Source organism: Nannospalax galili, unplaced genomic scaffold, assembly GCF_000622305.1.
Source record: "Nannospalax galili isolate Female #2095 unplaced genomic scaffold, S.galili_v1.0 scaffold335, whole genome shotgun sequence".
NCBI lineage: Eukaryota > Metazoa > Chordata > Mammalia > Rodentia > Spalacidae > Nannospalax > Nannospalax galili.
The window spans coordinates 5,212,050-5,282,049 of NW_008337842.1; the positions used below are offsets into that span (position 1 = coordinate 5,212,050).

At 39.7% G+C, this 70,000-nt stretch overlaps 1 protein-coding gene across 3 annotated transcripts; it reads right to left on the minus strand.

Annotated features, from left to right (window-relative positions):
* Positions 1-36,849: 36,849 nt before the first annotated feature.
* On the minus strand, positions 36,850-43,601 carry CUNH11orf87 (chromosome unknown C11orf87 homolog). 3 transcript variants are annotated; one of them, XR_607256.2, is made up of 3 exons: positions 43,423-43,601; positions 40,577-42,394; positions 36,850-40,297 (listed from the first exon to the last, which is right to left on the minus strand). XR_607256.2 is itself a non-coding variant. In XM_008832815.2 (2 exons), exon 2 carries the CDS (start codon positions 42,135-42,137, stop codon positions 41,541-41,543), a length of 597 nt encoding a protein of 198 aa, XP_008831037.1. In that variant the 5' UTR covers positions 42,138-42,394; positions 43,423-43,601; the 3' UTR covers positions 36,850-41,540. The 3 variants fall into 3 exon arrangements, 2 of the variants coding, with proteins under 2 accessions (XP_008831037.1, XP_008831038.1); XM_008832815.2 differs by having other exon boundaries at positions 36,850-42,394; XM_008832816.3 differs by lacking the exon at positions 43,423-43,601 and adding an exon at positions 43,128-43,202 and having other exon boundaries at positions 36,850-42,394.
* Positions 43,602-70,000: the final 26,399 nt, after the last annotated feature.

Here is a 70,000-nt window from a genome sequence, read left to right on the forward strand (position 1 = left end):
GGATTTTTATGTATTTTATACACAGAATCTTAATCATCTTTATACCCCCTTCTCCATTGGTGCCCTCCCATAAGCCCCTCTACTGGATTTCATGAATTCTGTCATTTATGTTAAGGCTAATCAAGTCAAGTTAGTGTTCCCTGATGTCCCTCAGTGCAAGTTCATCCACTGGGGTTTAGTCAGCCTATCTAGAGTCTCTCCCTTCACGAAGATCAGCTCTTTCTCACCCAGCTGTGATCAGCTGCCAATAATTCTTCAACTAAAATTGGGCCTTGCTGTTCATTTCCACAGTTCTGTGCTGGGTTTTTGTCTGCTTAAGTTTGCATAGGTCTTGTGCATGCTGACACCATAGCTGTAGGTTTGTATGAGAAAGATCCCAGGTGTGTGCAGGACTATTTCCATATGGTGAGGTACCTCTTCCCTAGGTCTTAGAATCTTTCTGTTCCCTGTTCCATAATGGTCCCTGAGCACTGGGTGGGTGGACCTCAATATCGGAGACCACTCCAAGGACCCACACTCTGCTGAGTCTTATTCTCTGAATTTTGGCCATTTGTGACCTTTTGTGTTCCTGGCTGGCTGTTGCATGAGGGAGCTTCATTTATGAGAACTGAAAGATGCATTAGTGTTCTCTTCATCCCTTGTTCTACGTTCCCCGAGTCTTAGGTGTAGAGGTTACATCCTAGATGAGACACTTAGCTTGGGCAATTCACAGAGAATCTCTGTGTGTGACCAGTAATGTAACTCTGTAATAATCTCTGTCTGTTGAGAAAGAAGCTACTTTGATGGGTGGTGACTGGGATACTTGTCTATAAATTTAAGGATCCATATTTTGTACATAGTAAGAAATTACATTTGTCTAGGGATGTGAGAGACTTGGGTTTTCTCTAAGATCTCTGACCTCTCCAGCTATGTGTATTTAGCTAGGTTTACAGTACTGTACATGAGTTTCCTTCCATTGAGAGGGCTTTAAGTCCAGTTAGGTAGATGTTGATTACCCCCAAGAAAAAAGTGTTACTGCTGCACCAATGCCATTTTCTGTACTGGTCACTGCTGTGGTTTTCAGGCCTTGAAGCTAGGGTCGGACCACTGATTGATGTTTTCTCTTACCAGATTGTGTAGCACTCTCCAAAGCTAGGAGAGCTAGCTTTCAGGGGAGGTGGCTTCCAGGTCAGTTCCAACTCCATTGCTCCAAATCCTGTGTTCAAAGTATGTCCTGTCTTCAGCAACAGGTTCTTACCATCAAATTCTGGGAGGCAATCAAGGACTGTGGCAATAGCTTGTGTAACTTTTGGAGTCCCTTGGACTACCCTGGCCAATAACTCAAAGGAAGGTTTCTCCTGAAAGCACTCTTTCTTGTTATGCAGCCTTTCAGCTATACTCAAGGACTCACATAGGGATATGTATGAGCAATTTTTCAGTAGTTCTTTGGACTAATAGGATTCCCTTTGGTTTTTATATACTAGCTAGGCACGATTTATGTCTCTTTCTCTCCCTGTCTTATTCTCCCTCCCCGCCCCACCCTTTTCCAGTGACCACATTTTCCCCATTTCTCCCTTGATAATTTTTGTATGTTATGATCCCACCTCTTTTAGCTCCTTCTTGCCCTTTATTCCCATAGTTCTTTGTACAGCTCGCCTTCTTCCCCTCTCCTTTAACTACTTTTTTACACATTTCTCCCCTAGTAATGCTGTCTCCTACTGTTCTCTCTCAGGTTCCTTCTTTCCCTTTACCTTCTTGTTTTCCTTCCATTTTCCTGGTTCCTGCAAGAAACTTGCAATTTACTTGCAAATTTCATTATTTCATTATTTCCTGCTGAATAGAACTCCCTTGTGTAAATGTACCACATTTTCATTAACCACTCATCAGTTGAGCTACACTTAGGTTGCTTCTATCTCTTAGCTATTGTGAAAAGAGCAGCAACAAACATGGATGTACAAGTATCTCTGCAATAGGATGAGTCCTTTGGGTATATGCCAAGGAGTGGTATAACCAGACCATATGATAGGTTCATTTTAGTTTTTAGAGTTCTCCACACTGCTTTCTATATGGGTTGCACGAGTTTGCCATCCCACCAGCAGTGAATGAGTGTTTCCCTTTCTCCACATCCTTGCCAGCAATTGGTATCATCTGTTCTCTTGATTTTAGCCTGTCTGATAGGGGCAAGGTGAAATCCTAAGGTGGTTTTAATTTGCATTCCCTAAATACTGAAAATGTTGAGCACTTTTTAAGGCATTTCTTAGCCATCTTTATTTCTTCCTTTGAAAACTCTCTGTTTAGATCTTTAGCCCACCTTTTAATTGGGTCATTTGCTTTCTTGATTCTTTGTTTTTTGAGCTCTTTATATATTCTGGATGTTAAACCTCTATCAGACGTGTCATTGGTGGAGATATCTTCCCACACTGAGGGTTTTCTCTTCACTTTCTTGTTTTTCCACTGCTTTTTTCTCCTGGCCATGTAATGTCTGCCCAAGCTGGACTGCCACTGGTTTTGCACTGTCTAGTAAAGGTTTAGACACTGACAGTGCAAGTACCTGTAGAAATCAATTCCCTAATCCTGAGGCAGAAATAAAATTTTACCAATGTCTCTGTTGACTTGTAGAGTTTTGTTTCTAAAGAAGCTAGATTCATTCATAGCTGGGGGTGATGATCTTGGACTTGCTTCATTATCCACCAAATGAGCAGAATCACAGAATACACCCCTAACCCCTAAACTATATACCATAGAGGCTATATCTAGCATGGATTTTTTTTTAAAAAAAACAAGTGAATATTTTATTCATCTTTTTCATTGTCATAAAATTGACTTAAAATAATCTAAAACAAAAATCAATATTTTAAAGCAATAATTAGGCACTCACTACACAGATATGAATAAGAATATTTTGAAAGAGGAAACTTTTCTGACAGCCTTTTGTATTTTTCCTAAAAATCAACACTGAATATAATCTGATGATAAAAATAAAATTTGTGGGGCTGGAGATATGGTTCAGAGGTTAAGAGCACTGACTGCTCTTGCAGAGGACCCTGGTTCGATTCCCAGCACCCACATGGTGGCTCCGAACCGTCCTTAACTCCAGTTCCAGGGGAATCTGAAGCCTCTTCTGCCCTCCGCAGCACTGCACAACACGGGTGCACTCACATACATTCAGGCAATACACTCATACACACAAAATAAAAATAATATAAAATAAAATTTACATATAGTTTACGTTAAGCCAGTAACAATCTGTGGTGCCAACTGTTCAAAGCAATTCTTGACTACTTTTTAAAAATGTTGCACAAAACATTATTAATGTGTATATACAAATTTGCAAAGCAATGCTTTATTTATTTATTATAGCTACAATTTAAATGCAATACATCAGTCTATTCTAGGTGTTTAGTTCAATGTTTTCAGTCATGCATACACATGGAACAAACAATCAACAAAGTGAACATTTTATCCCCAAAAAAGTCTTCTAACAATTCCAGAAAAATCCTTCCAAAGGGACTATTTTTGAATAACCACATTATATATCACCCTGCCTATCCTAAAAACCCATATGATTAGAGTCACAGGATGAACTGATGTCCAAGATTCAGTCACATTTGGTGTATGTCAGTAGAACTTTATTTGGCTCAGTTGAATTACATAGATCAATGTAACACTATTTGTTCATCCATCCCCTTCCAGTGTACACTGACTTTGTTTATTTGTTTTGGGCATTGAGGAAAATCTTCTATGAACACTCATTTGAAAAGCAGTACTATGGAGATACGCTTTCCTAACTCTGGTATATTTGTCACAGAGGAATCCTTCAGTTATGGGTTAAGTGTATGTTGTGTTGTATCTTGATGTCTAATGAATTGTGAGCAGGCACTGCAGCATTTTTAAACATTTCTTATATGTGTGCAACTTTTCTCTACTAAAGACTCTGATTCTGAACAAATTTGGAGGAATAGGCCAAAAATGTATTACATTCTTTGCATTTGGAAGGTTCTTTTCCAGTGCACATTCTGTCCATTTAGGCTTGATGGTTTGATTGCTGCATCCTGTATTTACCACATCTGTATGAGTTGGAGTTGTCTGTACTGTTGCTTCTTTTATACCAGGGATTCAGTAAACACTTTGCCACCTGCATAACATTTATCATACCTCGTTTAATATCAATATATTCATGGATAATAATATTTGCTTTGAGTATCAAGGTAAAGATGAGCATCAGAGTTAAACACATGAATAGTTTTGAAGATAATATCATTTTCCTTTAGAAAGATGAAACAAATCTGCATTTCCAATATAGGAATGCTTGTTCCAATATATGAACAAATGATATCATCTACAGCATTGCTAGCAGAATGTATCAGAATATATTATGTTTTATTTTTCCAGTCTGATAAGTGATTAGCAGTATCTAAGTATTTTAATTGCATTTTCTTATTGACAATGAGCCTGAGAGCCATTTTATATCTCTGTTTGTAAATTATCTTTTCATGTCATTTGTTTATTTTTCTGTTAGATTTTTAGATTCTTACCACTCCACCTCCCTGGCTTTTAAGAATTCTTTGCATATTAGGGATGTTGGTCCTTTGCTGCATGTATTATGAATAATTTATCCCAGTATTTTAACTGTCTTTGATATTTATGTTGTCTTTAAAAACGATATAATTTCTTGCATAGTCCAGTTGAATTTTTTCTTTTTAAAAAATGTGTGTGTGTATTTCATACATAAAATCATCTTTATACCCCCTTTCTCCTTCCCCTTTGCCCCCCTCCCATAGCCTCCCCACTGGAGTTCATACATTCTGTCATTTGTATTAAGGCCTATTATATAAAGTTAGTGTACCAAGATGTCCCTCAGTGCAAGTTCATCCACTGGGGTTAGTCAGCCTATCTAGGGTCTCTCCCTTCAAGAAGATCAGCTCTTCCTCACCCAGAAGTAACCAGCTGCCAACAGTTCTTCAACTAAATTGGGGCTTGCTGTTCATTTCTATGGCTCTGTGCTGGGTTTTTGTCTGCCTAAGTTTGCATGGGTCTTGTGAATCCTGACACCATTGCTATAGGTTTGAATGAGAAGAGTCCCAGGTGTAGGACTGAAGGACTATGAGAAGGGTCCCAGGTGTAGGACTGTAGACTGTAGGACTATTTCTGCATGGCCATGTACCTCCTCCCTGGCTCTTACAATCTTTCTGTTCCCTCTTCCACAATGGTCCCTGAGCCCTGGGTGGGTGAACCTCAATACAGGAGTCCTGTCCAAGGACCCACACTCTGCCAACTCTTACTCTCTGTGTTTTGACCACTTGTGGCCTTTTGTATTCCTGGCCATCTGTTGCATAAAGGAGCCTCATTGATAAGAATTGAAAGATGCATGAGCAGTCTCTTCATCCCCTGCTCTATGTTCCATGAGTCTTAGGTGTAGAGATTACTTCCTAGATGTGACACTTAGGCTTGGGCAATTCACAGAGAATCTCTGTGTGTGACCAGTGATATAACTGTAATAATCTCTGTCTGTTAAAAAAGAAGCTACTTTGATGGGTGGTGACTGAGATACTTCTCTGTAAATTTAAGTATCAATATTTTGCACATAGTAAGAAATTACATTTGTCTAGGGATATGAGAGCCTTGAGTTTTCTCTAAGATTTATGACCTCTCCAGCTATGTGTATTTGGCTAGGTTTATAGTACTGGACATGAGTTTCCTCCCACTGAATGGGCTTTAAGTCCAATTATGCAGCTGTTGATTACCCCCCAAGATAAAAGTGCCACTACTGGGCTGGAGTGATGGCTCAGCGGTTAAGAACACTGACTGTTTTTGCAGAAGACCTGGGTTCGAATCCCAGCACACACGGCAGCTAACAGCTGTCTGTAACTCCAGTTCCAGGGGACCCAATAGCCTCTCCTGTCCTCCGTGGGCATTGTACAACATAGGTGCACTCACCTACATGCAGGCAATACACGCATGCACATAAAATAGAAAATAATAAATAAAATTTTTTAAAAAGTGCCTCTACTGCACCAATGTTGCTTGCTGTACTCGTCACTGATGTGATTTTGAGGCCTTGAACTTGGTGTTGGATCACTGATTGATATTCTTCCTTGCCAGCTTGTGTAGTGCTCTCCAAAGCTATGAGAGCTAGCCTTCAGGGGAGGTGGCCTCCAGGTCTGTTCCAGCTCCATTGCTCCAAATCCTGTGTCCAAAGTACATCCTGTCTTCAGCAATAAGGTCTTACCGTCAAGTCTGGGAGGCAATCAAGGACTGTGGCAATAGCCTGTGTAATTTTAGCACTCTCTTGGACCACCCCAGCCAACAACTCAAAGGAAGGTCTTTCTTATTATGTAGTCTTCAGCTATATTCACGGACTCATGTAGTGATATTGTATGTGTAAATTTTCAGTAGGTTTTTGGACTGATATGATTCCCTCTGGGTTTTTATGCTAGCTAAGCATGATTTATGTCTCTTTCTCTCCCTGTCTTATCCTCCTTCCCACTTAAAGTGTCCCCATTTTCCCCATTTCTCCCTTGATAATTTCTGACTGCTATGGTCCCACCTCATTTGAGCTCCTTCCCCTTTATTCCCATAGTTCATTGTAGAGCCCTCCTTCTCCCCTCCTCTTCAACTGCACCCTTTTTACACATTTCTCCCTTAGCAATGCCTGTCTCCTGCTGTTCTTCTCTCTTGGTTTCCTTCTTTCCTTTTACCTCCTTGGTTTCCTTCCATTTTCCTGGTTCCTGCAGTTACATCTCTTTTTTCAATGCATATTTTTATTTAATTTTTGTACATTTTATAAAATTCATCTTGACCATATTTCGAACCCATCCCCATCTGCAACCCCCACAGCCTGCCCACAGGATTTCATGCATTCTGTCATATATTGTAAGGCCCACTGAGTCAAGTTTGTGGACTCAGCTGTCTCTCGGTGTAAATTCATCCACTGGAGCCTGTTCAGCCTATCTGTTGTCACTCCCTTAAAGATCAACTTTACTTCACCCAACACTGATCAGCTGATATTAGTTCCTCAGCTAAGATTGGAAACTGCTGCCCATTTCTGAAGTTCTGTGCTGAGATTTTGTCTGGTTTGAATTTGCATGGGTCTTGCATAGGACACTATGCAAGCTTGCTCTAAAACCAGTCTTTGGGGAAAAGGCTTCCAGGTCAGTTCCAGCTCCATTACTGCAAGTCCTATGTCTGAAGAATGTCCTGTCTTCAGCAATAAGGTCTTAACCTTCAAGTTTTGGGAGGTAATCAGGGCTGTGGAAATAGTTTGTGTTATTTTGAAAGTCTCTTGAACTACTCTGACCAACAACTCACAGGGAGCTTTCGAGTCAAATTTTGCCTTTCCCTACCCTGAAGTAAAGAAAGAATTGCTCTCTACCTTCTCATAGCACCTCTCGTGTGAGAGGGATATGTACCTAATTGCAACTTTGAAAATTTCCACCTAGTTTCCTCAGAACTACATATTTAAAAGTCTTTGTTTTCCACTAAATGACTTAAATAGTCTTCATAATACTTTCCTTCTAGAAACAGAATCTAGCTTTACAATAAACTTTATGCTCAGCACCTTAACTTTATCATCCTATTCCCTTCTTGCTGCTATTGTTCCTGATGAAAAGTCATTCATACACATATTGTCTTCGGATTCTCACGCCTACCCGTGTTTTATTTTCTCCTATTGGCTTCCCCGCCACCATATGTTTTTCTACTCCTGTGCCTGAGATATACCTCTGTGGCTTTTTTACAATCGTCCTTCCTGGGATCACTGTAATTGGATCTTTGGTTTGGTACTTGTAGTTGCAAGTTTGGGCCATGAGTTCTTCAAATACTTTACTGTGCTGTCTTTCAAGGACTTCAGTTACACGCTTATTCACATTTATGATATCACCCCACAACATTGGGCATCCCATTCTGTATCTTTCATACGCTTTTGTTTAAATTATTTTATTTCCAGTTATGTCTGTTTAAAATTCACGAATTCTTTTCATTTCTTGTAAAATGATCTTAGTCCCATTTCATTAGCTTTTCATTTGTTATTTATAGCTCATTTATGGCATCTTCATTTTTTTCAGTTTCCATAAATGCTGAAATTTACCTTTGGTTCATACCTTTTGTCTATATTTCCTGCATTTCTAGGATTTTAACAATGTAATAATATTGAGTCTTTTTCCAATGATACAAACTTCTGCTCCAGTTCTGGGTCTGCTTCTCTTGATGGTTTTTCTCTCTTGACCAAGAATACTTTTGTGTTTTCACATGTATTATGTGTTATGAGAATTTGTTTTATGCAATTCACTGTATATTTAACCTATTAATAGACACTAAATAAATAATAATTTCCCCTAGAAAAGAGGCATACTCTCTCTTGTGACAAGCTTCCAGTTTCCTTCCTTAGCTGAACTTAGCCCTTCACTGGCTCCAAATATCTTATGGTCAAATCAATGCTTTTGTTTCTATAAGACTGAAGATGTGAAAACTGGTAATTTTCTAGAGTTCTCATGATTTACAGTCAAGCCACCAGCTTTCTTAACTGTAGATCTTTCCCTCTCTTCATTATAGCTGAACTTGCCAACTTCTACATCTGAGAAGTTCTAATTGCTCTCTGTTACTGCCATCTATTTTCTGTATCTTGGAAGTCTTCTCATTCCTGTTACTGTACACTCTGTGTTCAGAGCACACCTTCCCTGCATGTGCTGAGGCTCTTTAATAATCAGAAATGTTTGCCTCACTCCCCTTGCCAGTCCTCAAGCCTTTGGTAGATAAATTCCTAAAAGTCACAGGCAGATTTCTCTCAGCTCTCATGCCTTTTCCTTCTCTTATGAAAAGTGAGTGACTTGCATTCGGAACATACCTGAGTGCCTCAAGAGATGTGTCCCTCAATCTTCCTGCTCTGTCTGTGAGCCTTGGGTGAATTCTCGAGACAAAGAGCAGGAGGATAAGTGTAAGTTCACTCTGTGGCTGGGGTACCTGGAATTATGATGCCATGCCTTACTGAAGGCTGTTAGGTTTCTAACACTTCCTCACTTTTTCTAACTGTGGCAGATTCTGCCTTCCATTGATTGTTCTGCCTGGCATGAGAAGGATCCATCAGTCTCCTGCCTTCATTAATAGGCCTGGTGTTTTCTGGAGGCCACTCAATTAGGTTTCTTCATATCATTTCATTGACTTGGGTTTATTATAAATAAAGCAATTATACTTTGTGTCTTGTCAAAACAGTTTGAACTGTTAGGACTGTGATAACAATGGTCTCAGGTTTTCTACCTATAAAATGAATCTTAGAACCCAAGATTCTCAGAGAACCCATAGATCTCAGAGAGATCTATGATTGTTTTGGTTACATTTCCTGATGCCATAACAAAATACCAAGATCAAAAGCAACTTAATGGACATAGGGTATATTTGGGCTCATAGCTTGAGGACACAGTCCATCATGGTAGGGAAGGCACAGGAGCAGGAGTTTCAGGAAGCTGGTCATATTGCATCCACAGTGAAGGAGGCAGCAATGAATGTATGCATGCAAGTGCTCAGCTTTTTCTCTCCTTTTTATATATCCAAGATTCCAGCCCAGGGAAAGCTGCCTCCCATAGTGGGCATGTCCTCCTACTTCACTTAACTTGGCCAAGATAATCCCTCACATGCATGCCTAGAAACTCCTTTTCCAGGTGACTCTAGATATCATCATGTCGACTATTGAGATTAACCATGACAGTGTTAATAACTAGCATCATGCTTCAGATGAAAATGCTAGACATTATATCATAGCATAGAAGAGAAAGAATGTTACCTTTAGCATTAGTCAAAACTAAATTCTTATTTCCTTTTAAGTGTTTGTTATAAAACATATTGATTGTTTTCTTAACATATTTATATCTATTAATATTGCTGCCTGTGGGAATTAAAATATATTGTGTTCGCTGTGAAATATATGAGGCATCACTTTTGTTCATGAAACAAATTTCAATTTTTTAAAAACTCATACATGTTTTTTTCTTTTTGAAACAGGGTTTCATGTAGCTCAGGGTGGCCTTGAACTTGCTATATATCTAAAGATGATATTGTACTGTTTCTCCTCCTAGCTTTACACCCTGAGCTGGAGGTACAGGTATGTATACCATGTCCAGTATAATTGTACTTTTATGATGCTCTGTTTATAACTCCAGCTGATGCTTAATAAGCATGTAATAAAGTCTTTGTATGTCATATACCTAGAAGGTGAAACTCACTAATTAAAATACTATCTGGATAGTTACATGAAATGGTTCTGTTCATCTTCTCACAGATGGTCCCTTCCATGGTCATATGTCTGTATTTGTTGCTGGCCATATCAACCCTGTGACAGTCTCCTTATAGTATCATGTTACCTTGGGGTTAGATATGTTTGCTTGATTTCTTATTGTTTTAGGGATCACTCTAGAACTGTGTGGGGATCTGATTTTGAGCTTAAATTATCAATGTGACACAACCTAGAATCAGCTGAAAGAGAGTCTAGAAGTATGTTCTACTTTGGGCTGGCCTGTGGGCATGTCTGAGGGATGGTCTTAATAAGTTAATTTATGAAGGAAGACCCACATCAATGCATTTGTGGTTGGCACCATCCCCTAGGTAGAGGGTCCTAAATTGTATGAGTAGAGAAATCAAGCTGAACACAAACAAGCAAGTGGGCATGTTGCATTAATAATTTTTCTCTGCTCTTGACTATGGATGTTATATGAGTAACTTTTTTGAATTTCTGGCCTTGACATCCCCCACAACAAAGGACTAAAACTGTAAGCTGAAATAACTCCTTTATCCTTTTGGTTGCTTCTTGTCAGGATATTTTATCACAGCAACACTTTCAGTTTTGTTTTCTGTATTCACCCAAAGAGCTCCTACATGAAGCTGTGAAGTTTTGCATGACTCAGGTATGTCTGGCCAAGATGGAGCATTGGGGCTAAAAATGATGGCTGTCATTACTATCCAAGTTTATGACGTAGATAAGGATTTGAAGAAAGTATAAATTTTTTGTGATTTCTTTTCTGCCAAAAAAAGTCTTATAGTCTGTCCCCTTGGATATGGTGCCTTTTTTATTAAATCATATGCAAGTAAAGTAGCATCGAGGGCAGTCCACTACAGTAGGCTCTATCTCCACTCCCTCCCCTATGCATGCATACACATATACCTTTTGAAAATTTGAATAGAATCCTATAAAAAGCTTTACATTTTAGCACTGCCTTTTTGCTAGTGGTTCTTGGAGATCAAAAGCATGCTGCCAGAAGTCCTTTAAATCTGATTTTCTAAAGAGTTCTTTCTAGGAACAAGAGTGCCTCAACTGAAATCTCCAGCACAGCAGAAGATCCTCTTTCCTCCAGATATGCTCCGACTTTATGAGAAACACAGTATGAGTATTCCCATAGAGAAAAACCTCATCATTCACCCTAGAGTCTCAATATCAACCACAAAACAAAACAGAAGACTTCTTCTTACTCCTCCTAGGTTCTATAAAGGAGTAAGCCTATGCAAGAAAGTATTTCCTCTCTTCTGGTACTTGCTTATTGCTGTACCTCCAGAAAAGGCACAACCATAGCTGATCTCAGTGGATACGGAAATTATTTTTAGAGTCCTAAATACACATTTACCCACATGCTGGATTCACATAAGATGCTTCACATGGAGTTGCAAGAAAGAAACCACAAGGGCTTAATGACTTGCTATGCACCATTTACTAAACCAGGTGTCAATACATAAAAAAGAATAAAATGTAGATGTTTCCTACAAGAATACTATCATTTGGTGAAAATCTCAAATTCAATTCCTTTGCATCAGGCACTGTCTGGAGTAAGACATGGTGGTGCATATCTGTAACCCCAGGATTTGGGAAGTCAAGGCAGTAGAATCATGAGTTTTAAACCAGCCTGGGCTACACAGTAAGTTCCAGGACAGACTAAGTGATATAGTGAGATCACAGCTCAAAGAAACAAAAGTAACTGTGTAGGGTTGGAGAGATAGCTCAGTGGTTAAGAACACTGACTGTTCTTGCAGAAGACCTGGGTTTGAATCCCAGCACCCACATGGCAGCTAACGGCTGTCCATAACTCCAGTTCCTGAGGATCCTACCGCCTCTTCTGTCCTTCATGGGCACTGCACAACATGGGTGCACTTACCTACATGCAGGCAATACACTCATACACATAAAATAAAAATAATAAATACAAAATTTTTTAATTAAAAAAATGTGTAGTAAGGAGAGTCATGCCTCATTATTTGCATTCATAGACAACTGACAGATTTGACTCAGAGCTCATGACCTTCCTTCTATAAAGGCCTAATTCTTCAGAAGTTCTCTTTCCTGTGAGTCTACTTCCTGCAGCCTAGCTTCTGTTCTCTTCTGACTCCTTGGAACCTCTGTCAGGCAGTTACCTCTTCTTCATCTTCTTCACAAGCCCTGCCATTCTGCTCAGCATGTATTTCACTTTACTCAGCTTATTCAATAATTTTTAGATTATTACATTACATACAGTGGGCTGCAGTGCCTCCTAAGTTACGTCCCCATGTCTTGGCATGATTTCCTGGGCTGTCAGTACTACACTATGGAAATCTAAACCTGGCCACATTACTCCTCTACTCAAAATTCTCAAATTTTTCCATAGACTAAAATCAAAATGTGTGTATAGTGTGCTGTTAGCTTTAACTGTCAACTTGACACAATCTAGAATTATCTGGAAAGAGAACATCAACTGAGGAACTTCCTAGATCAGATTGGCCTGTGGGTATGTATATCTATGAGTGTGGTGGTTTGAACTAGAATGACCCCTAGGCTCCAAGTATTTGGACATTTTGTCCCTAGCTAATGGCACTATTTTGGGAGTTTTAGAAGGTGTGGCCTTGCTGGAGGAAGTATGTCACTGGGGGGAAGGCTTTGAGAGTTCTTAAGCCTTGCTGGATTTCCTGTACCTGCTTCAAGATGTGAGTGCTTACCTTTCTGCTTCCACTCCAGCCACCTCACCATGCCACCCTGCCATGATGGACACTAATTCCTCTGGAAACTTAAGCTCAAATAAACTCTTCTTCCTATAAGTTCCCTTGGTCATAGTGTTTTATCACAGCATCAGAAAAGCAACTAATACAAAGGGGGACTGTCTTGATTGTTCATTGATTCAGGCTGACCCAACCAACTGTGGGTGGCACCATCCCTAGGCAGGTTGTTCTGAACTGTATAAGAAAGCTAACTAAGCATAAACTTGCCTTCCAGCCAGCAAGAAAAAAACTCTGTGGTTCCTGCTGTACTTCTTTGGTCATGAAGTGAGTTCCCTGGTCAGAGGTAATGCTATATAGAATAGCAAACCAATATGCCTTCAATGAAGTCCCTTCTTGAGTACCTGCCTAGACTTCCTTCAATGATGGACTGTGACCTGGAATTACAGGAAAAAAAAAAAAAAACACACCTTCTCCACTAAAGTTGTTTATGGTCAGGGTACTTTTGTCATAGCAACAGAAATGTAACAAGGATGCATGGCATACTGGGTTCTTTATGGTTTGACTCTATATCTCTAGTCACATTTCCCAACACCTTTTTTTTCTAACCCTTCTCATTGCCTGTGCCTTTAAGGCTACACATAGTTAACTTCTATTACCAATACATCATGATCTCTTGTCAACACATGTATGAAATATCCTTCTTCACTGCAAAATCTTTACTTCATAATATTCAGGCAAGGCATCACTTCTCGAATAATCAATTCTTCCATCCCATATACTTTAATAGTTTTCCTTCCTTTGTCCTCTCATAATACCGTACATCTTACTATTCAAATCTGCCACATGGCAATTGCCTGTTTAGCATCTGTCTCCTTCATGGACTATAAACTTATTACATGAATGAGACAGTATCTTTATATCTTTCTATATCAAGAATTTTCACAGAGCTTGGCACATAACAGGCTCTCAATATATATTTGATAAAAATATAATTACTGTTTCATTTTATCTGAATCTTATTGAATCTTTAAAAAGTTATTCTGTTATTTGGACAGTTCCTATATGGGGAACAAGAATGGAAGCCTTATTTAAATCCTCTGAAAAGTGAAAATGATTGCCTATTTTTGCAAGTCAATTGAATAGTGAGTGATCACTCTTAAATCCATTTCTCAGGCAAGCAACTGTGCATAAAGCTTCAGCCACTGCCATTAAGAAAACAGTTCTAAGGAAGCTCAAGGAGGCATAGATGTGTCTCTAGCTTCAGGTACATTACACTCGTATATACAAGAATTCATTTGACATTATATTAAAACTTACTTTATCCCCCATTCTTCATTACTTCAATAAAAAATTATTAGAATCTATGGTGTATGGGTGCTGTGATAAGTAATGGGGATGGCATGGTGAAGGAAGAATGCGCATTAGCTCTGCCCCGTGGAGCTTTGGTGCATTTTAAATGCCTTCCATCAACACACCATTCCCCTGTCTCTTTAGAAACTCAAAATTGCTTCTTCCTGGAATCTATGATTCCAAAGGAAAGAATGGGCACCTCTGGGACTCGGTGTCTCTACTGAACCACCAAGGAGGAGATAACAGCTGTGCATTATGGTGATCAACTCTAATCCACTGCACTTGACTATTTGATTCTTATTTACTAATGCTCAAATGGCTCCAGCAAAAGGTGTTACTAAATAAACAGTTTTTGAATAAATAAGAAAGTGGTCCACTAGCAGCGAGTAAAGTATTCACTGCACTAAAAAGTATATATTCCATCATCAATAGCCAAAGCCCATCTTGTAGTACCCTATTATTTTAAAGGAGCTATGTTTCATCATAGAGAGAAACAGTGATATTGAACTCTTTACAGATGCAGCTTTGACATGTTGCCTTTTATTTTTCCTGGGAATAAGAGCAGATATGAGATTTCATAATTAGGTGACCTTCTAGCTGCTAAGGCCTGACATCCTATTAATTATCCCATTAATAACTATACCATTTTTTATTTAGATACCGTTTTAATGTGCCCTCTTCATGTCCCTCAGGAGGGAGCTAAAAATAACAAATGTTTGCCAAACAGAGTTCATGTCTACAGGAGGTCTAGAGTGAGGAGGTAATGGGGCTAAACTCATCCCAGAAACTTAAATGCTAAATAATCGCGAAAACAATAGCCAAGCTCCACAACAGAATCGTGCATTCCTTGCATCTCCATCTTCCTGCACTGGCTAAGTAATAATCCAAGGAAGACAGAATGCCATGTTCCATACAGAATTATCTTCAAGATTAATAAAACATGAAAAACTCAATAGGATCCTCACAACCCTGGCTTTAAAACATTCAATGGGATGTATTTGAGGAAGGCCTGATGTGTTGTTAAAGTAGTATTTAGTAACAGAATTTGAGAGCTTGTGGCAAGAATCTCTAGGGAATAGAGAAAATTGACTATAGAACTTCATTTGAAGCAGAGTCCAGTTAGAGTTAACTAAAATTTTCATAAGCCTGTTTAGCTGAACAGATCTAAAGAAGAACAAGGGGACTGACAGTTGTCAAGTAGAGAATGTAGGTTAAAAAGTCAGCTAATCTTAATAAATTAGACATGTGTGTTCACTTTTGTCTCCTCCTAAAATATCACTAAAATGGTTACAGTGCTACAGTGTGGGTGTGTGTGTGTGTGTGTGTGTGTGTGTGTGTGTGTGTTGCACGCACATGACTGGAAGCACATAGAGGCCAAAGGAAGATGTCAGTTGCCTTTCTGTATGACTCTCTACCTTACTCCCTCAAGGTACAGTGTCTCACTGAAGCTCACCATTTTCACTAGACTGACTGGCCAGTGAACTCCTGAGATTCACTTGTTTCCACCTCCCAGTGCTGGTGTTAGAGGCACCCACAGCATGCCCAGCTTTTTTATGTAGGTGCCAGGGAGTCTAACCCAAGTCCTCATATTTACACAGGAAGCACTCTTACCCACGGAGCTATCTTCCCTACACCTACAAAGATCTTTTTAAGTTAAAAAAGAAATGCTAAAGCAAACAGAAAAGGATGGCAGATGAGAAAGGACACCTTATCAGAAGCCTTCTGCCCATCCTGCATAAGAGCAGTCCAAACCTTCATTCCCTAGATGTCTGGTTTTTCTCCACTACATTAATATACTACATATTTTATGGCTTTATTGTCATAATTTAAGCTTCAAATGGATGAGGGCTTTGTTCCTGCTGTTTATACAATTAGAAATAGTACCTGATGTATTAATAGAACATGCACGCAATAAAATAAATATTTGTTGAACAAAACATCAGTACCTGTTAATTTGAAAGCAAAGAGTAATGGAAGCAGAGTTAACAAAAAGAAGGAACTAAAGCTTAAGTGTGCAAAAAGAGATGCTGATAAAATTCAGCCAATTTCTATTGATGGATGCCAGAAAACTTTTAAGACACAAGTTTTTCAAAAGGCAGAGATGCAGGATTGAGTAAATTTTAAAAATGAAATATAAATAATGAGAAATTAGACACCAAGTTCCTCTCTTTAGTTCTAAATTATGCCAATAATTACATTAGATGTTAATGGACTACACACTGCAATTAAGGGGAGGAACCTGACAAAACAGATTAGAATAAACAACTTGCAATTATATGCTGCCAGCGAGATAGAATTTGAATATAAAGACAGAGGTTGAAAGCAAAGAGGTTAGAAAAATAGGCAAACCCTGAGCTTGTTGGCATAAGATTAGACAAAATAGATTTACAGATAAACACTTTACAATGAAAAGGAGAGATTAAAGGAAGCATTTTATGGTGGAAAAGGGTATCTAACAGAAATGAATATGCATGTGCTTAACAAAAAGCATTAATATAAAAGCAAAAATCAAGGTCATCAAAGACAAAAGTAAACAATTACCTTCAGTTTTTAAAATTTGACTTTGATATTTAGGGTTTCATCTTACTTTTGTTGCTTAGGATTAACTGAGCTTATGGAATATATAAATTTATGTTTGTCAGATAAGCTATTTTCATTTTCTATTACTTAAAATATTTTTGTGCCCTATCATTCCTTTCTTCTAGGACTCTACTAAATATATGTTTTTCTTTCCTATATTATTTAATGGTCCCTTACCTTGTCTTAGTTAATCTGGCTACTAAAGCCTGGCATCCTATTAATTATCCCATTAATAACTATACCATTTTATTTAGATAGTGTTTTAATATGCCCTTTTCATGGTAAGCTAATGTTCCTCAGGAAGGTGCTAAAAAGAACAAGTGTTTGCCAGAGTTCATTTCCACAAGAATTCTAGAGTGAGGAGGTAATAGGGCTAACCACTCATCCCAGAAATTTAAATACTAAATACTCAAGGGGAAGAAAAACTCTAAGCTCCACAACAGAATCCTGGCTTTCTTGCATCTCCATCTTTCTGAATAGGCTAGGAAACAATCCAATGTTATTGGGTTTTTTTTTCTGCTATTATTTCAATATATATATTTATTGAATTTTTGTGCATTTCATACATCTTAATCATATTTAAACCCTCTCCCCTATCTGTACCTCCCCATAGTCCCTTGCCAGATTTCATGCATTCTCTCATATATATTAAGGCCTATCAAGTCAAGTTTGTGTCCCTAGATGCACAGTTCATCCACTGGAACCTGGTCAGTTTATCTAGCGTCAGTCCCTTAAGGAAAACCAATTCTCCCTCACCTAGCAGTGATCAGCTGCCAAAAGCTCTTGGCTAAAGTTGGGACCTTGTCATCTTATCATTCAGATATTACCATTTTTTGCCAGTCTATTTTATAGCTGGCTAATTTTTCCATTGATCAGCTCTATTCATGAAGCTACACAGCAAATATTTTATTTTTAGGTATTTTCCTTCTGGTTCAAGATTTTCTAGTTAGCTCTCTTTTGTAGTTTTTACACACTATGAACGTTTCTGTCTTCACCTCACTGAGCACAGTGATAATAATAGTTGACACTGTAAAATACCTCTCTGCTAGTTCCAACATTAAAGCCACATTTGTGTCCTCTTGATTGTAATTTTGGTAGAGAATGAGTCAAATTTCTAAGTTCTTCAAATGTTCTTAGAGTTTGGGTATAAAATGTCCCCACAGGCTCATGTGTTGAAAGCTGGGTTCTCAACTGGTTACTTTGCTAGGAGATGGTTGGATCATGAGGATGTAACTCTTAGTTACTTTTCTGTTTCTGGGATAAAACACCATGACCAAGGCCACTTACAGAAGGAAGAATTCATTTGGCTTATGGTTCTAGAGGGATGATCCATCACAGCAGGAGAGGCATGGTGGCTCATATCTTCAAGTAGGCCCAGGAAGCAGAGAAGGACAGGAAGTGGGCATGGCAATAAACTGTCAAAGTCCTTCCACAGTGATGGGCTTCTTCCAGCATAGCTACACATCCTAAAGGTTCCTTGACCCTCCCCAAACAGGCATGGAACTGGGGACCAGGTGTCCAAATACTTGGACACTCATTCAAACCACCACAACAACCTAATGAAAGAGTCCATTCACCAATGAGTTCATAACTGAATGAGCTACTAAGAGGTGGAGCCTAGTTGGAGGAAGTGAGTCACAGAAGGTATGTCTTTGAAGGGTCTCTCTCTCTCTCTCTCTCTCTCTCTCTCTCTCTCTTTCTCTCTCTCCTCTCTCTCCCCCCCTGCCCCTATGGCCACCACAGGTGAGCAGCTCTCTACTGCCACACGCTTCCATCATTATGGTTCTACATCACTCCAGACCTAAAAGCAAAGGAACCAACTGGCCATGAATGAAACTATGAGTTCAGAACAAGTTTTCCTCCTTGAACTTCTTTCTCTCATGTATTTTGTCATAGTGATAGAAAGCTAGCACAAATGTCATGTTATTTTTTAACTGTATCCTGTTGATTATGAATGTTATGCTGTAAAGGCTTTGGATTCTATTGTATTCTCTCAAAAGTCTTCCTACTTTTGTTTTAGAAGATGATTAAACTGAAACTGAAAACTCCATCTCTTGCAGTTAGCATCTCAGCTAAGTTTGTTCATTCTTGACTGGACACTGAATTTGTTTTATGTATGAATCTTTCAGACATCAGTCTGAGATTTGGAAAAAGTTCACACAAATAATGTAGGACTTTGCCTCTCTCACATCTTTGTTTCAGCGCTCATGAGTATCCTGGACTCTATTACTAGGTCTCCATCCAGAGTAATTCTGGGTTTTCTATAACAGTTTTGTTACTCTCGCAGTGCTGGGAGTAGCCTGCCCTTGAGCTAAAAACTGTCAAAACAGAAAATTCATCTGTGATCCACAATCCAGAATTTACTTGCTTTGTTCATTCTCCCAAGTCATTGGGTAATTACTTTTTGGGGGTAGGTTTTTACTGAGTTTTTGTGAATTTCATATAATAAATCTAAATAATATTTAGAGCCATCACCCCCATTCACACCTTCCCTTAGTACCTCTGCCACCAGATTTCATGCATTCTGCCATATATGTTAAGTCCTATCCAGTAAGCTTTTATACTCAGATGTCCCTCAGTGCAAGTTCATCTACTAGAGTCACTCCCTTAAAGTAGATCAACTCTCCCTTACCCAGTAGTAATCAGCTGCCAATAGTTCCTTGGCTAATGTTGGAGCCTGCTGCTCAATTTCCCAGTTCAGTGCTGGGTTTTTGTCTGCTTGAATCAGCACAGCTCTTATGCATGCTGTCACCATTGCTGCCAGTTCATATGAGAAGTTTCCAGAGGCCTTATGTTCATATACCAACCCTGGCTCTTACAGTCTTTACACCCCCTCTTTTGAAGTGTCCCTGAGCCATGGGCAGGTGAGGTTTAATATAGGAGTCCTATCCAGAGACATGCACTCTGTGGTCTCTTGTTCTCTATACCTTGACCAGTTGTGGTTCTGGGTGCATTGCACTCTGTTGCATGAGGAAGTGTCACTGGTGAGAGTTAAGTGGTCTCTCTCTAGAGTTTATAGATGCAACATAAAAGCTCGTCTATTAAGAGACCACTAACCCATGCTGGAAACTGAACTCTTCTATCATTTTATTTACTTATTTTTATTTTATGTGTATGAGTGTTTGCATGTATGTATGTAAGGGCACCACATGCATACACTGCCTGCAGAGGCCAGAAGAGGGCATCAGGTCATCTGAACTGGAGTTACAGATGCTTGTTAGCCACAATGTGGGTGCTGGGAACCAAACCTGGGTCCTCTGCAAGAGCAGCTAGTGCTCTTAACCACAGAGCCATCTCTCCAGCTGCTCTCCTAATGTTTTTCAAAGTCAAATCATGTTAAAAACCGAGAGTATGGCACATCCTTAGTCCCCACTAGGCTCAGCACTCCTCCCTCAGCGCCATCCTTGGATTCCTCTCCCAACCTCATTTCCTAAATTGTACTTTTCTCCATAGGAGTCAAATCATCTTCACCTTGATCAAGATTCTTTCTACACAGAATACAGCCAATAAGTCTGAGTTATAAATAAATGCAAATCTATTTTATATCCAATATTAAAATAAGGATATGTGGAAGAGCTTTGTTTTCCAAATAGTCCCACACATCAGACCCTGGGGAAAATTTTTCTTACCGTCATGTCCTCCCCACATTTCACTGCTGTTATTAAGCCTGTGTTCACAGTCCCTACTTCTGAGTGTCAAGCCCTGTGTTTATTTCCCTAACCACACTGAAAGAGAAAGGAAATCTATGAAACGAGTTAATTTTTATATTTAAATCAATAAGCCAATAAGCCACTTATCGGCTCAGTGGGTAAAGGTACTTCCTGCCAAGCCTGAGGATCTGAGTTTGAACCCCAGAACCCACAGAGTGGAAGGAGAGAGTAGACTATCCTCAAATCTCCATGTGTGCACCATGGCATGTGTGTATATACACACATGCTAGATACACATAATTAATTTTTTTTAAATAAGCCAAATAAATATTTTTAAACTAGGTGATTAATTTTAATAGATTTTGATGTAATCTTCACTGATATAACAACATAACTCTTATTTGTCTGGAAAGCTAGTCTGGGATAAACTTGGGTAGCTTTTAACCATGAAAGGAAGACTTCAGATGCTGGATTCTAGAAAGTGAGCTCATCAGATCTTTCTGCTGTTCAGTCCTTAGTTGACATCTCATATAACCTGAGAAAATCTCTGTTCCTAGAACCTCAGAGGAATTATTTAGATGACAGAGACAGAGGAAAATGGGCCACTGAACAGCTCAGAGCTGATGTGCAAGGACAGATGGAACCAATGTCTAGCTTCCAGACGGATTCTTATAGATGACTATTTGGACTTAGACTCTTCTCAATTAAAATAATAAGGGTGAAGACAGTCAAAGGAAAATACACTAATGATTATAATAATAATAATAATATTACTAGCTTGCCAAGGGCCAGCTTCATAAAGCACTTTAATGAGTGTTTTCATTTTATTATGCCTTGTAAGGGACCCAAAGAGGGAATATTTGAACCAACTTTTTAAAAGGAACTTGCCCCATATTACTTACTAACTCTTTAGCCATAGAGAGAAATTATGAGGATAAAGGGGAAGATTACTAGAAAATAACTTCAGAAAGGATGTAACATGTCAAAAATGTTAGTTTCTATACCAAAAATATGTTGCTTTACAGTATAAACAGTCTGTCTGAAGATAGACTGGTGAGTTTTGTGCAAACTCGCAGGACAGTGGGGTTATCTAGCCTTTCCAAGACTTTTCACAACACCATAGCTGAACAAATGAGATCTGAGAGCAAACTCAGAATCTTTACATTAGTGGGAAGCTGCAGGGGGTAGAGGGGAGAGAGAGGGAGAGAGAGAGAGAGAGAGAGAGAGAGAGAGAGAGTCCCATAAGTCTTCCTAGATAATAGCCAGAGAGAGCTACTATGTCCATCAAGAAGTCATACCTTGGGGTGGGGGTAGTGAGGAAAAAACAGACCACTAGCACATTAACACTTTATGTTGTCAATTCATCCATCAGCACTGATGGATTTTCCCCCTAATTGCCACACCAGACATGACTGTAAAATCCCACTACTAATAATATGCTATCCATTTTATGCAAATGGAGAAGTGTAGCAGTAGCTAGTACAGCCCCATTTAGATCTTCATGCCAAGAAACATATATATCCCCCCAGCTGCTGGGAGTGCTGGGTGTGAACAGTCCCCAGCTGTGCCCTTCTGTTGAGAATTTTGCTCAGCAAATGAAAGATGCCTCACCTAGAAATCTAAAGGAGGTTGTACTTTGCCCCTGGAGGCGTACCACACAAGGACTGGCTAGTGGGGGTGCAAAAGGGCTGCCCTTTATCTCAAGGCAAAATAATTCGGCAGAGCTGTTCACATCACTGAGATCCCTGGGATGAGAGATTAGGCTGGGGTCTAGGTTCAGTTGAATCTACATCTTTGCATAACCACTTTCCCTGCTCTATCCCTCTTCCCTCACTCCCAGAAGGTTTCACCTGAGAGCTGTCCTATAATAAATCACTTGCATTACCCATGTCAGGCCCTGTTTGAAGAAAACTATGTAATACAAAGAACAATACATCCACCCAAAGGGATCAGTTTCTCACCCAAAGCTCCATTTATTCAGTCGCAGGAAATTTTCATTTTTATGTTTATTCTCATATTCTTTTTGTTCTTAAAATTTAAACATAATTCCCGATTCTATGCATGGAACAGATTATAGCATATTATTCACCCCAAAATGATAGTAATAGTTACTATATTTGATAAGAATGTTATTCTACTATCTTATTTAATTCTGTCATTTTCATGTGTGTATGTGTAGTATGTTTGTTTACATGTGCGTGGTGCACATGGGGCACATGCATGTGGGGGAGTACATGTGTGAGAGGTGTGCATGCATGCAGAAGCTTAAGGTGGTACCCAAAATCATCCAACATCACTCTTCCACCTTATTCATTGAGGCAGCCCAGAGCTCTCACCCATATGGCTAGCCAGCTTGCTCTGGCAATTCCCTGTCTCTGCCTTTTGATGCTTGAATTACAGTCAGGCCAGCATGCCCACCTAACATTTTACAAAGATTCTGGTCATCTGAACTCTGGTCCTCAAACTTTCTAAGCAAGTGTTTAACCACTGAGCAATCTCCCCAGCCTCTATGATAAGGATTTTAGTAGAACAGTACAAACATCACAATAGTGATCTGAAATAGGTCCTAGTATTTATTCCCATTCTAGAGACAAAGGAACTGTGACTTGGAGGACTATGTGCCAAAGACATAGATGGCAAGGGTCAGAACCCAAGTTTGAGTCTAGTTCTATATGGCCTCAGAACCCAAGCTCTTAACCACTATATTGTTCTGCCTCTCTATAGCAAGCCACATTCACACAACATGATGATGGAAACACTCATGTGATGTGGAAGTTCTCCACAAAAGTCTATGTAACATATTTACATGCATAAATCTTGAAGTAACATCAGTTTAGTTCATTGCAATATCTCCAGCTCCTTCCTAAAGGACTCTGGATTAAGATCAGACATGACAAGAGTAGCTGCCATAGAACTACTATAGGATTTAAGGACTGGGCATCTCTCACCAATGATGGGACGAAGAGAAGGCTCATATCTAAAACTGGGACAGCATTGCAAGCAAGTCCTCCAAGAAGGACCTGACTAGGAACTGACTAAGAATATTTTTGCTTGGGTTGGTTCTAGAAAGTACCAGTAGAGAAGTGGAAACTGAGTTAAGAAGAGTCCCAGGGAGACTCAGAGTCACTTACTTCTCGAGACAAGGAAGCTGGGGAACGTATCCGCCAACTCCCATCTGTCATTGGTGATGTTCTCACAGGATGTTAACTCTGGGACTTCTGCCTACCCTTTGAGGAGGCTCGGCATACTCCTGCAGCGTGAGGAAGCTCTTAAGCAGACAGTGGCGTTTTCAACGAGAAAGCACAGATGATGGAACAGCAAATGTCAAGGGGATATGGAGGGGCACCGGCAGCATCTGTCACAGATAATAGAACTGAAACTGGGTCACGGATCCAAAGGTTCAAAGAACAGCAGGAGCCATAAGTTTTTAGCCCACATGCAGCATGCTATAAACATAAGAAAGAGCAAAGCGAGAAAGAACAGGACAAGTGAGAGTTGCCCTGAAGCAATTTTAAGAAAGATTTCTGGTGGCTGCTGAGAAATAAACATTCAGCTTTCTTTGGTATATTGGATCCATTTAATTATGACAGAGGTGGTAGACTACTAGTATAACAAGTAGTGACTCATACGGAGCACTATATCTATCATTTCAAAGTCCATTTCCACAAAACAGCAAAATTGTCTATATATCTTCAGAGTGGAAAGATAAATATTCCCAGTCCCTTTAGAATAGTCTCACTTCTTCACAAAAGTATTCTTACCAGAAATGAAAACAAATCTCACAGAATCAGATATGTGCAGGTGTGTGTTCTGTGTATGACATTTTAAATGGTTTCAAGTTGAAGGAAAATGTCTTGGATTCCGAAAACCACCAAGAGACACTGCCTGTACCATGGGGTGGTTTGCTGCTGTGTTGTTTGCTTATCTCACTGCTAAGCTACAGCAGGTGAACCCGACACATAGCAGGATTCGCTACTTGAATGAGTCACTCTTGGAAAATTGTAAAGCCAGCCACTTCACTGAATGGTCAGGTGCTTTCATTTCCAAACACAGAAGCCCCACAAGCTTCCTTGCCATGTACTCATAGAAAAAGAAGCAGTTTGAAATCATGGAGGGGTTAACATGCCCAGTAAACTTCTGGAAGGACATTTGGGGATCTGTAGCAGGATTCGCTACTTGAATGAGTCACTCTTGGAAAATTGTAAAGCCAACCACTTCACTGAATGGTCAGGTGCTTTCATTTCCAAACACAGAAGCCCCACAAGCTTCCTTGCCATGTACTCATAGAAAAAGAAGCAGTTTGAAATCATGGAGGGGTTAACATGCCCAGTAAACTTCTGGAAGGACATTTGGGGATCACAATTCAAGGGGAAAAATGAATGAGAACATTATCGACCATCTCATGCTTGAGTTTTAATGAGAGATATCAGATTACGCCAACGTGATACCTCCAAACCAGTTCTGGGACAGAAGAATTCAGCCTGTTTTCTCTTCAGTAAGTTATTTCATAACCACAAGATAATAAGAGACAAAGGCCAGGCTGCTAAGCTCATCATTCTTCAGATCAGCGCCATCACAGCATCAATTGGGTTTGCTTCTTGGCTCTGATTGGTTTACCTCCAGCTGCCTTGACTTTTATGAAAGTCTTGACAATGAACACATAAACTAAGTTTCTGGATACCTAATATTGTGCCTTTAAGAATGTGTGGTCTTCAGTGGCATATGGTCACCTTTGAATGCCTAAAGGAATTAGATCAAAATAGAGAAGATGGTGAGAGAAAGATAGCATAAAAGCAGCAGAAAATGAGTGTTAGAGTTTAGGCTCAAAGTCAGGGTCAAATTGTGCCTCCATCAGGTCCTAGCCCAGTTGACTTTAGGCAAATTGATTTTATTAAGTTTACTTTTTTTTTTTTTTTTTTGGTCTGTAGAAAACCAGGTTAATATCACTCTGTCAATGACCTTAGAGGAATAAATTGTTTTTATTTCAAAGCACCTAAAGAATAAATAATAGCTATTGCTGTTGTACGGAAAAGTGAGATCCATGTTACGGTTGCTGTGTCAGACACATTTCATTTCTTATACTAAAATTCAGAGTGATTTTCTAAGCATTGTCCCCTGATTTTTTAAATCCTGATTCAATAAAGGCTCAGTGTGTCTGAAAAAAAAATTGTTTCAGGTCCTAGTCTAGTGACTAATGATGCAAGAATTTAATGCAGGCCCAAGTGACTCCAAAATCTAAGCCCTTTGCACCACAAATGATTTTCCCTATGTTGTTATGATTTGGGTGTAACACCTCCCCAACAGACTCATGTGTTTAAGGAGTTGGTCCCCAGCTGGTGGCACTGTTTTGCAGGTTGTAGAATCTTTGGGATTTGGTATCTGGCTGGAGGAAGTAGATCTCTAGGGGAGAGCCTTAAGGTTTATATCCTGGTCCTGCTTTCTGTCCTTTCTGCTTGGTCCACTGAGATGTGAGCAGGCAGCTGTCAAATGCCTCCTGCCTCCACTGAGCCCCCCCGCCCCATGAAGCAATGTACTCCCTCAAACAGTGAGCTGGAATAAACCTCTCCTCAATAAAGCTGCTTCTTGTCAGGTATTTGGACATAGTAATGAGAAAAATAACAAATGCACATGTCTTAGAGTGGTTTTCCCAAATGCTCAGGTGCACAGGGCACTTAACTTGCTTCAGGTATGGCCATAAGATGCTCTTTCCAGGGTGCTCTTAACCACTGACCCATCTCTCCAACAAGTTTTTTTTCTTTAAGTTCATGTGACAGCTAGCTCCCCACTTTTATATACAGTCTAGTATACACTGAGGCCTTTCACCTAAGAAGGGTTACTAAAATGTAGTATTTGTATCTGTTTTACAGAATAGAGGTTAAAGAGTAAAGTCGTTAATTAACATGCCCCAAAAACTTTTACACAGAAAACCATGGGGCACCATTCATCTGTCAAGTAGTCTAACTCTAGACATTTTGCTCCAAGCCAAACACTATCTCAACTTAAAAAATGGATCATCTATACTTGGTAAGTTCTTTCTCCAACAGAAATAAGGGCAGACAAGATAAATGAGATTTTGCTGTGGAACATTTTCAAAGCATTGGCAAGACAGTCAGTGTTCCTAGTGGCGATCAACCACAGAGAAACCATTTGAATTGGGGGCCAGGCCTATCCCTAATACTAGACAGGAAACTGAATGTGAGGATATGGTGAATGTATAAGAATAGAGGGACACAGTGTGGTAGCTGGCACAGGCTCTGGGGTCAGATGTACTCTGCTGTTCCACAAGTTGTCAGAGGTAACTAACTTACTTTCTCTAAACCTTGTCTCTTCAGCAGCAGAAATGATTAAAAACAACACCCAGGCCTTTGAGAAGATGGAAAGATAGAAGATGCTTCTAGCTCCATTTGAAAAGCTTATATTATTAAATGTTAGTGAAGAGCTTTCAGTCATTTGATTTACATCATTTTTTTAAAAAAAGCATGTAAAGGCTAGGTATAATGCACATTACATTGGTAGGTTGTCGAGTGCTGTTTTAAAATACTTTTTATGTGTATGAAAATGTGTTGCCCACATATATGTAAGTGCACCTGTGTCGTGCAATGCTCCCAGAGATCAGAAGAGGACATTTGATCCCCTGGAACTAGAGTTATGGACAGTTGTTAGCTGCCATGTGGGTGCTGGGAGTCAAATCTGGGTCTTCTGCAAGAACATCCAGTGTTCTTAACATCTGAGCCATCTCTCCAGCCCCTCAAGTGCTGTTTGAGCTCACTGAGAAGCTGGCCTTGGAAGCAGACTTATCTTTGCCCCCATTTTGGACCCAAGTATGTTTGTCTCAAAGTATTCTTCAAGGCCTGGGGATGGACTGGCCTTCCTAATTCTGTGACAGGAAAGGAAGAGAATAGCAAAACAGTCCAAGAGAAAAACCACTGTGCCCTTGAAAATAGCTAGAAGGTAAACCATTTTCAACAGATGTTACTACTGTTTAGCCCATGATATCAAAGTGCCTGATGGAATAAGAAGCTGGAAGTTTAGCCAAGGGAAGTCAGCCATAGGAAGACCAGGCATGGACATGAAGCTCAATTTGGAATGGCCACTAACTGCCTCAGCTTCCCCAGTCAGTTTCTGTTGGATGTCTTGAACACTCAGTTTGATGATGCTATCTCTATCTCTGTTGCTATTTGTTCTTTCACTTGGAAGCTTCACCTAATGGGATACTTTGCAATTTCTATCAGAGAACTTCAGCTGGGCTGCCTTAAAGGTGCTTCCCCAGTCCATTTCTATTGCATGTTTTGAGTACCCAATTTAATCTGATGATGGTTTGTGACCCCCCCCCATACTACTTAAACTCATTCATTCAAAACTCAAAATATGGCTATCATAGATTGCTCTCTGGATTGTACAAAACACTGTAGCTGGACCTTCCCAGGCCTCATCTGACTTAGTTCCCCTTTCCTTCGCATCTGGTTCTTTGAGAAATAGTAACTCAAATAGGACAGGACTTTCTTCAGCCCTGAAAGAGTAACAGATTTGTTTTTACCAACAATGCTGACATGCCAACAGCCATATTAGTGACATTTTATTTAACTGTTTTAGCCGCAGTATCTCTGGGACTCTTGTCTACTTTACACAAGGTGATGGGAGGCTGTGGACTTGGTACTTGTTTCAGGGGCTGTTGCTTTGCTGATCCCATCTGTATAAGTCTAATTACTTGCCTTCTGAAGAGAGAACATTACCAGATCTACTGTCTCATAAAGCAGAGTATAAGAACCATGAGGTTTTCTGTTTCTTTCAGGCCAAACAAAAAGACCAGGACTTGGGAAGCTTGGCTCCTCCATTCTATTCCACTGATGCACATTGTTGCACCAAGAAATGACTTCTCTGTTGCACAAGGACTATAAATACTCAATGAGCATATGTATGCCATAGACTATGGGGGGGGGGAATCTCATTTGAACTTTCAGGGATGCACAGAAATTAATTTTTCCAAAGATCTTTATTCTGCCTCATCAGACACCCGTTTGGAACTGTGGATTTGGTATGCATAAGTATTTGAAGATTCACTAAAGATACAAATACCTAAAAGCTTCCCAAGAGAGTCATATCTAGTAAGCCTTGGGCCAAACCCAGGCAACCTGTATGTTTAACAGACATCACGGTCCCCTCTTTTTCTCTGAATGCCACCTCAAATTCTGATATGAATAGGTCTCTATTCATTTTGAGAGGTTCTCAGAAAAACTAAATGCATTGTTGTTTTGTTTTGCCTCCTTGCTGCTAAGATAAATTTCAAAGGATGCCGAGACAGTCTGTAGAAATGATTAATGAGCAATTAATAAGAAAAAGTCACAGGAATGGTATTTTGATCTAGTGGTGTGGAAAACAAAGAAGGGGGCTTTGGAGTTTAACTCAAGTGCAGACTCAATCACTCAGTGATCTTGGAGGATTATTTATCTCAATGAACCTCAATTCTTTGTATATAAGATGCAAATAAACCCTAAAAATTTATTATGAATGTTAGATGAAATAACATAGTACATACAAATCAGGGGCAAAGATGGGCACCCCCTTATTAAAATGCACTGGAGTATGCTTATCTTTAAATAATGCAAATTCTTTTTTATAAAGATAAATGAAAGATGGAGTACTGTTGAGGAGGAACAGGACTTCCTTGAAGATATTTTCTGCTAATGTTTTTGTTGTGGTGGTGGTGGTGATAGTGGTGTAGGTGGCCTCCAGTAAAGGACACAGGGCTTGGAAAACTCCACTGCAGGTCCATTGTGGAGCAACCCAGAGGCAGCCTAATTTAATGATGACTGACAGCTCTGGACCAGGTCTAAAGAAGCTCTAGAATCCAAACACATATAAAGGCAGAGTTATCTGTTGCTCTAGGCCTGAGCTTAGCAGGAGTAGAAGGTTGGTTGATGAACTTTCAATAGCCAGCCCCAGTCCAAAGGCCAGTAGTCAGGTCTCACAGAAGTCATGCTTCACTGCCAAGTCACAGCCTTAGGTTTGTTTCATGCTAGCCAGACGTTCCACTGAGCAAACAGTACAAAAAAAAAACCTGTTATTTCAACAAGGATTAAATAGTTGCCATGTGAAAGATAAGAACTTTACCAGTAGACTTTATGTCACTTTATTTTTTGTTTAATTGTTTTATTTTTATCTGAATTACATGATGGGGATAGAGCTGTGAGTCACATGTTTTCTCCTTCTAGAACTAAGGTTACTATCTGTTGTGAATCCTGCCTGCCAGAAGTAAAGCTTCAGTTGGTTAATGATTGCTTCCTTGATAAGATCAGAACAGTATCAAGATCCACTCTTGATCACCCAATACCCTGTACTAAAATATCCCTTTCTATTTAAGGTATTATGGCCTTCTGGGAAAAGGAGAGTGTTGTCTTACAACTGAATTAATCATTATTGGTAATTAATACTGAGTATGCATGCTCAACATTGCAAAGAGTATAGTCTTGAGAGAATAAAGACTAGGACAGAGAGGCTCTTGTGACAGGGACATATTTTCATTTTTCATTTTCAGAGAATGCATGGCTTTGAGATAGATTTTCAGGTAGAAGACAGAAAGAGGATGTAGCATTGGGCAGTTAGCAGAACATGCAAGTATTTTGAGTGAATTGAAGGCTTAGAAAGAAAAATGATGGATTGTGCCAATTCTGCCAGGGGCAATTAGTTTTCATAATTGCTGGAGGGCAATGGCCTGCATTCTAGTCTAAGGTTTTCTTTCCCTAAACTCGAAATCTTACTGTCAGATCCACATTTCTGCGTCTTTAAGAAGGCCTGTAACTCTTTCTAGACATTAAAGTGAAACATGTCCATACTATTAATGATCAGTTTTTGTTCACTCCATTTGGTGTTCACCCCCTAATTGCCATTTCAATTGGATTTCTCCTTTATTATCTCACCCTGAAAGACATGTCTCTTTAACTGAGTAAGAAGCACCTTGAGAGGAAGGCTCTTCCTTCTTCATATGCTTTTGACCTGGTATACAGGGGTTGACTGACCATGAGTGAAAGTCGATCAGGCCTGATCCTTCAATTAAAGCTCATTTGGCTTCAGTTCCTATGGTTGACCCACTGCTTTGGAACAAGCCATAAGAAGTATGAAGCTCAGGTCCTAAAACCAGGCTTTTCTGGGCTGTCGGGCAAGCATAGGTGTGGGCAAGGACACTGTGTCTAGAAAAGATCTTTGAAGATAGAGATCACTAGAAAACATCAGATTCCAATGATGTCACGATTTTTTTTTCTGGTGCTGATGTGATTCAAGTCAGACACCTCTTAAAGCTTACCAAAGTGCTTCATCAGGTGTACGTCCATAGAATTCAATGTATGCAACAGCATTTTTATTGAATGAACATCGCGTGCTAGGTAGGCATTTTGCTAGTAACTCCAGTGTAACTTCAGAGCATAAAGGACATGAGCGTGCTGGTATTCATCTCACAGCAAGTGAGTCCTTCCGTTCCCCACACAATCTCCAGGAAGCAAGAGGAAGAGTTATAACACACACATTGCCCACTGTTGTCAGATCTTCCTAATTTGTTCAACAAACCTTCATAAGACCAAAACACAGGGAAGTTAAGGAATTTTCCAAGATCTGCAGACTATCACATGATATGGCCAAATTAGAACCCAAGCCATCTCCACACATCCCATCTGTGTTCACTTTTTGAGAAGTTCATTATTGTGGCTTAGATGTAAAATGTGTCCCCATAGGCTGCTGTGTTTGAACACTTGGTCCTGAGCTAGTGGCATGTTTAAGGAAGGTTATGGAACCTTTAGGACCTTGAGCTTTGCTGGAAGAAGTACCTTACTTTGAATTTTTTTATAGTGGGGCTCCATTTCCTGTTCTCTTACGTCTTTCTGGCTGCTGGGTAGCCTCATTATCCTGCCGCCACACCCTCCCCACCATGGTGGTCTTTATCCCCTCTGGAATTATAAGTCAAAATAAACCCTTTCTCCCTTAAGATATTTTTGTGAGGGTATTTTATCACAGCAACATAAAATAAACTAATACATTCACCAATGACTTACCTCCTTTCTTATCTGTGACTGAGCAGTGACTGATCCTTGTCACTGTCAATGGCCACTACTGGTCACTATCTAGTCACTACTCTATTCTAAGGGCATCAAGTGGGGTTTGCAGTAGCTCCCATATAGCAGCACAGTTCTCTTCAGGCATGCCTTAGAATCACAGCAAATAATCTAGAAACCAACGTCAGACACACATGCTTCTAAACATATGCAGACTCCTCCAAGTTGACAGACGATGAACAGGAATTCAGGAATAACATGACAGTGACATTTCTTGAAGTTCACACATCAAATTGCAGGCTGCTCCATTGATTTCATCCTCACCATGTTGTAAGCAGTGCCTGGAGATAAATCCATCATACATTGTGCCCCCAAAGCATAGGTCATCCAGTGGAATTCCTTTTTAATTAATGAATAAGTTTGTCCTTAGATAAGTTTAGATAAGTAGAACCCATCAGTGATGCTGTGATCCACAAAGCTGAAAGCATAAGTCTACTCTTTGCCTTTTTCTCTCATTTTTTCCCTTTCTTCCCCCCACACCAGGTATCTATTAATCCCCATCCCCATCTTCTACAACCCAGCATGATCTAGAATGTTTGAATATGTCCTTATTCTTCACCTCCATCCCCCCCCCCAGTTCAAACCTTAATCATTTATTTGTATACACTATTGAAATAGATTTTCAGCTGGTGTTTCAATCACCTTTACATCTGTTCTACACAATGGCCCTCTCAGGGTAATCTTTAATATATTAAAATCTATAACTCTTTTCTCTATTTCAAATTTCCACTGACTCACCACTGACAACAAAAAGGCACATTTTCAAACGATGCCTTGGTGATTTAGCATTTCTGAATTATCTTAGGCCATTCCCAGTATAGCTACTGTAACATTCCACAAATAGGCACAATACTCTTTCTCTGTGTCTTTGGACATGCTTTCTCCTTCCACTGGAATTCTTTCTTTGGGAGAACTCTAACTCCTCTTCAAAAATCCAACAACCATGTTTAGAAACCCTTTCTTAGCCCTCATGTGTGGATTTAGATATTACTTGTTTGTCCAAAGTGGGGTGTGTGTGTGTGTGTGTATGTATAACTGAACTGGACTTATATATATATTTGAACTTGAATTGAATGGAAATATATTGGTCGATTATAGACTAGAAGCTTCTCCAGGTTGCCCCTCCCCATCATACAGAAAGTGTCAATAACCAACACAATATCCAGCAAGCACAAGCTTCTTGCCTTCTTCCTACCAGTGTCTCTACTCATGTATAAAATGAGATGCCTAAGTGAAATGGGTTTTAAATCTTCCTAGTCAAATAATCCAGTCAGTCCACATCCTCAAAGCTTCTTCAATCACCCTATTTAAAACCCAATATTCTTTACTAGTACATTCCCCATTTTTCTACTTTATTGTCTTTATAGCTTATTTCTCCCTAAACACACCCCATAATTTACTTACTCTCAGTGATTATCTGTAGATTGAAAGAACTCTCAAATGTTAAAAGTGAAAGGTTCTGGGAGATCATCTCATCAATCAGGTTTTTTTTCAACCTATCAATGACATCTAGTCAGTGGCCATACCAGTATTAGTTATCAGAATGTGGCCATACACTGACAACTGCAGGCTAATTCACAACTATCAGAAACAGGATGACAGAACTGGAGCAAAAGAATGAAGGTATATGAATCTAAGCACAGCACTGACTCAAGTGAGGCTATAAGTCACAGTGTGGTCATGTTGCCATGGATAGGGCATAACTACCACCCTTTGTTCCCATAGAACAACACTATAAGGGGAAGGAGGTCTAGCCTACAAGGAAAAGCAAGCACAATAAGTGTGCTTATTTTTTGTTCTTCCTTGATGATGACCTCCTCCTTTAGTACTTGGTGACCTTCACTTTCTTGTGTCCCCAGAAAAGGCTGATCTATATTGAAGCACCAAATACAGCTGACCCTTGTATCTCTCTCAAGGATGCTTGACAGGAATCTGCAGCTATTTCACTAAAGCTCTTGTTTACAGCTGAAGCAACTGAGTTAAGGGCTCAGTTGGAACATCACACATTGACAAATAAAGGGAAGTGATGGGATCTGCCTCACATGCAGTCTGAAGTCATGCCACATGTGTAAACAAGGGCAACTAATAAAATAGTTCTGAATCACCATCTAATGCAGAGTTGTTTATCTGTAGACCAGTTTCTCTTCTCTATCTTATCCTCCATTTGAAGTCCCAGCTGTAGGGTTGGGATCAGAGTATATGATGCAGAATTTAGAAAGCAGAAATCCCTAAAATCTATTCTTTCCAGTCTGAGCATATCAAATAAAGACCTTAAGGAACTATATAGAAAGGTCTACCTTTCAGCACCTGGTTTATGTAAGAGGAGTTAGATATTGACTAGGAGAAAATGAAAGCTAAGGCTCTACATTCCTAGACATTTTGATTTGGGGAAAAGCTGTAGTAGAGAGATTTTTAGCCCAGTGATGAGCATTCTGATAGGATCATGGAGCCAAAGGTCTTTGAGGCTAGTAAGCATATTACTAAATCTCTCTATCACTCCAAGGAGGAATGTCATGCTCCAATAAGAAGGTGGTGGCTGTGGGATCACGGTCATGGCAATAGGCTACTACAATGCTTCCTGCCTCCTAGCATCTGAATAGGACATATTAAGGGACCCAGTTTTCCCTAACTGAGGGTATGCTTAGAGCACAGTAAAATAGCAAAGCCTTGTAGGTGGAACAAAGGCATCAGTACAGATTCAAGAGTTCAAGACCTTGTAAAAATATCATGATCCTAGGCTGCACTGGTAGATACTAGGAGGAGCTTGAATCACAGCAATCAACATGTCAAGATATGGGGATAACTGGCCACTCTCCAGTCCTACCCAGCAAGGATCCACGTAGCACTGCCTAGGTCTGAAGAACTTGTCTCCTCTGCCACAAGGTAAAATAAATAATACCTAGGAACCAGCTTAGAAAGACGTAGGGGGAAAATCTAATACTTTTCTTAAAAGAGACACCTAGTGCATAGTTCTTTGTGAGGAAAATAAGATAAATTATGGAAAAGCAAAGTAGGTGCATTTCCTTTGCATATACATATGCTAAGGATAAATATTTTTGTCACTTCATTGCATCTTTGACACGTCAGTGCAATGAGGCTTGTAAAGACTACCCTAGGATTCCAGGAACTCTGTGTGCAGAAAAATTATGTATCATGGAGTGATGGCAAACACCTAGGCTAAAATTAACCCTCCAGTTAAAGCCATGGCCAATGAAGACAAAGGATTTACAGATGGAGATAATGGATGGTCAGCAAAAGGTAGAAAATGGGGGGTAAAGGAATCTTATCTCCAAAGTCCCTTCTTAGTCTATAAAGTTTGAAAGAGTGGAGTCATTTTATTTCAGAAAAAGAAACATATCATCAACCTTAATTCCAACTTAGGACATATACAGAGATGGTATACTTGGTAAACAGACTGAACAACAATTAACCCGAAAGAAATATAAAGCTACTATTTCACAAATTAATCCCAGCTAGAGACCCAAAGAGTAAGGCATTGGATCCATGTCAGCCTTGTAAGAGCAAGCTAAGTTAGTATCCATCCATCCATTACACCAGATAGCAGAGGTTACAGTGCATACCTCTTGGAAGTGAAGAAGACCATAGTTAAGATATTGGGTTTTATCACTAATCCATAGTTGCTGTTGCCTTTAGGTTAAGATAGCTATTCATTCCACTCTAGTATCCAGTGCCCACTAAAAGTCTATCTTAGCTCAAGGTTAGAATTTTCCTATACATAGCAGCTCCTGTAGTGTGAGGAGTAGCACAAAGTAATGGGTCAATAATGGGAAGTGTTTGTGCCTTCTTGGAGATCATATAGTAAATTAAGATTACAGCTTCAAATAGTTGTCAGGTTTTCTAGTCAAACTGGAAGGGTTTTGGTGGTCAGTAATGGAAATAAACACAAGATGGTGATCAAAATCTGGAGAAAAGGGAGGTAGGATCTAATGATGACCACGTTTGCTTTGCATAAATGAAAAGGCTTATTATGGGGGCATAATACATTTCAAATATGTCCAATTTAGAATATCTTACCAATAACCTTACATTTCTGTTTTCCACTCTCTTTCCAGCCACCATTAAGAGTTAAGCACAAGGCTGATGCCAAAAGGGAAGAAACTAAGTCCACTGAGGAAGTGGAAAGCTAATCACAGTACAAGGAGTCTTTAGAAGAGAGATGGGATCATTAAGAGAAATAGCTGCTGCTTACAGTCTGAGGCAACTTTGAGAAAAAATAAGACAGGAGCAAAGTAAGGTAAGCAGCTATAAGGTGTGCTTACTTCTCTACACATAGGAGCCAAAAAGAGGGTTGGTGATATGTGATCTGAACATATGAACAGCTTTGGGGGTAAATGGCAAGCCTACATCCACCCAGATACGGGGCCATGTGACCGCAGCTGTGTGGGGCTATACAACCTCAGAGAAATCTCTCTGCATGGCATCTAACATGATACAAGAGTAGTAGAGCTGAGGTGGCAGAGGTGATGGATCGATTCATGATTCTGAGCTAGAGCTCATGCCTTTCAATATAGGCCCATGGCACACAGGGAACCCAGACTCCACTATATCTTCAATAGGGAAGCAGTATGGGAGAGCATTGGTTCATCTAGGAATGGGAATGGTGAGATCAGGATGAAGATTCCTGTGGATGTTGACTTTGAGACTGGGGACAGTGGTTCAGGGTCTAACACTGCAGTGATGAATGTCCGTAGAAAGTCAGGATAATACAACAGTTCCTCAGACTAGGAAGCAACCTCAAGCAGCTACTTCTCAGCAGGGTTCACCCAGGATCCATCTGAATTTATGTGAATCTGAGGTATCACTTTCCACTAAATGGCAAAAAGTGATGTCAACACATCTCTTCCTGATAAACCAGGTTCTGTTAGAAAAATGTAAGAGGAAGAGTGATTAAGTTTAGAGCCTCAAGAGTCTAAGTGACTTCTTAGGAGGCACTAAGCTTCACCCTGGACTCAGTTTACTTAGTTATGCTGAATTAATACATATCCCATTTCTGAGATGAAACTGGTTTATGTGGAAAAGCAGATGGCTTATTTAAAAAATATAAATGATAATCTCTTTTAGAAAATTGCATCTAGGTATAATAAGATGAGGAATTTTATAATCCTGGTATATTGTAAATTAAATCAATAAGGAAATAGTGTCCAAAAGGCCAATTAGCAAGAAAACTCTTTTATTGATAGAAAAGAAAAACAAATTTTTCATGAATTCTAATATCTGTTTTATTCTATCTGTTGGATATACTTGAGTTGGAAAATCAAGTTTTTTCTGTTGCTGCTGTTATTATCTCTATAATAACAATCTGTGCAATCACAAGTTTTAGGTAAATATTTCTGCCTCAAACAGGTTTAAAAAACTCAGATAAGTCATTGTCCCCAACTAAAATCAATTTTATTGTCAGCTAAGCATTCCTACATAGTACCAACTGTATCATTAGGTTGGTGGCATTAATAAGTATTGATGTTAAGCCACAAAATCTGTTTCTCAAATGTTACCAAATAAAAAAACAAATCAGAATCAGATTTATGTTCAGTTCAGTAGTTAATGCCTTCCTGTGTAGGATAGGGCAGGTCATTTTTATATGAAATAAAATATCTGTGATTCACAGTCACTAGTTCCAAAAATGAATAAATGGCTTTTCAGATTCAAATTCAAAGCCCAGATTTCCATGAGAGTGGACTTTAGGGACAAGGCCATATTAGATTAAAGTTTCTGGTTCTAATTTAGCCCATTACACTCAGATAATATCAGCTAGTAATTTCTCAGCTGTGTCCACAGAAAAGCATTCAAAACCTATGTATATTCATTGGAAAAATTAATTAGTCATTATCTAATTAACTCAATTGATATAGCTAAAAAGGGCAGAAAAGTCAAAAGCCAAGTAAGTTTTAAAGCTAAATTATATTTCCAAAAGCTACTTGTCAAACTAAACAAATAATGGTTATTATTTTCACTTTACTTTTAACTATGCAGATACAAGTTGTATCTCATACAACATATAAGCTGAAAATGAAGAAAATCAAATCACAGTCCACTACTGTGGCCTAAATGGCCCTAAATCTCTTGCAGATAGGTTTTCATTCTATCTAGATAGTTAGACCACACCAACATGGTCATAACTTCATTATCATTGCTACATTTGAGTTACTAACATAGGAAAGGAAGCTTATCTAATTACCAATTTCCAAAGCCAATGAGGCCTCTCCCCTTCCATTAAATAAAGCGAAGGTCATTCTGATTCGACCCCAGAGAAACAAGTGCATGCATATACCTGGCTTCCCATTATCCTCTCTGGATAAGAGACTGGAACAACTATTTAGCTTCCATCTCATACTTGTAATGACAGGAAAGAGAATACAAAAAGTCCATTGTAAATTTGTACAAAATGTATACATATATAAATACATATCTATGGGTATATATAAATTCTAAAGATTATATCCATCTACATCTTCAAAGTCAAAGTCCCATACAGTTGACATTTTGGCATTCTCTCTCAATTTTTCTCATTTTTTGAAACAGTAAAATCAAGCATGCTACCTTATTAATACTGAATAGCAAGTGCAGGAGTTGTAGCTATAGGGCTTTGAAGCAATTAGTTTGACGGGACATCAGTAAACAAAATCTTTTAAGTAAATTTAGCAATTTCCATATTTTCTTTTGTTTCATAGAAATGAAAACCCAAATGCCCTATGAGTCAGTTGGGCTCGACAAGTAGCAGTGCTTTAAACAGAGTCTATATAAATTGCTTTGACATATTATTGCAGTAATTTGGTGTGGGATCTGGCCTACTAGAATTTTAGGTAATTCTCATTCTAGCTCACAGAAATCCTATGTGAAACAACCAGGTTCAGACCATATTAAACTCAGTATGAAATATGATTAATAAGCTGCATCATCTTTACACAGGACACTATTAAAATATGAAATCCTAGTCAATTGATGGAGAAAGGCATATATATTTAAAGGTGCACAATAACAACATATTGCAGATGTGTGCTCATAGTTAGAGGTATCAACTCTTTTTACAATACATGTAATTAGCTTATTTCTTGCTCCTTCTTAAATACCTTTTGGAAAATTTATATAGGACATTGCCCCTAAGGTATATAGGTTGCTCCTAGAAAGGGGATAATTATTGCATGCCTTGAATGCATTGTGATTCAGAAGGCAAGAACAAGGGAGTGGCTTCAGCACCAAGGAAATGGAATCATCATCTAGCACTGCTCACAACAGAATATCTTATTGCTTTAATAAAATGGGAAATTATTCACTATGAAAAGTGCACCAAATAATGGGAATAAAATAATATCTATGCATTTTAGTAGAGCTCATTGAAATGAGGACGCTACCTTCTGGGTTTCTGATTTTATTCAAATTGCAAGTCCAAAAGCCATTCTTTAATAAGGTGTTAAGAACTACATCTGGACAAGGGTAAGTTGCAGAAATTAATGGACTTTCTTCTTCAAAGTGCCTTAGTCATTCTGTTGTACAACATAGAGCTCTGATACACTGAGGGGTTCCTTAGTGGCCTGAGGGAGAGGATGCACTCTGACCTATTACTAGGAAGTGACTAAGGCACTAGAAAGAATGTGGTTTATTATTTAATGTATTGTATCCAAAGATTATATCTGGTCTTTCTAATGTTACAACATGGTACACGTAAATGGTGGTTTTCTGTGCTTTAGAAAAGGACTTAGTTGATATCTGAGGAGGGAGTAAAATTAACCCTACTAAATTATTTTATAAAGATACAGACTGAGCTTGGGCAACTTCATATATGACCTAAAACATTAGAGGCAATAGTTTCTCTGTATAAAAGCACATAAGACTGAAACAAGACAGAGAATCGGGGTCAACTAGTGACTTAGAGGAACGCATGTGGGGTCTTACTACCTCACACTCAGCAGTAGACTGAAGACTCTTTTGGTTAAGCATTTTGTTGATCAGTTTCATTCATACACTTCTTAATTATTTGAATAGCTGTCTAATAATTAGTTTTCAGGAAGAGATACCACTGCATATAATTAAGATGTTATAAGCTTCTAGACTTCATCTGTCCAAGGGAAACAGAGTGGAAAATAAGCACAGTCAGACTCCATTTCTAACATAGAAGGGTTTATCTGGCATTTGAAGAGAGACCAAAATATTTCACTTTCTTTATCCTCAATATTTTTTTCATGTGTTTAGTGAGGTTAGTTAACTCAAACTTAAAAAGAATACTCTCTTTGGCTGTATCTCAGATGCAGGCACAGATTTGTAACTAAGCGAGCTGTAAACAATTTTATCCTGTAAGCATTTACTGATGTAACTTGAAATTTGCATGTCCTGTCATCCAAATTGCCCAATATCCCCACCAGTCTCTCCACCAAACACAACCATACAAGCATACACACGCACCACTGCCTCCAGGTGGAACTTCGTGCAGAGAACTACAGGCACTGTTTAAATATTAACCATGTTTTAATAGATGGCATTCTTTGCACATCCATTATTTGTGTGTTATCTGTTGTGTTGTTTCTATTACTCACAAAAGGAAAAAAGAAAACATAGGTGTCATCTTTTTATATTAATCTACTACAGAGTAAAATACAAAAGAACACTTCTGGAAACAGCATTAGCCAGGCCTGCACCACTGAATTCCTCAGCCAGTGGTGACGGTTATATCAACAGCTGGAAAATAAGAACAAGAATATACAGTTTGGAGGGCTTATACAGAACTATATTTTTCTTCTGTATTTGGTACCAATATAATAAGTATATAACAAATGTGCACTTGTTCTAAAAATAAAACAAACATTCTGGTTGGTTAGATACTACGTTTTTCAGTACTGCACATCATCTAGTACTTTTCGTTTTACAAAAGGCAACTTATGCAACGCTTAATAATAATTAAACTAATAGTACACACTAATTCGATTGAAGGGGGGAAAAAGAAATAAAGAAACCAACCAAATCCAGTATAGTCACTTTCCAAAACAGCCCCTCCTTTGGCCTGCACAAGCAGAGGAAGTAACCATGCCGGTGAGTCGGATTCAGCACCAGGCCTGGCTGGACAGCTCCCGGGTTCTCTGGGACTCCTGAAAACAAAAGTGTGCAAGTAGGGCGGGGCAGGGAGCAAAAGCAGGTTTGTTTGTTTTTTTGTTTTTTGTTTTTTAACTCATTGAAAGATTTGACGCTCGGCCAGCGAGAGAGATCTGTAAAAGTAAACTCAAATATTCTGCCCTGGAAAAGGTAATGATTTAACAAAGAGTGAGAAGATGGCTGACTAGAGAGGGGTACCTGTCCTAAACATCTTTTCTGGGACTTTCTCTGTGGCCTCTGATGCTCAATGTAAATACATTTTTTTAAATAACATACTATTGCCTGAGGCCGGCTGAGGGTGAAGAAAGAGGAGGGGAGGGAGGCTAAAGGAAAAGTGAAAGCTGTGGAGGAGGAAAAGAAAGGCAACTAAACCTTAACTTGGCAGCTATATACAACATCACCGGGCCCCCTCCCCTCCCTTTGCTCCAGTGTCAATGTCTTTTATATATTTGGAAGCTTGTGCGGTTTCTCCTCCTTACTGAGGGGGGCACGGGGTGGAGAGGGAAGATGAAGCCTTCATTGACAATGAGAAATTATGTGATTTGTCATGCGCTTGGACTGTGTTATTAGTAGTATAATTACTATAAATATTAATAAAGTATTATCAGCGTTATTACTTCTTCCGAGACTTTCCTCACCCAATATTTACAAATACCGCACAGTGCCTCGGCGGAGGAGAAACAGTAAAAGGGAGGGCAGATAAGGAAAGAAGGCAGAGGGAGAAGGGCCAGAGGAAGATGGTAAAGGAAGGAAGGAGGAACAAAAGCGAGGGTGGTTAAAGATGCTGGAACCCGAGGAAGGGGTGAGGAGATGGGGGGCGGGGGCTACACAATCAGGACAGTACCACCGTTTGCAAAAGGCCCTCGCCAGCTGTGTCCAAACAGGAGGAAGCTGCGTGTGCTCCGTGTGGACTGGGGGCTGGCGGTGGAGGCGGGGGGGAACAGAGACCCTGGCATGGGAGGCCAGGGGATGAAGAGGTGGAAGAAGAAACGGCATTGGAGGGGGTGCAGAAGGCGGAGTCCCGGGGTTGCCTCTCTAGCCGGGTTTCTTTTCCGTGGGTTGGGGCCTGAACACCTGCTCGAGGCAGCCCCCCACCACCGTGGTTGCCACTGCAATGATCCCTCTCGTATTCCTCCTGAGCCCTCTGCATCTTCCGTTTCTTCATCCTACGCTTGTGGATGTGGAAGGTGGAGAGGGACAGCAAGATGAGGCAGAAGATAAGAGTGACCAGGACAATCAGCACCAGCGTGGACGAGAAGGACTGGAAGAGCTGCTGTCCCACCTGCGTGATGCAGGTGCCACCTCCTGCGCCTGAGCTGCGGACACCTGCGTTGCCGCCACTGCCGCTGGCGTTGGGGGAAGCAAAGGTCCGGTTGAGGAGACAGGGAGGCAACGCCAGCCTCAGCTCTTTCGGCGCCCTGGCACTCATCGGCGCTGGGCTGAGAGGGGCTAGGCCCACCAGGCTTCCTCTGTTGAACACACAGTTCCCACCAGCCAAGACAAGGACAGAGCCCACGCCACCCCAACTGCTCCCTGGCGCGGGAGGGAGTGAGGGCTCGAGCCAAAGACTGAGGGAGCAACTGCTAGCAAGCAAGCTAGCCAGAGCTAGTGGCCCCAGGGAGATTTGTCTCTGGTCCCGCCTTGAATGTGTCTCCAATCGCTGGTTTCTTTTTCCGAGGCACAGAACTGCAAAGAGAGCAGGCTTAGTTAAGGTCCAGGAGAGTGCAGGGCGCGCTGTCTCAACTGGGCACTGCCATCTCCAAAATCAGGGATCCCCATCCCCACCACTCCTTGAGCTGTAGAGTCGCCAGCTGTTCGCTCCACAGGCTCGGATGGGGTTTGTGGCCGCACCGCACCGCGGAGGTGCTGATTACTCAGCAGAGAAGGGCAGCCTCCCTGCACCCTGCACAACTTTCTAATTGCTATGGACAGCGGCCGCCAAGCCCGGCATGCTCTACTTTGCAGAAAGCCGACTGTCCTCTTTCCTGTGCCGGGTAGACCTCTTCTCCTGGATCCTATTCCCCCCAGCACCAGCTCCAAGAGGGTTCCTTGTAAGCAGTCCTCCTTTCCCATCTCTCCCGGTTCAGGTTCAGACTCTTCCCGCTTGGACGGCGCCCGATCCCCCAGGGTCCCACTCCCAGAGGGGTACAGCTCACTGCCTGTGTCCCAGCCCACAGCTCACAGGATGAATCTGGCACACAGGATCATGCTCGACCTTTTCCCAGCCTTCTTCCTTGATGCTTTCCTCCCCCTCCCTCCCCACCAAAAGCAGCCTTCTCAGCTGAGGCACATCTTCGCAAATGCTCCCCCCAACCCCATCTCTCAAGGCCTCCCACTTGACAGTATCCTGTATCCAGTTTCTCCCAGATCAGGAACTGGAAGGGGGAGGGTTCCCGCCTGCAAAGTTTGGGGAACGCACCTTGTTTCCGGCCTTCTGGAGCCCCAGCCCAAGGGCCGGGAGGCTATTGCAGAGGACCAAGCCAGGTAGACCCTCAGCAGGCAGCGGAGGCTTGCCAGCCACTCCCAAGAGGCAGGTGCTAACTGTTGCACTGCGGAGCAGCCAGGCAGCGCACTAGCCTCGGCCCGGGTAGGGGCGGGGGCCGAAGCTGTGACCAGAGGTGTCTGTGCAGGCCTCAGGAGCTGTCCTACCCTCCCATACCCTGCCGGTGGATCCCCTGGCCACGGAAGCCTTCCGCCGGACCACTGTTTCTTACCTGGAGCGGCCAGCTGGCTGCACCGAAGGAGCCCCCGCGGCGCGGCTGCAGTGGCGGCTGCAGAAGGCGCGGAGTGCTGGGACCAGAGACAGAGCCGCGCCGCTGCTGCTGCTGCTGCCGCTGCCGCTGCCTTCGCCGCTGCTTCAGGGAGCTCAGCTCTTAGCCTATTGCCAGAGAGGCCGGTGACGTCAGGCAGCCACTGCCAGGGCTCCAAGCCACCCCTCAGGCCCCCGCCCACCCTCATACCCCAACACCTTGTCCTGGCTTAACAGCCTCGGCAAACCGTCCCCAGTTCCCTGTTGTTCCCCAGCCCTGGGGCTAGGAAGAACAACCCCCACTCCACCCCCACAGCACCAGTAACCCCCTTCAGCACCACTGTTCCTTTGCCTAGGAAGACACAAGCTTCCTTTCTTCCACTGGCCGGCTCTTCACCTTCAACCCTTTCCCAGGTGGTTCCAGGAGCACAGTTTTGCTCCCTGGAGAACCTTTACCCCTGGGGGCACAATGCATACTTTCTCCCTGGTGACAGATGAGCTTTGCTCCTTCCTCCAAATCCTGTCTGTGCTCCCTCTGGTTCTAAGCATAAACTGAAAGCACTGGGAAGGTGGCAGGGACATTTGTCAACACAAGTGTGGCCAAATCTGAAACAGGAGACTGTACATGCCTCAAAAAAACAACGGTTTGTATCTCCCTCCACAAGTCATCAAAGTATCCATCTATTTTTGATCTCCCTCTTCATTCCTTCATCTTCAGGTCCAAGACACATTTGGTGGGTTTTAAATGCCCCCTTTCTCTTCTGATGACCAACCCCTCATGAACACCCAAAGCATACACAGACTTATAAGGCAAGAGGAAGAGATTACACAGAGGAGTGTAGAAACAAATTACCTACAAAAACTCTCAGCATTTGACCACTCACAAAGTACTCCTTCATTGACTCAATTTCTGTCAAAGCACTTGATGCATTAGTCTTTTAAGTAACATGTATAAAACTTCTAGAAGAGTCATCTTGGCAGTCTGCAAGGGTCTTGTCAGAGACTAGTGAATTATAGGTTTAGGATCCATGAAAAAAATAGGAATAGTGTATTTGATTATAATAGCCATCTTCAAAATGGAGTATGTTCATTTTTTTTTATTGGAAAAACCATCTTGGAACACTAAAGACTATCTGGTTTTAGAGGGCATTCAGACATCTTATTAAAAATGTGTTTCTTGTCCTCTTTGAGTCTAGCACAGGTCGAAGTTCCTACTTTCTAGGTTGAACAGTAAAGTACCTGTCACTGCTTTTCTTGCTCTGCATCAGAAACAAGAGTGAACAGGAATAAGAGATATCACATGCCTGCCTGCATTTGCTGTGCTTGTGAAGAAAGAATCTGACATGATCTGTTGTTTCTATCTAGTGCCACTCCAAATTCTCCTCTTTTTCTTGCTACACAAATGGAAGAAGAAATACATTATACCTTTTCCTCCATCCAAATCTGTTTTTGTTTATTTGAATGTGAGTCATCTGGGGCCTTGAGAAACCTCAGTTTTAAATATGGTTTTATAGCACACAGGCAAGGCCCTGGGTTCTATCTCCAGTACTACAGAAAGAAAGAAAGAAAGAAAGAAAGAAAGAAAGAAAGAAAGAAAGAAAGAAAGAAAGAAAGAAAGGAGGGAGGGAGGGAGGGAGGGAAGGAAGGAAGGAAGGAAGGAAGGAAGGAAGGAAGGAAGGAAGGAAAGAAAAGAAAGAATAATCTCCATTGACTGCATCCTCACCACTTTAACTGTTTTCAGAATTTCTCTGATTGGCACAGTTCTGCTCATCAGCTTTATCTTCATAACTGTCTCAATATATTCTATTTAAGTGACTAGTTCAGTACACGCTGAATAATGCATGGCAGCTTCAGGCCACAGACAGATGCTCTTGACTGCCAAAGTCACACAGCTAAAATGACCAATGACCTCAGTGCTTCAGCAGAGCCTTCCTTGTTAGCAGGAGGGAACCTGATGCTTGTAAAAAGCCACCTTCCACATTTAGGACTTAGTGGACTTGGAAATGGTGAGTCTTTTGCTTGCCTACTTGCTTCACTGTGATCACGGAAACCTCACTATCAACACTTGATAGGCAATGCCCCATTCGTGCACACTCTCTTTACTCTTGAGAGAAAGTTGAGCCTGATCAACGTTTTGTAAAGCAAACCTATTTTTGAATACTCCAAAAAGAGTTCTGGTTATTTAGGGAGGCTCTTCATCAGGAAAAATTTTAAAAAGGAAGTTGTCTTATAAGGAAAAATTTTTTACACAGAATTAACTCTTTATGATCTGTTTTCTAAGTTTGGAGAAGTCATTGGGTTTTCCTAGTGAAAAATCTATCTTTACAATATCTTGTAATGGGATTGTAATACATTGGTAATGGGATTCTTCCTACATGCCATGCTTTTTTATGCCATGACACTGCCACTGTTCTCACTCTGAGAACCATCTGTTATGCCAGGAGTGCTCAAGGTGTCTGCATTTCACATGACCTATGAAAAGACAAGGTTTTACCCAGAGAATTTACATCTTCCTGGGGATGAATGTGTTTGGGAAGACAATGGTATTTAACTGCAAGTGATTCAGGTCAATTGAAGACATAAATTTTCAGATCAAAAGCACATACACTTTCCCCCCATCTTCTCTTTCAGGCTGTAAATTCAGTTTTTATGTGGAGGTCAAATGTACTAAATATATAGACTTGGATATCATTGGGTAGAATAATTCAAGCCCAAGGAAAAGCATGGTGAAATGTGCATAGCTCTTGGGCTGCAGGATTTTGATCCCACAGAATGGCAATGTGATTTGGGCACAGCTGGATTAACATCAAAGGTTTCCACGCAGCAGGTTGCTAATCTTTTAACCATTGAAATTGCCAGGCTATACTTCTTAAGAGAAAACAAAGAGCTTCTGAGAGCCTCAGAATCTTCCCTTAGAATATCTTCTTGGATTCAGGCATGTTTCCAAACAGTCAGCAGTAGCACATAATATAATACTTGCTCCCAAGTTTAACGAAGAATTTCTGTCTATCTTAGAGAGAAGTGCTATATGGGCACCTGCACATCCATCAACAAAGTCCTGAGTCAGTAATAATAACGATTATTATATGAAAAATAGTAAATCTGAGCTATGCTAATCTGTATACATTAGCATGAATTCACACTATAACCTGATAAGTTATTTTTACCAAAATAAAATTTGTTCATTCATTCATTCATTTGCCTGCTTACGTACTCAACAAAAATATGAGTAGTTGGGGATGCAGTTCAGAGTATTTTTAACATGCATGAAATCATTGTATTCAGCTCCCAGTACTATATAAAATTGGGTGTGGCAGTACATGCCTATAATCCCAGTATTCTGGAAGTAGAGGTAGGAAAACCAGAAGTTCAAGGTTACCCTCATTCACATAGGAAGTTTGAGGGCAGCCTGAGCTACATGAGACCCTGTCTCAAAAATGAAGGAAGGAAGGAAGGAAGGAAGGAAGAAAGAAAGAAAGAAATATTTGTGTATCTACTATATGTAAGGAAACAAAAGTTTAGAATGTTTTTTAACTGTCTCTCTGTCTTTTTATCCTTCTTTACCTCCTTCCCCATCTCCCCCCTCTCTTTTCCTCTGTCATCTCTCTCATTCTCTCTCTGCCTTTTTCTCTCCTTACTTTCATCCCTCTACTTTATTTTATGTATCTCTACTTTATTTCTACTTTTATATTACCCATGTTTCTAACTGCTTATGATTGGAGTAAATAGGTGACATTAAAGAAGACTGGAGATGTTTAAGATAGAGGAGGGAGAAGTCCATAGAACTCGACAGACTCCCTTGGACTAGGCATTCTAGTCTGGAAACCAGTGCAATGTACTAGGCCACTTAGGCAGGTCATTATGAACCACACTAAATGCATGCTGGACAACTCCTAGATGTACAGCGATGTTCTCAGAGAATGTGCTGCTTATTTTGATATTTTGCCTAGGTTTATCTCCTTGGCCCTGAGCCCTCAACACCTATAGAGGTATGTCTATACAGTGTCATGTTACTATTAAATCAACTGCTCACCCAGCCTGTAATAAATTAGCCAATTACTAAACAAGGCACAAAATGGCATTCTTAACTTTGTTTTAGTTATGTGAGTCATTTTTCAATTCAGTTTTCCTGTCTGTAGAATGGGGATAAAAATGATGATAATAGTATCTTCTTTGAAGGACTGTTTTAAGTATCAAACACAGAAAGCATTTAGATTTTTATATAGAAAGAAAATAACAAACATTGATATTTTATCCTTGGCAACAGATATGTTATTTTAGACATCAAAATTCTTCAGTCTTCAGTTTTCATATCCCTTATGCAAAGGTGACTATATGGGTAAAAGGACTGAAAATAATGATAGATCATGTGCATGATGGACCTGGGAATGTGAGCCCTAGAGATTCAATGCAGGGATTATACCACAGCATCTTCCAGTGCTGGACACCATCAACAGGTGATTACATACTTCAGAGAGGACTGGACCACAGCAGAATAACTAGAGTAGAAATCATGTTTCGAGTCATCATTTCTATAGTGAAAACACATCTCTAATCACCCAGTGGGTAATCATCTACATAGCAGCAGTCTTCAAAGTGGATAAAATACATACTTTAGAGTACATTAAAATATTCTGAAGAATAGGAATATATATTTTTTAAGGAAATTATTTTCCAAATCCTCTACCCTATGTGAACTTTCCTTCAAAAATGTATCTGTTTGGGATTAAAACTTACCTTTTGTTGCACCCTTCACTCTCCCTATTTCACTGTACTCACTAACTCTCAGTCTTACTATTAGGCATCACTCAGGGTAGAAAAGCCCATGGGGAGCTAAACAAAGAAACACCTTGAAGATATGTAACTCCCAAAGGAGTGACATGCAAGCGCACATGTAATCTATAACAAATATTAATGGAATCGTGCTTTATCTCATGTAGGGGACAAACTCATTTGAAGGCTCTGTGTCTTATCTGTCTATATATTGATTTCCCTTGGAATTAAAAAGCTGCATGGTTTTCACAGGGATGAAAGTATTATGATTTAAATTGAAAAATGAACTTAGACTTTTGTCCTTGGAAAAATGTAACCCTGATTGGCCTGTTACAGTTGATTATTTGAACAGGATTTGCTTGACAGATAATATGGGAGATGTATTTTATACAGTGAATGAGGTAAATCTATGGCTCCAAGATTTGACAAAATATATTCAAAGTACATATAAAATATGGAATATGCCAGGGACTATATCCTTTATCCTCTACTAAACTATGCTTAAAGGTTTTAGATGTCAAATTAACATATGCAAGGTGGTCTACTATTTTCCAAAATACTTTCAGAAAGCACAGAGGCAAAAGAAGCTCTGTGAATTACTATTTACAACTATCTGCCTCTTTTTATATCACCTTGAAGGGTTCAGTCACAAAAACAGATCTATCAGGAATGTCAGAGAAATATCTTACTGGTGCAGAAATTTGGACCAAGTAGCTTCTGTAACTTAGAAATACAGAAAGAACATGACTCCAAGGTCTAGTTGTTCAGTTATATCCCCACCCCTCTCGTGTGTGTGTGTGTGTGTGTGTGTGTGTGTGTACATACATGAATTTGTGCAAGGGGTGCAGGTGTGTATGTACATTCATATGTACACAGGCACATGTGGGGGGTGTACATGCGTGTGTGTGTGTGTGTGTGTGTGTGTGTGTATAGAGGCCAGATGTCAACCTCAAATATTGTTCCTCAGAAGCTGTCAGGCTTTCTCATTGGGGCCTGGAGCTTGCCAGTTAGGGTAGGCTGGCTGACCAGTGAGCCCCAAGTATTCACTTGTCTGTGTCTCCCCAGTGCTGGGATTACAAATACCACCATGCCCAATTTATTATGTGCATGCTGGGAATCAAACTCAGGTCTTCATGCTTATGTGGTAAGGACTTTACCTACTTTTTGCAGTATAAGGAACTAGGGAATTCCCCTAGTTCATCTCTTTATACCTCAAAAAGTTCTCTGATCAAGTCTTAGACTCAATTAAATATAGATATTTGTGTGAAAAAAAAATCAAGATTCTTCATACCACATTATCCTTGGAAATTTTTGCATTAAACAAATACTCATTGTGTGGCTACTAGGTACCACAACCTATGCTAGGTGTTTGATCTATGAGTGACCAAGGAAAAGTCTTTGAAAACAGGAAATCCATCCAATTATCCAACTTAAATGCATAATTACAATCTGGTTATCTGACCAAATAGAAGAATTTCTTCTTTTCCTAAATTTTCAATAAAACATCACCTATGCCAAAAGAAGAAGAAGAAGAAGAAGAAGAAGAAGAAGAAGAAGAAGAAGAAGAAGAAGAAGAAGAAGAAGAAGAAGAAGGAGAATGTTCTTTATCAGAAAAGAACATCATCCAGTCACATTATAGTTAAAACGGAGGAGGAGGAGAACAACAACAACAACAACAACAACAACATACCCCAGTAGAGTAATTGGTGTGAAGTTAGATGGATGGGTAAGCATAGATGGACCAACAGATGTCAAATAATTGATAAAATCTTCATGACCAGCAGCTTGGGTAATAGAGTTCTGGATTATGATCAGAAATACTGTAGCAATATGCTTCTTTCAGTGATGTAGGCTGTGAATCTGCCTTTCCTGAGACAAAAAGACTGAAAATACTTTCACCATACATAACAAGATAGGCCTAGACCAAGTGCTATTGGTATTTAGAACCAGATAGTTCTTGTTTGTGTGAGACGCTGCCTTGTGTACTGTATGCTATCACAATAAGACAATGGTTTCCAAAGTTAAATCTAATGGTTAATCAACACAAATGAATCAAAGTACTTCTGTGAAAAGATTTTGTAGATGTAATTAAAGGCCTAATATTTAACTGTAAGCTATAGAAATAATTCACATAGGGCCAATTCAATCACATAAGCTCTTCTTTCACAAAGAAAGAGATTATCTCTTGATAGCAGAAGTCAAAGACTAAGCACAAGGCATATTCAATATGATGCTGTTGACTTAGACAATGGAGAGAGCCACAAACAGCCCAAGTGGGCATCTTTTAGGTTAGGGCAAAGCCTGTGGGTGACAGCCAGCAATGGATGGGAAATTTATACACCTTCAAGGAACTAAATTCTGCCAACAACCTAAAAGACACAGAAATAGATTCTTCTTCAGAATCTCCAGGTAAGAGTCCAGCGTGGCTGACATCTGGTCTGTTCTGTGACACCTTAAGCAGAAAACTTGGTCTAGCCTCACTTTTACCATTCTGTCAGACTTCTGACCAAAAAGAATCATGAAGTAATACATAAGTACTGGCTATCCTGTTAAAGTGTATGATAATTTGTTATATAGCAACAGAAAGTTTATACAAATGTTTATCCCGCTGATCTACTCACTAGATACCAGTGGCACCCTCCACTAGTGTGACAGCCCAACGTATGTCCAGACATTGCCAAATGCTATTGGAAGGGGTCACAAAATTACCCCAGATTGAGAACCACTGGTCTACATATTCAACTTGTCCCTATATATTTAACAAACAATGACAAGACCCATGTTGACTCAGTCAGACAAAAACCCAGAATAGAATGAAGGAAATGGGCAGCAGGCCAAAACCCTAGCCTAGGAACGATTGGCAACTGATAACTGCTGGGTAAGGGAGAGCAAATCTTCTTTAAGATCTCTAGATAGTCTGACGAGACTCCAGTGAATGAACTTGTACCGAATGACATCTAGGTAAAAATGCTTGACTGGATAGGACTTAACATATATGACAGAATGCATGAAATCCAATGTGGGGGGGTGCTGTCGGGGAGTGGGTGGGGGGTTGTAAATTTGATTAAGAACTATTATATGAAATGCACAAAAACTCAATAAAAAATAAAAAAGAAACAATGACATAATGGAAGAAATGGATATCTTAAGTTCTACCCATATCATATGATGATTTCATTTACTATTTTCTACAAGTTGAGCTTAACCAAGACTCTAATGTGGAAATAGAATCAAACATTTTCTAAGAAATCAGTCTAGAACAAAAGAAAAAAATGTGTTGCATTCATGAATCAAGAGGTTTTGGAGAACAAAGAATTCAAACACAAATTATTTCCTGCCTTTGTAAATGAATGTCCCTGTTAAGAAAGGGAAACTGAGCTTGGTGGATTTTAATATAGCTTTGGACTTTGTACTCTTTATTCTTTCTCTTCTCTCTCTCTGTCTCTCTGTCTCTCTGTCTCTCTCTGTGTCTCTGTCTCTGTCTCTCTGTCTCTGTCTCTGTCTCTCTCTCTCTCTCTCTCTCTCTCTCTCTCTCTCTAATATGGTGCTGGAGGTTGAGTTGAAGTGGACCTTGAGCATGCTAGGCAAACACTTTAACACTGAGCTACATTCCCAGTCCCTGGATTTTATTTTCTGTAACATAAAAGTGCACAGCAAGAGAGAAACACTTGGTTCAGGTCAGCTTCCTTGGTTATTATATGATGCACTTCTGATGGAACACAGTGGCTGTAAGTGGCTTATTCCATACTGTGGGCCATCATCTCAATTCCTCCTGCTGCTTTCCTGTGTGAAGTAAATATCATTGCATTCGCTTTGAGACCCAGGGAAGAAAACCCAATGCTCCCCTTGTTCCCAACCTTCTACCTCTTAGAGGTATTTTCAAATGGGTCTATATATTATTTTATATTTGAAAATAAAGCAAATGAAACAATATCTTTCTAATAGCCTGGGAGTTATTAATCACAGCATATGGCTGAGTAGGATAGAAACACACAGGGCAACAGATATCTTACAACTCGTATTCTTTTTTCTCTCTGCATAAAATGCTATCAACTGGACTTTGTAGTAAGGTAACATTATAATACAAATAGAGCCAGAGAGTTTCTGAGAAAAGCAATGACAACAATAAATTAGGAGGCCTGGTTAGCCTGCATATATAACAAAATGGAACTTCGAATAACCATATCTTTAGATCATTGTGTAGACACATTTTCTCAACTGTTGGATGAAAAACTGATGGTGTGATGGCTTTGGGGGTAACTTTTAGTTAAAGGGTAGTCTTCCTTTAAATCCTAAACATCATATCAAATAATTTTTAAAAACACTATGTTTCATCACAATTGGGCTAATTGTTTATCGAAAGTTTGGGGCATGGAAAGAGATAATATTTGGTTATTTCTCTAATTTTCTAGCCTGCCACCTATCCCTAAATTACTAGCTAGACTCTTGAATATCTGGATTGAAAGCAAAGGAAAAATAAAAAATGGTAAAGCAATCGGAAAATTTGACTAAGACTGGCTCTGTCCCAAGAAGGCTTTATACTCTTACACCTGACAGATGTTTAGGTTGATTCTGGATGGGCAAATCCCTCCTTGGCCCAACCTTTCAGGTGTGTTCTCTATGACTGCACCAGGATATATTAGTCAGGTCTTGTAACTCTTTTGTTCATGATCTTTGATGTTCTGAAATAGGAAAAGTATCTTCCAAAGAACCCAAGCTGAATTTTGGCCCTAGTTACTGTCCTAGAATCTATGAGGTGCTTAGTGGTAAATCTTAAAAAGACAAATGGATAGGACTTAACACACATAGCAGAATACATGAGGTCCAGTGGCGGGGTATGGGTGAGCATGGATGGGAGAGGGGGTCTAAATTTGATTAAGAACCATTGTATGAAATGTACAAAAGTTCAGTAACAATTAAAATAAAATAAAGACAAATAGCATCTTATGAGATGTTTGTTTCATATTTTCTGTAGACATATATACTTTAGTGGATTATCCAGGCTCTTTCATGCAGGAATAAGAAAATGGACAAGGACACATGGATAGCGGTAGAAGCAAAGGAGGGCTGTCTAAGAAGTGCTAGGGAGATGGTTCAGTTGGTAAAGTGTTTGCCAGGCAATTATGAGCACCCGAGTTTGCTCCCCAGTGCCCATGCAAAATGCCACGCATGATGCTACAGGTCTGTAATCCCAGAACTTAAAGGTAGAGATGGACAGATCCTTAGGGGTCACTGGCTGCCAGACAGACAGCCTACTTGGCAAGCTCCAGGCCAGTGAGAGTCCTGTCTCAAAAACCAAGTTGGCTACTTAGGGCTGGGCATCTCTCAGACATATATTCTCTGTGTGTGACCAATTGTGCAACTCTGTAATAGTCTCCATCTGTTGTGAAAGAAGGTTCTTTGATGAGTGGTATATGTTATACTCGTCTGTAAATAAGGATCCATATTTATCATACAGTAAGAAATTTCATTTGTCTAGAGATAGACAGAAATAGAGTTTTTGCTGGGATCTATGCTCTCTCCAGCCATGTATTTATAGGAGCAATTCTAGATAGGCTGACTAGACTCCAGTGGATGAACTTTCACAGAGGGACTTCTGGGTACAAATGATTGATGGGCTAGGCCTTAACATATATGATAGAATGCCTGAAATCCGGTGGAGGGGGATATCAGGGGTTCAGATGGGGGAGGGGACCTAAATTTGATTAAGTTATAATATATGAAATGTACAAAACCTCAATGAAAATAGACATTTAAAAAGTTGGTTGGGTAGGCAGCACCTCAGAAATAACACTAGAGATTGACCTCTGGTCTCTCACTTATGTGCACCCACATGAACACACACACACACATACACACACACACATACACACACACACACACACCACAGGCTCACACATATATACTTGAAAGCAAAAGAAAGAGTACACTTCCAAAGAGAAGAAATGGGCCAGAGTAGGTGAGGGAGAAAGTTTGAGACCTCAGTGTCCCCCATGGATAGGGTTCTTTATAGGTCATTTGCATAGAGCACACTTTTTATGGTACTCACTCTGTTACTAGTCAGCCTCCACAGATAAGACATCTAGTCTTACTTTCCTTCTACACTCTAACAATGAAATGGAACCATTTCCAGAGGCAGTCCAGCTGGGTTTACCCTCAGGCTATGGGGAAGATGTTCTCTTTGATGCCCATAGGTCTTCTGAGAGTCACAAGTCACAATGAGCTCTTGGTTGATAGCTAGTTGAAGTCAAGCTTCAGTCTAACTATTACATTAGCAAAAATCAGTTCTACAATCTTCATAACTATTGTTGTCATACTTAAAAAACAGTCAGGAATACTGCAAAATCCTCTACTTCATTCCAATTCATCAAAGATGGGAGTGTTCATATTTAAGATATTCACTGTGCCAGACGTTATCAGGTCCTCTGCTCTCATCACTGCTAATGGGCCTTTTGTCATCTGGTTAACAACTTCCAGAATCCCACATTCCTCTTTGGATCTCTTTGAGTATCTTTTTCTTAGTTTTGGTTTCCCCAGAATCAGATGAGGAGGCAATAATTTGAATGAATGTGGTTTATTTAGAAGTTGTACTGAATGCCAGGAAAAGAATGAGAATTGGGGACAGTGTTCAGTAAAAGGAACTTTACTAAGCCAATTCCCAATGAATTTGGGAAAATAGTGCCATTACCCAAGTTTAGAATCAAGAGAGGTGTGCCATTTACAGGTATAGAAAGGCAAGGTCCTCAGTCTCACATCTCTTTTCAATGCAGGTTTGTAACTCCTTCAAGGGTGAGGTATTCTGGCTGCTTCCCCCCTTACAAGCAGAGGTGTCTCCTCCAGTTCCCAAAAGGTCCTTACAAACAGAATTACTTGCAATTATAAGTTAATAAGAGGAAAATGAACTAAAAGGGTCTAAGAGAGAAGCAATGACATTTTCTATAAGCTCCTCCATGTGGGAGGTACTCATACCCTTTGCTCTGAGTGCACTTGGGAAATGAAGAACAACGTGATTGTGCCAGCCCTCCCCTGATGTTGCCACCAAAGCAATCTGTCAGTCCTTTGTCCTCTAGATTTTCTGCAAGAGAATCAGACAGTGTCCAACTCCCCATCACCATTGGACCCCAAGCAAAGCAGTGGGTAGAGATACAGGCTTCTAACACAGCACAGTCAAATCCTAGGAAATCTTTCCCTGGTCTTTGCACCTTTTATCATTTTGGCTTTCTTCTATAACTTTGATATGGTTTAGAGACCAAGATGATGAGATTACTTGTCAAAAATTTCTGTTGTAAATGATCTTATGTAAGTATGAGGGCTAGTCTCACGGTTTCCTTGGCATCTGGTATCTATCTGGTCTCTCTCTCTCTCTCTCTCTCTCTCTCTCTCTCTCTCTCTTTCTCTCTCTCTCTTTCTTTTTCTGGTCTTTTTTGAGACAGCGTCTCCCTGAAGCCACGGCTGGCCTGGAATTCACTATGGAGACCAGGCTGGTCTTGATCTCACAGAGATCCGCCTGAGTCCTAAGTGCAGGAATTAAAGAAATGCACCACCACACCCAGCTGAAATCTGGTATCATAATTCCACACTTCAGTGGGAATGAGGACAAGAGGAATTGTAGTTAATATCTTCTACTGTAGTAGCAACTGAGACTGAGGCCTCCTCAATAAACACTTCTCTAGGGGCGGTTTGTTCAAAGCTAAGAGCATATGTGAAAACTTTCCACAGAAGATAGTAATGGGGGATCATCAGGAACTCCAATATTTAGACGATACCAAGCACTCTCTAGGTGTTGCCTTTCAGCCTTTGCAACAGTTCTGCAATCTAGATGTTGTTATTCCCAGTATAAAGGAATTGAGCTTAGAGATTTAGCCAGTGAATATTCTGTCTGTCTAGTTTGATGAATTCATCTAATTTGATGAATCTAGGCAAATCTTTCACTGCCTGGCTCTAAAGCCCATTCAGGTAGACCAGACACAGGGTCACTACCCAAACTTTAAATGTTATTGGTTACCAGGGAGACAGAAGTAATGTATGATGTATATGGAAAATGGATACCTGCAGAGAATGTATCCCAATACTGACCTAGCAAAGAAAAAGAAAGCAAAAAACAAAAACAAAACAAACATGACCTTGCACTAAGTTAGGCCAATTAGCCTCTATTTTGCTAATTTGACGAGTGTGGTAGACCTAACACCAGAATATTTATAAATAGACATTCTAGCTCAGTCACTGCTAATTCTGAAAACTTGGATGCATCATATAATCTCTGTGAGCCTTGGTTTCCACCTCTATAACTTGGGAATAACAAGTTTCTACTTCATAGCATAATTTAAAGATTAAAAAAAGACATGTGGAAATTTCCCAGCACATGGATTGCACTCCTGAATGGAAATTCTTGAATTTCTTACTGTATGGAAAGATTTTAATCCTGGTCCCTCTTCCTTTCTCTGAACTCTAAGAATTTCATATCAGAGAGAGAGAAAGTAGATGAAGGGGAACATCAGGAGAATGCTGTGTGGAGACAGTCTATGGCATGCTCAGAGCTGACGGGGTGGGGAGGGAAAAAAAAAAAAACAGGATTTTTTTGTCTCTAATGTTAGTTGATGCCAATTGTTAGAAATGTGGCTATATTTTCTTGTGAGTTTATGATCATTATTAATAACAAAAATAAACCAAAATTTTTAAAAGATATGTATTCAATTAACAGTATAAATTGCTGTTTTGGTATCACAGGAAATTCTTCATCATGATTGCCTTGGTTTATAAAGATCTTTATATAGGATAATACTTTTATCCTTAGGAATTTGATCAGCTAATCCAAAGAGGCTGATTTTGCTCTCTTTTAAAAAGAGGAAAATATGATACCCAGGGATAGCTGGGTATCATATTTTACAAGCACACATCTTGCGTTTAGATTTTCTCTTTTCAACAAAGGTTGAATATGCTGTTAATATGCTGTTAATTCATTATTTAAGTCAGGTATTATGTCAACAGGGCTCATTTGTTTCTCATAACATTAATGCAATTTGAAGTATTTGCACATCTGTCATTGTTTGTTTACAATAGAAGGTTGCCATTAAATTCTACACCACCGTCTAGAATCAATTCATTAGAAGCAAAACCCAACTAAGAAGGACTTAAGAGTCCTAATGTCTTTCTCAGATGCCCAAGAGCTAGAATAGTGTCAGATGTATAGGATAATGGGCTTCAGGAGGAGGAGGCACAGCTCCATTTGGGTGAGCCTCTTTGTATGCAGTTTCCTGATGTGTAATCCACACCATGCAAAGGACAGTCCAAATCTGTGGTATACAGTTCTGGAAGGTTAGTGTGAGCTATGGTGTGCAATCTCTGAGCAGTTGTACAATTCTTGCCATGCAAAGCAGGGCTGTGCAAATAAGGGCAGCCCTGTTGCTCAAAGCTCAGTCCAGATATCAGGCACTGCAGTTCTATGGTGTCAGGTTCTCCACATAGCAGTTTGGGATTCCTGGATTATACCCATGAAGACTCCCTGATAATAGACCGGCTCACTTTCTCGTCTTCTATTCAAGGTAGCTAGTCACAGCACATCTAAGTGCAGAGAGAGAACAAACACATACATGCTTGTTAGTGCTAGCTCACTTACACAGTTCAGGATCCTCTGCCTAGTGAATGGTACCACCCACGGTGGGCTGGGTCTTCCAACATCAATTAACATAATCAAGACAATGCCCACAGGCAGTTGGATCTAGACAACACCTCTCTGATATTCTCTTCCCAGGTGATTCCAGATTGTGCCAAGATGATAATTAAAACTAACCATTACAACCACTAACACAGGATGCTAAGGACTGGATGACTTGAGTACACCTACTATAATGTTATTTTATTCCTGAAATTACTTCATGGGACTGTAAGATGCTGGAAGGCAAATGTCATGGTTGATTCCTCTCATCCCATCTAGAGTAGATATACCATAAAGCCATACACACACATTCTTCAGTAGCTTTAAGCTGATTTCCAAAACCCATACATACCAAGAATTGCACAGATATCATTGTTTTTCCTTCCTCCATGTCCTTTGTGGAGGTGCTAGGATCAAAGGATCATCGATGTCATCAAAGGGGCAGCAGGAACAGCAGGAAGAGAGTACATATGGAAGTTTATCTGACTTTCTTAGCTTACACGTCCTTATCCCAAACCTCAGCATAGGGAAAGAGCTAAAAGGAAAAGGACATCGGCAGACAAGTAAGAAGCAATAACTATTCATTCAACAATTACTATAGTATACAGCATTTGCAGATGTGATTCCACTCAGTCCCTGATACCATTCTATGGAGTAGAATGTTATCTCTATCTTACTGCTAAAGGAGAAGAGGCGGAATAATCTGTCCAGGGGCATAGAGCTATTGAAATGATTAAACCAGGATTCAAACCCATGCTTTCTTGCCTGCAAGGCCTGCTCTTTCCATTAATCCAAGATGTATTTCTGGAAGCAATTTGGTAGAAGCCTGGTGGACTTGTGGACAGATCTTCCCCTGACCATGTTCTGGCCCTAAAAGTGGCTAAACTCTCAGCTGACTGGGTCATAGAGCCCAAGACCTAAGAGGCTGATGGGTTAGGAAGGGAAGGCAGGGCTGAGGTGGCCTGGGACATTCAAGAACCATGATATAAATGCTTCTCTGGCTCTCTAAAAGTTATGGTGGCTATGTTTTAATGTCCAGAAGCCACAGTGAGCTTTGCATAATGTACAAAGTTCCTTCCACTTCCTCCGGATCCAACAAAATGTGTTAGATATGCTATCAAGGCTTATATAAGTTACATCTGTTTATTTGCAAGTCAACTGTCAAACTAAATCCTACAAAAGAATTTGCTTTCATTTCTTTTTTCCAGGCAGAGCTTTGGCTCTATTTGCAATGCTGAATGGGACTATGCTGAGCCTGAGAATGTCCTCATACAACAACCAATCCTCTCCTAAATTTAGCAACAAATGATCCCCACAGAGGATCTGCAACCTGGAACAGCAGACCTGCCTATTTCTTAGTTACTTCATGTGAATGATAAAACCTACCAAATACTACCTAACAGAGGAAATGGAAAATCAAAAAACTCCTGGAAGACACTGCGTATAACTCCCTCTCACTCCACACCTTCTCCAAGAAACTTCTCTTATCAATGTCATTAAGGGCCATCAACTTTTGAAAATACTATTAAATATTGTCTTTAGTAGACTATGTAACCTCTCAGGCAGAACTGGGACCAGTGAGAGTTAGCTAAGAGGCTGATTTTGATTCAACATAAGACCAAACTTTCTAATAATTATTCTGGAATGAGCAAGTAATTTAATTGGGTGAGATTTGAAATTGAATTCTATTAATTCCCAGGTCAAAGTTATAATTCCATTTCTTTAAACCTAACTAGTGACCTTATAGAACTTAAGGGAATGAGACATGGGAGATCTAATCTTTGATGAAAACTTTAAGCCTGGAGAACTGTGACCCTCTGTTTTTTCAAGGCAGAATCCTTCAAGTCCAGAATGATCTGGGTGCCTGCAAAATGGCTTTCAGAGTGCCAGAACCCAAATGAAAATTAGGAGGATCCACTCAAGAGAGAAGTACTGCATGTGAATGTCAGCGAGGAATCAGGAACCCTGAGCTCAGTCCTCATTCTCTAAACCAAGGGAAAAGAGAAGCCCATCCCACCAACATCCTGGCCCCAATTAAACAATTCTCTACTAGTAGGAACACAGATTACAAGTCACAAGGTGGGGGGAAGGGCTCAGGGGTGTGGAATTCAGGAATGAACAGATAGCACCATGAAGGCTGGAACATGCCTAACTAGGAAAAGCCTCCTGGGCACTGGATTCCAGGACAGGTCTCTGTGTTCTGCTGCATCTGTACGGGGTAGGTCATCAGCACCAGAGGTAATTATCTCTTGCTTCTTAACACTGTTAAAGATCAGTCCCATTGAGTAGCTGCCTACAGAGGTGCATGTGAATCTTGTTGGATTCATTTCATTTGACTACAACATCTCTCATGACCTGCTGATGTCAATGTATGAAAGCCTATGACAACTTCATAGAATGTTTTCAGTATCCAAGTGCCAAGTTTCCATGCCCCTTTTGATTTAACACAACACCAGGGCATGCTCATCGTACAGACTTCAGAAGTAACAGGCTGTTGCAGAAAAGGCATAGGCTTGAGATGTGACAAGCCTGGCTTTAAAACTATCTCTGCCACTTGCCAACTATGCAACTATGAATCTTTTTTCAACTCTGAAAGTCAACCTTAGTCAGTCCATCTGTAAAATAGGAACCATAGTAACTACCTGAAAGTTCTGAGAGCTGGGATCAAGGAGGATAAGAGGAGACAGAGTGTGTTTATTCTTCACTTCTTCCTCCTTCCCTATGTCTCCTCAGACTCAGATGCCCTTCAAGAAGTCAGTTTCTCTCCAATAGGGTGTGACACTTTAAAAATAGAATCTATCTTCAATGATGGCTATGTGATCTATATAAAATAAGGCACCTTCTGCCAACTAAATAAATAGAGGAGAGCATGTGTTCACTCTGGTCTAATTTAATCTATCTGAGAGCCTGCAGGACTTTGTGAGGTAAATATTGTTTTCATTCTGCCCTTGGAGCTGCTTTCCCATTGAATTTGTCTCGGTTTGTCCTTTTGATGTCATGCTGATGTCTCCCTAATAGGTTGAAAGCACTTTATGGAGGACAGAGATTAGTGGCATCGAATAAACAGTAAATACCTGTTTACCTTAGATGTTCTGGATAACTTACTGTCCTGCCTAATAAAGAACCAGCACAGATGCCTGCATTACCTACTTTCAAAGAATCAGCTTCATCAAAACACACTGCCAGTGCCCAACACAATGAGATATGGTGATTTGGGAGGCTAGCTGGGATGCAGGGCTCACCATGAGCATCAATGTCACTCAAGGGCTATGCCCTCACATGCTCTCTAATATGTTTGTCTCTTGTTTCCCTTTCACTACAATTTAGAAAAATATTTGTCCTAGGTTTTCCTCCATGATATAGACATAGATATGCATGTATGTATGTATGTATGTATATATCTTTATAATGCCCAGTAATGGATGAATGGATCAGTCCAGGTCAGACTTTCCAGTTCTCTGGTTCCATGTGGGTACATATCTAGCTAGTCAGGAACCCAAGTGCTGCCTTTCTATCAAGATAACATTTTTTTTTAGAAATAGCTTTTCCTTTATTATTTTAAAGCAAATGTGTATTCACTATAAAACATTTAGAAAACAGCCAAGAGGAAAAAAAATAGCAGTGTCTGCAGTGCACTGTTGTGAGATGACTACTGTTAATATTTTAGGAGGTTTTTTTTCTAGGCATAAACATAATTTTAAAAAAAAATAGTCTTGTGACTTGTAAAGTGCAATGGGATTTACTGTTTTAACTTTCAACAACATGTTATGATTATCTCTCCAAGTTAATACTTTTCTTCCACATATATTTGACTGCACAGTGTTCAAGATGTCATAAATCCTACTTTATTCTACAATCAAGCAATACTCTTATTTTAAAAGGAAAAAAACAATTATAGCTAAATATTTGCTTTCATCCAAGTTTATTTCCACTGGATTAATTCTTTAGAGTGAAAATGAAGGAGCAAGGTCATTTATTTAAAAACAAATATTGTCAAACTGCTCCAAAGATTGAAAGCAAAGAATACTGCTGTTTATGGGTCTGTTTCCAGGAAGATTGGAAAATCTTTCATGTCTGGGATTGTGTCTTAGTCATCTGTCTGTTCAACATCTTTATATTTTTGTATATTGTCACTGAACAGATGAATGATTTGATGTTTGATTGGTCAAATGAATACGAGTTTAAGTCAAGTTGGTATAATGTACCTGAGACTTGGAGTTTTTTTGAAAAATTAGCATTTTGTTATATGTTCTCTTCCATTCTATTTCACAGCTCTTGTATGAAAATCAATGACCAGAATATTATAGGGGTACTTCTTCTACATGCATTACAATATATTTCCAATGACTTGGAAATATGCAAAGATGTGCTAAGTTTTCAATGAGAGCTGGGCTAGGGGATACGATGGGTGACTCCTGGACTAAGCAGAAATCTGCTTTCTATCTGTAAAGAAAGCCCTTTATATCACAGCATTTTGTCTTTTATCAGAAAATAGGAAGTATAATTGTCTTGAAATTCAGTTTCCTTTGTTATTTCACTCAGAGCAATGAGAAAACTTACCACACTACAATCTAGGAACAGTTTGATCACTTTTAAATGACCCAGGATAGAATTGTATCTGTTGATTTCTCTTCTCCATGACCTCTTGGTTTGTTGGTGACAAAGGGCTGCACACTCTTCTAGACTAGCCATGTAACAATCATGTCTACTTATGAATTCTTTTTTCAGCCTGTTCTTCATATGGGCAACCAAGGGTTTGCCTGGCATTCACAAAACAGTTTGTTTCCAATTATCACTCACTTTATTACTTGTTAGTTAATTAATGTCTGTCTATTTGATAATCTGCAATGTGCCTTTAAGCTGATAGACTGGGGGCAAATGCAATGCTGTGTCTCCGTCAGTGGTAGGCATAAACACGATACTCTGGACACACTGAGGGAGAAAGCATGGATCTCTGAAGGTTAATAAAGTCTCACAGAAGATGGTCTTGAATATTATTCTTGAGATGATTCCTCAACAATGAACCCAATTTGCCGGGCAGGTGGGACAGTGTGGGGAGAATGAAGAAAACAGTAATCAAGAAGATATACAGCACAGGGGACACAGGTGGGCTCGTCACAGGTCGGCAGTTTTCCTACTGGTCTCCCCTTTCCAAACCTCCCTATTCTTAGAAAATGTTAGATCGGGGTTGACCAGAGTGATGTGAAAATGAGAGATGTGACCGACCTCAAGAGCAGATTGTTCTTTGTTAAGAACTATGAAGGCCACAGTTTCTCCACCAGACGGAAGCTGCTACACTGAAGCGCAGTTGGTCTGCGTATTTGTGGGGCTTTGGAGGAGGAAAGACCTGGTATTTTCCTGTGGTTCTGTGTTTTTACCGTTTTGAGAGTTTGGGACAGTATGGACTGGTGTTATGCATTGGGGGTTTGGGACAATGAGTGCTGGCATATGTTTTCTCAGACAACACAGTCACTGGGGTAGGGATTGGAGTTTCACACAGTTCCATGTTACTGCTCCATCCTGAGTGTCTGCACCTGCTATACCCGTTCTAACATCACTAATCTAGCATCTGTAAAATTATGAAACATTGAGACTCAAAATTGTAGCTACAGTACGCTACTAGCTTAATAACACAACTTTTGTTTGGAGAGAGAACAAGACACATTAGAACAGTGTGAATCACAGTTACCCACAAAGAACTTTTCCCAAGCTTTGAAGTCAGGTTTCTAGGGGAGGCACACATTTAGTCAATAAATCCATCTGTCTATCACCCATCTTATCTATCATCTACCTACCTATCAATCAATCATCTATCTATCATGTATATCAATCTATCATCTGTCTCTCATTTGTTTGTTGATTTATCATCATCTGTTTATCATCTATCCATCTTCTGTTATCTATTTATCTATTTCCTATCATCTATCTATCTATCTATCTATCATCTATCATCTATCATCTACCTATCATCTATCTGTATGGGGTTTTTGCCTGCCTCAAAAAAAATTCTTTCTCTTTTCTAGAAGTAGTCTCTTCTCCTATGCTCAAATGAGTGTCTCCCAAGAGTCTAGGGAGCATAAACATCTCCTGGAGACCTTATTAAAATGTAGATCCTCAAGACTCATTCAGCAACAGAAGAATCCCCAAGGGTCAGAATGCAGAACCCAGAGTTTAACATGTTTCTTAGTGAGCCACTTCTTCTTCGTGGTAAAGTAAAAGGTGGGAAGGACCCCCACACTTAAACATGGGGCATGTCCCAGGTTGACCTCATGAAGCACACCAAGATCTAATCTGTAGAACGGCACTTGGGACCCAATGGTCTGGGTTTCTGTCTTTTTCTCCCATCTCCATGAATCTCTTTTTAAGAACAAATCCATTGGCCTCAGTTGCATCTTCTCTACAGATCTTCCTTTTATCAATTGGTTCAGTATTGTCACAGAAAAATCATTCTCTCCAGACTCTTCATGATACTCCACCTCTCCGACTTCTTTCTTAGCTAACTTTCATTATATCCATGAAAGAAATTCATCTTGCTTTATATTATTTCCTCAACTATACTGATTCCTATCCTAAGAAATTCATCAAAATTATTTTCTCAAAGTTCATCAATCAAAGCTGGTGATTCCTGTTTTTTACCTGACATGTAGAAATGAGATTTTCACCCTCTATACTCATGGAAAAGTATCAGTATTTTACCACAGGGTTCTTATGGTTGGTTTCCTCTTGGTGCTCATCCAATTTCCACTGGATTTATCTGGTTAAGGTATCAATTCACCTTTTATGTATTTTATATACATATGTTACCACATGCAACAACATAGCAAATTATAGCATGTTGTCTATAAATATAGTTAAAATAATTTTCATGAGCTCTATGTAAAATTGTTTCTTGCTTTCTTTGATCAAAGTATTTTCAACATATGCCCGCATTACATAAATTTGTTTTACTTCTTTTGACTTAACAGTATTGTATATATATGTCACATGTTTACTTATAAATAAACCAATGACACACATTTTGATACCTAAATTATTTGCCAAAATGTCTTTAATAAACATAATATGTATCCCTGAGCTTCTCATGAAAAAAATTATTTCTCAGGTAATGATTCTGTCTTGGCTATATATTAGGATCTCCTAGAAATTCTTTTTTTAAAAAAAATACTAATGTCTGAAGACCTCACTCTGCCTTCTACAATATCATTCAATCAGTGAAGGGTGGCACTTAAGAGGAGTACTTTTGTGAACATCTGAGGTGACTCCCGTACATGTAATGGCATTTGGAATCACTGTTCTGAGACCTTACTCTTCAAAGTAAGTGTCAGAATAGTTATCGGTCAGAACCTGTTATAAGTTCCATAGAACTCTGAGGACTGTTTTTCTTATTTATGTGAAGATATTGACAGAGAGAGCATTAAATTTGTGAATCACTTTGAACAGCATAGGCATTTTAGCAATATCCATTCTTCCAACCTATGAACACAGAATGTATTTCCAGGTATTTTTGTCTAGTTTAATGTATTTCAATGATGTTTGGGATCTTCAGTGCATAAATCTTTCACTTCCTTGGTTATATTTATTACTAAGCATTTCCCTTTTTTTGATGGTATTAGAAGTGACATTGTTTTCCTTAATTTATTTTTGGATAGATTGCTTTTAATGTATAGAAATGCAACTATATTGTAGGTTGACTTTTATATCCTGCAACTTTACTGTATTAATTCTGACAGTTTTTTGATAAAGTGCTTATTTTCTACATATTACATCATATCATTTGCAGTTATTTTGACATCTGAGTCATATTTTCGGGGGTTGGATTGTGTGTGTGTGTGTGTGTGTGTGTGTGTGTGTGTGTGTGTGTGTTTGTATGTTTTGAGACAGGGTCTCATACCCTTCTCCTTCCACTTCCTGATTATAGCCATATGCCACCTTGCCCAGTTTATGTGGTATTACTGATTGAACCCAGGGCTGAGTGAATGCTAGGCAAGCACTCACTCAAGTAACTGAGAGACATGATGTGTTAAGTTTTATTTCTTGTCTTGCCTAATTGCTGTGTCCAGGACTTCCAATATTGTATTTTTAAAAAGTTGCTGAGCTGGGTGTGACGGAACACACTTTTGATCCCAGCACTCAGGAGACAGAAGCAGGTGGATCTCTTTGAGTTCAAGGCCAGCCTGGTCTACAAAGCAAGTTCCAGGTTATCCAGAACTACAAAATGAGACCATGTCTCAAGAAGGGGGAGGAGGGAGTTTGAGAGTGAATATCCTTGCTCTGCTCCTGATCCAAAAAGAAAGGCTTTCAGTTTTTTACTATTGATTAGCATATACAGAATTTATTATTTTATGACAAACTATTTGCACCTATTAAAATAATCAGTTAAAATAAAATGAAACCAGGGGCTAGGGAGATGGCTCATCAGTTAAGAGCATTGGCTGCTCTTCCAGAGGACCCCGGTTCAATTCCCAGCACCCACACAGCAGCTAACAACCATATGTAACTACAGTTCCAGGGTACACCCTTCTGGTCTCTGCAGGCACTGCACAATATCTGTACACTTATATACATGCGGGCAATATACTCATACACATAAAAATAAATAAATAAAAATTTTAAATAAAATCGTTTTATCTTTCATTTTATTAATGTGGTTTATTATGTTAACTGACTGCATGTGTGAGCCACCTGTGCATTCTAAGGTAAACCTACTTGATTATAGTGTATGTTCTTTCTACTATGATATTGAATTTGGTTGGCTAGTAGTCCTTGAGGGCATTTTCCTCCATGTTCCTTGGGAACATTGGCCTATAGTTTCGCTGGGTTTTGTATCAGGGTACTGTTGCCCTCATACAGTGAGTAATGGATTTGTCTCTTCATGGATGACTTTGAGAGTGATTGATATTAAATCCTCTTCAAATATTTTAAAGAAGTCATCAATGAAGCCATCAAGTTCTGGGCTTTTCTCTGATAGAGGGCATTTTCTTACTGATTCGGTCACCGTACTTGTTATTGGTCTGTTCAGAGATTTTGTTTCTCCATGATCCAGTCTTTGCAGGTTGCATGTACTAGGAATGTGTTCATTTCTTCCATTACTTAAGGTGTTCACATGTAATTGCTCATAGTGTTTATCATCTTTTATATTTTTGTAGTGTCCATTTTAATACTCTGGTTTCTGATTTTAGTTGAGTCCTCTGGATTTTTTTTTTCAGTTTAACTAAAGTTTTATTTTTGTTTATTTTTCTAAAACTCAACTGTTAGTTTGACCATCTTTTTCTGTAGTTCTGCTTGGCTCTATTCCATGAACTTCTCTATATCTATTTCTTCCTTATTCTGCTAACTTTGATTTGTTTCTGTACTTTTTCTATTTCTCTCAGACTGCTTACTTGAGATCTTTATTTTCCTTTATTTGAGCATTTAGCACTGTACTATCACCTTAGCTATATCCCAAAGTTTCTGGATATTGTTTTTCCATTTTCACATATCCCAAGACATGTTACATTTGAATTAATGGTCTCCTTTCCAACTTTGGTTATTCAGAAACGTATTTAATTTCCACCATATGAGAATTTTTCCAGCTCTCCTGTTCTTGATGTCTAGTGTCAAATGATTGTGGTCACAAAAGATGCTCAATATGATTTTAATCCTCTTAAATTTGGGATACACCAGACAATTTTCCCTAATAAATTCTCCATGTATTCTTGAGGAGAGGGTGTTGTGCTGACACTGTGTGACATATTCTCTAGGCAACGCTTACATCTCCATGGTCTAAAGTATACCTCATGTCCAATGTTTCTCTATTGACTTTCTGTCTCATCCCTCCATCATAGAAAGTGGGATGTTAAAGCCTCTACTATTATCTATTTCTCCCCTCAGTTCTGTCAGCATTTACTTTATACATTAGGTGTTCTGATGCTGGGTGCATGCATATTTATATACACATGTATTTATAAGAAATTAGTCTTTTATGATAATATAATACTCTTCTTTGGCTCTGGTGATAGTTGTTGGCTTTAAGGTTATTTTGCCTAACAGAAGTGTGGCCTCCTCTCTCCTGTTTTGTGGTTGCCATTTTTGAAAACTCCTTGTGGCAGATGCCCCAATGCAGCAGTACCTGAACAAAACACATCTAACTCCTGGAGTCCTTTAAATCAAGACTGAGCCAGATCTATTCTCGAAACTATTCCTTCAACAAAGGGCTCGCTGTCTTCATTTATTTAAACAATATATTCAGCATGATATGAGAAAGAAATAAGGAACTTTGTCTTATCAGGGAAGAATCTTTAAGCAGGAAAGAAATTTGCCTTGTCTGATCCCCTCCTGACCCAGAACAGCAAACCACAAACAGATGTTATCAACCTAAGTCCATCTATTGCATGCAATATATTATGGATAATTTACTGTTGCATTCAGCAATGATATTCTCATAATGTACACACATACGTTACTCTGGATCAGGGCAAGGAAAGGTTATGAGGGAAAAATAGGGAACATAGTTTAAGATTAAAGCTATGTGTTTTGTCTGTAAAAGTTGATTGCAAGAGAAGCCCAAGGCCTAGTAAAATTGTTTACATTGTTATCCCAAAGCCTAGCTAAATTTAAATAAACTGATTACACAGTAGGAAGGCAGATTGAATAGATGGTGTTAAATGATCTCAAAACGTAAGATTAAGTTTGGTTACTAGTTTTGGTAAAACAGGAAAGCCTCTGCCACATTCATTCCACCCCTTCATTTTCGGCCTCTGTCCTTAAATCTAAAGTGAGTTTCTTATAGACAGCATACAGTTGGGTCTTGCTTTTAAGAAATACATTCAGTCATTCTTTCTTTTGACTGGGGAGTTTAACCCATTTATGCTCTATGTAATGTCTGATAGGGAATTTTATGAATTGCTTTCTCTTTGTCTTAGAGCTCTTTTGTTATTCTTTTCCTCTCCTGCTGTTTTCCTGTGAGTCATTCATTTTTTGTGATGATATTCTTTGATTCCTTTATTGCTTTAGCCCACTGTTGTTTTAATTTACATTTCCCTGATTGCCAGTTAGATGAAACATGGCTTCATGCAGCTCACAGAGAAGGAGGAACTGATTCTGCTCATCTCTGTGTCCCAGAGTCTGGCAGGTTTTGTTCCTGCTGAGCAGAGTGCTGAAGCTTACTGTTAGAGGAAAGCCTTACTTTCCCCCTGAGCTAAGGGTTGCTATTTTTATCCAATATTATTAAACACAAAGAATCATTTACCAGAAGAAATACAAGAAAAAGCAATGAATTCCACTACATTAAAACCATAGTTGCAAAAATTAAAGATGAAAAAGAGTAAAGTGTAAGCCAGTGTAGAGCTGAGATCCTGAGAGAACATGAATAGACTAAGCGCGTCATGCTCCAGTCCTCTCTCCCTTATCTGTACTATTTCTTTATGCTAAGGCCCCAAAGAATAAATTACACTGTACTTTTATGATTATAGTATATTTAAAATATAGTACCCAACTTTTTTTGTTTTTCTTATTTTATGTGTATGCGTGTATTGTCTGCATGTAGGTAAGTGCACCCATGTCATGCAATGCCCACGGAGGTCAGAAGAGTCTGTCAGATCCCCTGGGACTTGAGTTACGGAGAGTTGTTAGCTGCCATATGGGTGCTGGGATTCCAACCCGAGTCTTCTGCAAGAACAACCAGTGTTCTTAACCGCTGAGCCATCTCTCCAGTCCCAGTACTCAACTTTTTAAATCAGCAGTTTGGAGAAAATAAACATAAGACAAAAGTGTGGGTTAAAGGTTGGAAGTTGGAAAAATAGAACGAAAAGTTTTATGACACTGAAATATTTTGCGACAACTGAGTCCTATTCATATCCTTGAACATTTCAAGAAATTTGGGGTAAAAGGTGCTTTACCAATATTGCAGGAGTTCAGAAGAGACATAAAGACATACAAAACACCAATTTTTAGTAAATAAAAGAATACTAGTTGTCAGATATCGCAATATCTGGTCCTTCATATAACTGTTTCCTGCCTGGAGCTTGTACCAGAATCCTAGAAAAAAAAAAAAAATAGGGGGGAATCAAGCAGGCAGAAGGTCTGTTCTTCCTTGTAGATATACTTCGGGGGGGGGGGGGTCCAGGTTTTAAAATGG

Excerpts from the sequence above, each read along its gene's own strand:
- CUNH11orf87 (XM_008832815.2), bottom strand. The coding sequence starts at position 42,137 with ATGAGTGCCAGGGCGCCGAAAGAGCTGAGGCTGGCGTTGCCTCCCTGT.